Source organism: Chanos chanos, chromosome 9, assembly GCF_902362185.1.
Source record: "Chanos chanos chromosome 9, fChaCha1.1, whole genome shotgun sequence".
Classification (NCBI taxonomy): Eukaryota; Metazoa; Chordata; class Actinopteri; order Gonorynchiformes; family Chanidae; genus Chanos; species Chanos chanos.
This window is the reverse complement of record NC_044503.1, coordinates 42,656,789-42,728,877: the sequence shown is the minus strand read 5'-3', so window position 1 is coordinate 42,728,877 and position 72,089 is coordinate 42,656,789. Positions and strand designations below refer to the sequence as shown.

Below are 72,089 nucleotides of genomic sequence, written 5' to 3'. Positions count from 1 at the left end.
CAGCTGCACTTGACTCATCAGGTCCTCTCTGTGTTTCCCAGTGAAAGATCCTCTCAGCTGTGTGGAGGATGCTGTTGCTTTGCCTGAGATAGATAGCGCACCAAATCCGAATCCAACACAAGAGTAAACTTTTAGAGATTCAGAAGTCAACTTTTTTACCTCCGACAGATCTTTACTTCTGAAGCCTGAGGCAGAAGCTCTCCACCAGAAAACTCCACCGAAGTGTAGAGGGCCCTGGTTAACATGGGACCCAAATCTCTCATAAAAACGTCTCACTTTGTTGGTTTGTGTTTTGCGGTCATTCGAATGCAAAATGACCTTCTCAATTTCTTTAAGGGCATTAACAGCCCCAGTGGAAAGCTTGAGTTTATCTCGCTGAAAAAATCCAGATGCAAGGGGGATGTAGTTGTACTTTGTGTGGAGGATGAAGGACTCTTCTCGTGAATTTGAACTTGTTTCCTCTGTCTCGCTAAATTGACTTTTCTCCGCTCCAAAGCCAAAGCTGAAGCCTTTGAATCCAATGTTCAATGAGCAGCTAAAGCTATAGCCTAGTTTCTCCATGACTTTGTGGAAAACTGTTTCAGATTTGTGGGATGAAAATTCTTTCTGCTCGTACCTGGTATTTTGCTTTGGGCCGGTAAGTGAAAATGAATCTGGAATCTCAATGAGCTGATCTCTTTTCACCAGGAAGTCTTCAGGATTCCTGGTTTTGTAAACCCCTTCCAAAGCCAGACCCCCAGATGCATTCTTCAGAACATCCTTATCTGAAATCATCTCGGATGAGAGTGTTGAACTCTGTACAATGTCCAGCTGTTTATGCAAGATTTCTATGACATCCTTCAGAGTTTGACCGGTGTTCATCCAGCTTTCCCTCGGGACATTGAAAGCAATGCGGATCTTGTCTTCCATGTCTTTTACTTTAGCATCATTTCGATCTTTACCCTCCTTAAACAAATTCTCAAGCTCCATTAGATTTTCCTTAACCCGCGCTATATTTTCTTTGAATGACTCCATTCTGGCCTGCTAACACTTTTCAAGTATTCTTTTATCTTCTCAAAGATGTCTGATTGGTCACACGTTATTCTTCATTTCCTAACTGCAGATGTTGTCAAGGTGTTATTCCATAATTTCCTAACATTGTTTCACCTCAAATATACAGTACCACATGTGTCTAAAGGTCTGAATTTCAAAAGAAATAAAATGAACAGTGTCTTCAATGTGTCTTCCACAATGATTTTCTTCTGTGTTTCATATTTCCTGGGGGAACAAAAATAAATTGATAGAAATGAAATTTAGTTGTAATTAAATTTATGCTTTCAAATACAAGGTGTAAGTATATTATACAATTTTATTTTCATTTAATTTACTTTCAGCTTGAAACAATCCTTTTTCATCCCTCAAGTCATCACTTTATACTTCTGAATGTTGCCATTATTTTAATCGTATTCAAAAACAGGCCCCATGACTGTATTAGTGAGCAAATTCATACATTACCATCATTTGAACAGTAGTCACATAAAATGTTTCCAGCAGTTTTTACTAATTTATGATGTAATATAACAATTAAGTTTTATAACTGTACTATCTTGTTACCCTTAGCCCACAGTTGAGCGGAGAGCTTTGTTGTTGTTATTGTTGTTGTTGTTGTTTTGTGAACAATCTTGATGACATATATAGATGGTTCCAACAACAGCACAGGTGACCACATTATGCTCAGTGAATAATGCTTAGCACGATGCTTAGCTTAACACAGAGACATTGGCAGAAACTACACTATTACGTATTTATTATACATGCAGTTTCTGCAGAGCAAGCTTTAATTCCTGAACTGCCCTTCCTTGGCCATTCTGTCATGTTTAACTCTTATTTGTCACAATCTTCTGTTAATATTTTCTTACTGAACTTTATTAATAACCTTTTAATTTTTATTCACTTTATTGTTCCCAACATTTGCACTTTTCAGCTGCTCAGCCATGCTCAGATCATTTGCCACATATGGAGGTTGTGTGCTGGTTAATCATTAAACAGGAGTCAACAGTCACATGATTTACCTTCACAGATGGTGAGGGATCATGAGTGATGCATTTTTCCAAGGAGAATGACCCCAGTAAGGAGCTCTATCCCCAGGCAGACACGGTGGGATTCCTGCAAGGAGAGAAAGTGTTGATAGTGGGGAACAATGGGACATATGTACAATGTGCTCCTGCAGCCTCTAGGCCAGGACTACTCAACATGTGGATCGTGGGCCGTTTTTGCGTTCCCTCCCAAATGACATTATTATTACCTATTATTTATTATTACCAGTGCAATCAGGAACCATTTTTACTCTCATTCCAATGATGAATTCTTTCCTAAAGCCCTGCTTTTGCGGTATATGGTGACTATGAGCCTCAGGGTATACCCAGTTAGCCTGGGGGGGGGAGGACAATACACCTATGGGTAAGGCCCTCCATGAGATTTCAAATTGTTTCAGATATGTTTTTTTGGGGTAACCAGTAGAGGGCGCTGCCTGTTGATTGGGGGGATGTGCTGCTGCGAGCTAGTTGCTTTTCCATATCATTACAACTGGCAACCTGACGAAGCAGCACGGTGTTTTGTGAGCTTTCTTTAAACACTATATTTCTCCACTCTTCAGGAGTGTAACACTTTCATACTGTAAAATGGGCATTTCTTTTCCTTGCTCTCTAGAAACAGTAAAAACAAACTGGTTTCAATCGCTGATACTGCATCTTAGATCACCAGCTCAAGCCTTGTAAATCTGACAACCTTTCATGAACAAGCTATTCAAAGGAAAGCACATTTCATCACGGCAGCTGGACAGTGACTGGGACACAGATGTTTTTAACTGCTGCCTTCAGGGTGGCGCTATCACTTTCCCTTTGCGGGACTGCCCAAATTAAAGAAGGTTTGTCCCGTTAGCCATTGATTTGTAAAATGGATAACATCCCTTGTCTTAAATGTGCTAATTCTGGTGATATGGTCGCTCTGTTCATTTATGTTTTGTGTTCTCTGTGGGTTTTTGTTCTGACCCCGAACTGTGGAAACTAACTTTCCTTGAGGACAATACCAATGCATTATTATTGGTGATAGTTTACACTTTGTATCAGTATCAAGTCTCTTAGATATTGTGGTAAAATTGACCATTTGCAGCAGATCAAGGTAAGGTGAAGTCTTGACGGTTCTAGTATTAGTTATCTTTGCTTTTTTTCCCCTCCTCTCTGTTATTCCCAACATTAGCATTTTCTATCTTTGCAAATGTTCAGATCGGTACATTTCAGATCAGATTCAGGTTTTGTGCTGATAAATCATTCAACTTGACTCAACAGCCACAAAATTTACCTCCGCCGATGGCAAGGGATTAGGTGTGTTGCGTCCTTCCAAGGAAAATGGCAGTGTTGAAACAGTCCAGCCCTAACCCAAGGGAGACAAGGAGAGAAAGCATTGGTTACCATGGGAATGGAAGACTAAATTATGTAATGTGTGAAAACCAATTCTTCCGCTGTCCCAACCGTAGTAAATGTTATACCTCTCATATTGTGCTCAGTTACAGTGTAATTTGAGTGATCATCGGTGACAGGCGTACGCTTAAGTTTAAGCAATGTGCTTCTTAAAAACGTCCAAAAATTACAATTTCACAATGTAGCAACATTTGTTGTGTTTCCGGTCAAAACTGATAAAGCTTCACTGGACATAGACGATGATCTGATTTTGATTAGGACCCTTTGACAACTTTGTTCCTCATAATTATCAAAAGTTATACACATCTCTGTACATGTATAGTTTATAGGCCTCTTTTAGATGAAATTGTACCACCTGGTTTAATATAGAGGAATTCTCTTTTTTTTTTTTTTTTACAAAATTTAGAATTTGGCATGTGTTGTGTTTCCTGTCAAAAATGACCAGCCCAATTTTGCTGATAAAGAAAACACACCTCTTTTCATATAAGCATTCATTCTTTAACCATCTCTTATTATGTTTAATAATAACAACAACAACAATAATAATAATAATCATAATAATAATAGGTTTATTTAGAGCTCAATATCACTATTTAGAGTCTCAAAGGGCTTTACATACGTACATATTTTTTTTATAGTTAATGGTGCTACTATATTGAGTACACTACGCAGGGTAGAATTTACGCTGTCCGTAAAAAAGCTGTAAAAGCTTTATAAAGAGAATCAGAACTGTTATTGATGTGGATCTTAAAGTCCCCCAGTGTCACGATTTTATCCACTCTAGTTAGAGTAATCCAGATAACTGCAGAGAACTCATCTAGAAATGGACTGCAGGGCCCCAGGGGATGACACAGCACTGCTATGAGAAAAGACCAGGTGGTGCAGGATTGCCTCACGGAGAGGAACTCAAAGGAGGCAAAATTAGGTAAACTAAGGGTGTTAGGAGTAGATTTAGTATTATAGATTAGTGCTACACCCTCATCTTTCTTTGCTGCCCTTGCAGCATAGGAGAAGGAAGAGTTAGGGGGTAAAGCTTCATTTAAAGGGAGAAAAACGTCTGGCTTTAACCAAGTTTCACACAAACCCATCAAGCCAAGGCTAAGATCACTGATCAGGTTGCCAACAAGCAACGCCTCTGACATTGATAAAACCTAACTTTAGCGTCAAATGGAAGTCCGCTGACTCTGCTGAATAATTTTTGGCTATAAAATGCATACCCATCGTAGATGTGATGTCGATCAAAGTCTGTCTATTGTAAGTGATCATGACGTTCAAAAAATGTAGCGTTATAATATATTATAGCGTTAAATAGGATTGTTGCATAAAATAGTGTGAATAAATGTACAAAAAAATTCCATTTAAGGAAGACCTCACAGAACGAGAGCCGTCTTGACGGCGCGTTACCATTTCCAGACATGTCATAGGATGAACATGCCCAACTCACATACAAAATCTTCGCTCATAATTTGTGATTAAAAAAAAAAAATACAGTAATCAAATAGGGACGACAATAACCAAATCATGTATTCGATCAGTATTGTAATCTTGCCAAACTATGGTCAGTTAGGCGTACTTAAAGCAGTAATATGTCAATATACTGTGAAGCTTTGACGTGAGTCATTTGTGGTTCGATAGTGTTTAACAGGTTTAAGAGAAACATATAAACATCATAGCGGTGACCAGCAGGTCAAGCTGTTAAGATGCTCTCATGGTTTCAAGTTAAAAAAAAAAAAATTCAAATCCGTTATAAATTTCTTTAATTTTATGATCAAAAATATATACTTTTTTAAAAAATCTATTTGTTTTCTTTCCCTCAGAGGTAAACATTTTTATGTTTTCCGATACGAAACGGGAAATCAGGATATAAAGAGAAAATACGCTAAAGCAATGATAAAGTGCTGTCTGTTTTAGTCACGGTGCTTCAATCAAAATAATGACATTTTTACTCACTTGTCCTCTTTTCAGGAAAAAGCAGGTGAGGAATCAAATAAGGAAACCCAGACATCTCATCCCGTTAGAGTCCTTTTGACAACACTCGTCAAACATGGTAACATTAGCCACACCCTGCATAAGACTGCGGCTAGTTCGTTAAAAAAGATTAAATGTCGGAAGTGCAAGCAGCACCTCTTTCTCTGCTGCCCACCTTCCAGGCAAACTGACTCTTAGTTATGCCGCCCGGAACTGAAATAAGGAAACGCTCTCTCACTTTCAGTTTCATTTGGACAGTACTGACCAAATATGGTAACAGCTCCATGGCGTGATTGTTCGTTCTTTACATAAGCTTCAGTGAAGTGGCATGATTTCCCGGAAGAACTGAACTGAACGTTTCATTATAAAACTCTGAGGTAACAGAGCTGTCACTTATAAAGGCGGACAGAGGACTTAGACGAACCTAATCTCTGCTTCATCTTTATATGCTTGCATACTGTATACAGGCATCTGCTGAGTCATCATTATTTGTGTGTACTTTGGATGCTGTTGTGTTTGTCTCTGTACATTCTGAGTTGGATGGCAAGTATAGGCCTCATTGTAAATATACCATAAGGACTGGAGTCTGTCAAGCCATTTAGTGCAATATCACCCAGCAATTCTTTAGGGGAATAAGATAATGAGTGGGGCAAATGAGATAAGAATCACAGTTTGACTGTACTGTATATTAAAATCTTAATCAAGTTTGGACACCCCTGTTACTTTTTAACTGCAGAACAACAGAACACTGACAAAACCCATAGAATTTGTTCTTTTGAAGATGGTACTTTTGGTTTGTATGAATAAACATAAATGCAATGCAACTTTTCTCATCTGGATTTGGTTGGCCCAGTAATGAAACCAAACGTATGGTAGGGATATATTAATATTAGCAAAGTCTTTAGAATTGGGTCGGTTTATATGTTTATCTGGATTTCTCTGAGTGCATGACAAAACTGAGTTAAAAAAAAAAAAAGTGACAGAAACCTTAAATATTTAAGGTAATTAAACTAGTTGCTAGTGTGTCCCTTCACGCTTGGTGTTTGTTTACTGTTGTGTCTGCATTTCCGTGGTTTGTGGTTGCGTGTTTTCCAGTAAGAAAAGGGAATTGTATAGTAGAGAAAAGTAATTCAAGAGAAATGATAGTTTAAAAGAATGCATCAGACAAAATAAGACCCTGATGAAAGAAAAAGAATGAAAATAAGAAATTCCCTGACAAGTTCTACAACAAGTTCAACACGTTCTTTAATTCACCAAGCTTAATACGTTCATAAATGGTCTACAAACATATTCTTTATGAGGCACACCCCCCATTCTCGCACTTTTTGTGTCCCCTCCAGGATTTTGTAGAGGTTTTTTTGTGTTATTATTCATGCTGTTGCATGTGTTGAGCACTAGGTGGCAATAGAGGTAAATGGATGAAGCGCGGTCTTGGCTGGGACAGTGACGTGTAGAAGAAGAGGCCTGGGAGGGGGAGAGAACAGACACAGAAAAACTGTCGGTGTAATGTGTGTTTCTGTGCCGTTACGGAATAAACGGAGAAAACGCACCAATACACATGTCTAGGACATCGTTTTATTAAAATGTAAAATAGGGTCATATATGGAAGTGTCAATAAAGTTTATTCACAATTCTTGTGAACGCACGTCCATTTACGAATGGATAAGGTTCATCCTGTTTATGCGGTAAATTTGCAATAATTTTTTGAAGTATGTTTGATTGTTTCTTAAATCTGACATGACAAAGTTGAACGATCTTTGGTCACACAAATGCTCCCGTAGGAGACCCACTGGGTACAGAGGACGAGTACATTCATGTGAAAGTCTCCGAAAGCAGATGGTCTCTGTCATTTTAAAAGAATTAGTGGAAATATTCCAGACTTCATGGCCTGTTGTTTCTTCCGCTTGATGTTAATGACTTTGCATCAGTTAATCTCGGAAAGATGAGTTTAACAGATTTTACATGTGTTTGTACCATTCACTGATACTACTCTGAAACACATAAAAAAAACCTCTCTTTGGTGAAATGACAGTTCACTCAGCCACACAGGGGCAGTAAAATCCAGACCTGAATAATGATCTGACCTGATTATCTATATTAGTGTCTTAAACTGCTGCAAAGTGTCTTAAAATACTTGAAATATGTAAATATATAGTTTACTGTCAGTTACAGATGTGAAGAGTAGTGTGATTTTCATCTGAAATTTACAATTTACAATTTAGCATTTAGGAGACGCTTTTGGCCAAAGCGACTTACAATCAGTGCATCAGTCGCATCCCTAATACCTCATAAGCAGACATCGCAATAAGACTGAGCGTCAATTTACTCCTTCGTAATTGCGCCCCTGGAATTCTTTGACAAACATAGAAACAAGACAAGGAAGGGAGGTTAGGCACTGGGGGATAGGTGGGTTCTGAAGAGGTGTTTTTTTTGAAAGACAAACATAACTCCACATCAGTATTATATAAATGTCAGCCTGTAAAAGACTAAAACCCTGATATCAGACAGTGTCAGGTTAAATGTGTAGGGGAGGTTCTCTAATGACTGTGTGTGTCAGTAGAGCAGTGTCAGGTTAAATGTGTAGGGGAGGTTCTCTAATGACTGTGTGTGTCAGTAAAGCAGTGTGAGTTAAAATGTGTAGGGGAGGTTCTCTAATGACTGTGTGTGTCAGTAGAGCAGTGTCAGGTTAAATGTGTAGGAGAGGTTCTCTAATGACTGTGTGTGTCAGTAGAGCAGTGTCAGGTTAAATGTGTAGGGGAGGTTCTCTAATGACTGTGTGTGTCAGTAGAGTAGTGTGAGTTAAATGTGTAGGTGAGGTTCTCTAATGACTGTGTGTGTCAGTAGAGCAGTGTGAGTTAAAATGTGTAGGGGAGGTTCTCTAATGACTGTGTGTGTCAGTAGAGCAGTGTCAGGTTAAATGTGTAGGAGAGGTTCTCTAATGACTGTGTGTGTCAGTAGAGCAGTGTCAAGTTAAATGTGTAGGGGAGGTTCTCTAATGACTGTATGTGTCAGTAGAGCAGTGTGAGTTAAAATGTGTAGGGGAGGTTCTCTAATGACTGTGTGTGTCAGTAGAGCAGTGTCAGGTTAAATGTGTAGGGGAGGTTCTCTAATGACTGTGTGTGTCAGTAGAGTAGTGTGAGTTAAAATGTGTAGGGGAGGTTCTCTAATGACTGTGTGAGTCAGTAGAGCAGTGTGAGGTTAAATGTGTAGGGGAGGTTCTCTAATGACTGTGTGTGTCAGTAGAGCAGTGTGAGGTTAAATGTGTAGGGGAGGTTCTCTAATGACTGTGTGTGTCAGTAGAGCAGTGTGAGGTTAAATGTGTAGGGGAGGTTCTCTAATGACTGTGTGTGTCAGTAGGGCAGTGTGAGGTTAAATGTGTAGGGGAGGTTCTCTAATGACTGTGTGTGTCAGTAGAGCAGTGTGAGGTTAAATGTGTAGGGGAGGTTCTCTAATGACTGTATGTGTCAGTAGAGTAGTGAGAGTTAAAATGTGTAGGGGAGGTTCTCTAATGACTGTGTGTGTGTGTCAGTAGAGCAGTGTTAGTCAGGTAGAGTAAGAACACAGCACAGTCTGTTATAACTACAGAAACAATCACACCTCTGCTGTAACTGACAATTGATCTGAACATGTTCATCTATTTCATCTCTTCACTTTATCTTCACGGTAAGAATCAACACACAGTATTTACTGAACTCTACTTTATATTTTATCATATGAGTGACTTGGTGAATTAGACTTGTCTGTGATCATTTGAGCATGTCTTACTATATATGTGTGTATCTCCTTTAAGAGGATTCGTATTTCAAATCAAACAGTCTCCAGATAAACATGAAGCAGTAATTTGATGGTGGAGCTGATTGTGTTAGTGATGGTGTATTAAATGTGTGTGTTAGTAATGGTATATTAAATGTGTGTGTTAGTGATGGTGTATTAAATGTGTGTGTTAGTAATGGTATATTAAATGTGTGTGTTAGTAATGGTATATTAAATGTGTGTGTTAGTGATGGTGTATTAAATGTGTGTGTTAGTGATGGTATATTAAATGTGTGTGTTAGTGATGGTGTATTAAATGCGTGTGTTAGTGATGGTATATTAAATGCGTGTGTTAGTGATGGTGTATTAAATGTGTGTGTTAGTGATGGTGTATTAAATGTGTGTGTTAGTGATAGTGTATTAAATGCGTGTGTTAGTGATGGTGTATTAAATGCGTGTGTTAGTGATGGTGTATTAAATGTGTGTGTTAGTGATAGTGTATTAAATGCGTGTGTTAGTGGTGGTGCATTAAATGTGTGTGTCAGTGGTGGAGTATTAAATGTGTCTGTTAGTCATGGTGTATTAAATGTTTTGAAAGTGAATTATGCTGTTTTGCCCTCATGGTGAAGAATCATCTCCCCTGTTCTCTTGTATGCAGTCAAAAAGAACAGTATTAAATGCTGACATAAAACACATTTTCAACAACAGCTGAGCATTTTTTTAATGTCAGATTAAAATAAAGAAATACATTTCTACTTTCTCTTCTTCATCTATTTAAACCAGAGGTGAAGTTATGATAGTTTACAGTCTGCTTCAGTAAAAGAGGAAAATTCTAGAGAATACCTCTAAAAGTCTGTGAGCACTGTATTTTCTTTCTGTTCCACTCCATTCTGATATTGATTATTTATTGATTCTACATGACTGATTTGATAGAATTGGTTCTCCTTTTACTATCACAGCATGTCTCATTGGTTTTACTCAGTGTTTTAGTGATATTTAAGATATTAGTTTTAAACCAGTTACTGCAAACTGTTAATTTCACCATAAAACCGAATTTCACACACACACACAGACACACATGCATGGGCACAAGTATGTAAACCTAAAATATAACATTATTTCTGAATATTTTTGAATTTTCATAATTAAATTCTTATACATACAGATTATGTTTCTGTCATGTACTCTGACTTTGAAAAAAAGTCAGAAAATAAAACGGAGATACAGAGACATTTATTTTATTTTAATTTTTGATTTATTTTAAATTATTTTTTAATTATTTTAATTTATGAATTATTTATGAATTATTTAAATTATTTATTTTAAATTCAAATTTGTCTCACGGTTTCACTTTTTTGTTTTTAATTATACCAGCCAAAAATTCCTCTGTCATTCACCAGGATGCTTCATAACTCCTTCAGAGTGAAATAGGAATCATCAGTGTGTCTCATTATGACACGAACTGTCTGGATATTTCTGTTCTCTTTAGAAATCTTAGAAATACATCTGAAGGTGTTTCTGCACTTTAAAAATGATTCATAGTCTGGATTACGTGGTCAGAGTCCCATGGTTGTCATTTATAACCAGTAAAGATGTGTATCCTCTGCTGTTTTAAAATGATGATTTTGTCTCTGTCGAGTCAGTTTAAGTAAAATACATCAGTGAAGAGGATAAACACAACACTTAACCTGTAGGACCATACAGAATCTGTGATGACCGGTCAGAAACAAAGTCTAAATACAAAAATAAACAGGGGCTTTTCTAGCTATTGAAATGATCAGGGGCCAAGTCCCAGGCTAAGAAAACTGGAGCGTTTCGTCTGGGTGGGAGATTTAATCTCCTGTGCTAAAATGAAAAGAAATTGTTTATCTGTGTCAGTCTATCAGTTTGACAAACTGCATCACAATTAAACTGAGGAGCCCAGACTCTCCAGACTTTCTGACAGTAAAACTTTTGTTATCATGTAAAACTGATTGGGATTATACAGTGGGACTCTCTGTTCTCTCCTCAGGTGTGTGTTGTCGTGTTGTCTCCTCAGCCTCAGGTGTGTGTTTGGGTGGTGTTGTGGTGTTGTCTCCTCAGGTGTGTGTTTGGGTGGTGTTGTGGTGTTGTCTCCTCAGGTGTGTGTTTGGGTGGTGATGTGGTGTTGTCTCCTCAGGTGTGTGTTTGGGTGGTGTTGTGGTGTTGTCTCCTCAGGTGTGTGTTTGGGTGATGATGTGGTGTTGTCTCCTCAGGTGTGTGTTTGGGTGGTGATGTGGTGTTGTCTCCTCAGGTGTGTGTTTGGGTGATGATGTGGTGTTGTCTCCTCAGGTGTGTGTTTGGGTGGTGATGTGGTGTTGTCTCCTCAGGTGTGTGTTTGGGTGGTGATGTGGTGTTGTATCCTCAGGTGTGTGTTTGTGTAGTGATGTGGTGTTGTCTCCTCAGGTGTTTGTTTGGGTGGTGATGTGATGTTGTCTCCTGGACCTGTGTATGGAGCAGTAGGAGGAAGTGTTTGGATCAACACCACCATCAGACCTGCTGATAAACCACTGACAGAGGTCAAATGGACATTTAATGGATCAACTGTTATTAGGTGTGACCCTAATGGTATCCTTCCAGAACCAGTTTACCGTGACAGAGTCAGACTGGACCCACACACTGGTTCATTAGAGTTACTGAATGTGACTGTGAGCGACAGTGGAGAGTACACAGTGAGCATAAAGAAAACTCTTAATGATCCAGCGCTGACAGACAAAACTACACTAGTCTTGATTGGTAAGAATCACTGCATCAGCACACTGGTCATATTCCACTTCCTGTTTTTCTTATTACCCTTTAGGGCCTGACTAATTAGTCACAGACAGATTTCTGAAGATTATTATTATTTAAGTCTGAATCACTGAACTCACACTGAACAAACCTCCTTTCATGTGGTCAGGGGTTATGACAGGGTGATGAATCAGGGACAGAGATGATTCAGTTAATTACCAGTGACATGAAAAAGCAGGACCAAATCTGGATTTAAGGGCCAGGTTTTGATCTCCTTGGGGTAGTTTTATGTGAATTATCTTTCAGTGGTTGTAGCATTTTCATTAGAAGTTTGAAACGGCACAGGACAAAATGAGTCTAAATTAATCATTTCATACAGTGTTTTTACTCCTCTGTCTGACAACACAAACACTCACTGACCACGTTCTTACAAACACATATGTTCTGGAGACACCTCGTTAGTGTACAGTTAGAGACCATGGCCCATCTGTTGTCATGCACAGTGTATGTTATCCAGCCTCTAGCTCTTCATCAGTGATACTTCATAGAACGGGGTAGAGAGCGACTGACAAACTGTGCATGCCAACAGACAGACTGTGGTCTGTAATTAGACACTCACACAGTGTAGGTATGAGAGAGGTTAGGGTGGTAGGTATGTGGGAGGTTCGGTAAGTAGGTATGAGGGAGGTTAGGGTGGTAGGTATGAGGGAGGTTAGGGTGGTAGGTATGAGGGAGGTTAGGGTGGTAGGTATGAGGGAGGTTAGGGTGGTAGCTATGAGGGAGGTTAGGGTGGTAGGTATGAGGGAGGTTCGGTAAGTAGGTATGAGGGAGGTTAGGGTGGTAGGTATGTGGGAGGTTAGGGTGGTAGGTATGAGGGAGGTTAGGGTGGTAGGTATGAGGGAGGTTAGGGTGGTAAGTATGAGGGAGGTTAGGGTGGTAGGTATGAGGGAGGTTAGGTAAGTAGGTATGAGGTAGGTTAGGGTGGTAGGTATGAGGGAGGTTAGGGTGGTGGGTATGAGGGAGGTTAGGGTGGTAAGTATGAGGGAGGTTAAGGTCGTAAGTATGAGGGATGTTAGGGTGGTAGGTATGAGGGAGGTTAGGGTGGTAGGTATGAGGGAGGTTAGGGTGGTAAGTATGAGGGAGGTTAGGGTGGTAGGTATGAGGGAGGTTAGGGTGGTAGGTATGAGGGAGGTTAGGGTGGTAGGTATGAGGGAGGTTAGGGTAAGTAGGTATGAGGGAGGTTAGGGTGGTAGGTATGAGGGAGGTTAGGGTGGTAAGTATGAGGTAGATATACTTCATAGAGTGGACAGAGAATGTGGGTCAAATGTAGGTGTTTCAAATAAAGTGGAGAATGAATGTGTACACCTTGTGTAGTGGACATTAGAAATCTAGACACCTGTTTTCAAATGTCAACTTTTGTTTCCTTTAAGGCAAATGACTGATCAGTACATGATAGAAATAAAAATAAATTAACAATTTAAACACAAACATTACCTAAAAAACATAAACATTACATGAGAGGATGTGGCAGTAGATGTCAGCTTCAGTATCTACTTTAAACCCAGAATCACACAGTGTGAAGGAAGGCACTTATACAACTCATCTATTACGCTTACATAAATCATCTATTATGCAGATCAGAGCTAAAGAAAACACTACACACTGACAATGATTATCTGCACACTACACAAAGACAATGTTACTCTATAGACTATACACTGATAATGATTCTCTGCACACTACACAAAGACAATGTTACTCTATAGAGCACAGATTTCCAGTGATATTTATTTATGCCTGGTTACAAAGTAAACTCACCTCCTCTCTCTCCTACAGAGAGAATATCTGGAGTTTCTCTCACTGGTCCAGCACAACCCCTAATAGAAGATCAACGTTCTGCTAATTTAACCTGTGAGGGAACTGGCTCCAACATCACCACTGAATGGATGAAGGATGGTCAACCTCTGTCTCCTAGCAACAACATCATCTTCTCTGCTCAAAACGGATCAGTGTCCATCAGTCCAGCGAGGAGATCAGACAGTGGAGAATACCAGTGTATACTCAGTAACCCTGTCAGCTCTGACACTGCAACCTACACAATGACTGTCAACTGTGAGTGTCACACACATTCACTTTACTGATGATAATTCAGCAAGACAGACACTATAGAAATGAACAGAATAACAGATTAACACCATCCCATGATGCCTCTGTGTTTCAGATGGACCAGAGAACGTTTCCATCAGTGGACAGAATGAGGTGGAGGTGGGGTCAAAGGTGACTCTGACGTGCTCTGCTGCATCCACACCTCCCGCCTCCTTCATCTGGATGTTGAATGGAACAGAAACAGGAGAAACTACAGCCTCATATTCCATAAAGAAGATTGACTCCACACACAGTGGGAATTACACCTGCACAGCCTGGAACAGTGTCACCTCACTCAACACAACAGTTCACCATCATTTAACAGTTAAAGGTAAAGTTTTACTGTGAGTTTACAAACACAGATCTGTTAATGTACTTTAACATTGTTGTACAGAGATTTTTGTGTTGACAGAGTTCAGCACTAAAGCGATAAACCTCCTGTTTGTCTACAGAGAGAGAGTCTCTCCATGGAGAAGGTGTCAGTGTGATCATCATTGGGGGAATTACTGTATCAGTGACAGTAGCTGTAGGGTCGATGTTCTGCTTTATGAAAAATACAATTGGGTGAGTGATCTTTTATTTTGTATGAGATCATTATTATGAATGTTGTTCCATAATTTTTTTAAGGAGACCATATTGAGGGGGGAGAGCAGTCTGTGTTTGTGGTGACTGGAATCCTCTATCTGTTACAAGGTCACAGATCAACTTAGGGAAAGAGATGTGAATCCCGTTACAAGCCAACACTGAAATCAGAGAAATAATATTCCTTTTTTCTTGTCCCCTTTTCACCCCAGTTTGGTAATGATCCATTCCTTTGTATTCCTGGTCCCTGGTCACAACCCCCATGCCAGCTAGAGAAGCGTTACTCCTTAGGACTATGAGGTGGTGGGCCATAGTGTTACTCCTTAGGTCTATGAGATGGTGGACCATAGTGTTACTCCTTAGGTCTATGAGATGGTGGGCCATAGTGTTTCTCCTTAGGTCCATGAGATGTTGGGCCATAACGTTACTCCTTAGGTCTATGAGATGGTGGGCCATAGTGTTACTCCTTAGGCCCATGAGATGTTGGGCCATAACGTTACTCCTTAGGTCTATGAGATGGTGGGCCATAGTGTTACTCCTTAGGTCTATGAGATGGTGGGCCATAGTGTTACTCCTTAGGTCTATGAGATGGTGGGGCAGAGCGTTACTCCTTAGGTCTATGAGATGGTGGGCTGGTGGTGTTTTGTCTCAGGAACAAGCAGCAGTCAGACTCCATACAGTCTTATAGTATTTACTTTGTTCTAACAGTGGATGGTGTAGATCAGATTAACTGATGGTAAATGAGATCTTATGTGATGTTCAGTTCAGATCATCCCACCTTCTGTAAGGTCTTCTTGTTCTGTGTGGAGTTATCATACTGCACAATGAGGACACCAGTCAGGACTCTCTCTGGTTCTGAGGTACAAAGTCACCAGTGTCTGTGGACTTACACAGTTCTATAGCAGGACGACATGGAGGCATTTTTGGAGGTTTATTGCAGACTGTTTATCCTGTTTAGGATCTAAACCGGTTTTTATAGTGGACTGTTTGACCTGTTAAAGGTGTTTAAACAGGTTGCTCTGTAACCTGAGGAATGAGCATTGATTCACTATTTTCACTAATTCACCATCAGTATTGATCAAAGTATGACTCCTGGAATGTGTGCAGTTCTCATCACTGTGAAAGATCAGTCACATAGCTGTGGTGTCATCAGGAACACTGACACTGGGAACTGTCATCTTAATCATTCTGTGTTTTAGCACCACCTACCAGTCATTTATTGGTGCAGTTAAGAAAGTTGCTTTGAGTGAGGTCACTTTAAGAGATAGCCTCTTTCTCATTGGTGGAGCTCAGGCACATGACTTGTGAGATCACACTGTGGTTGGCATTTTGTCACCAGCATTTACACTAGAAGGCATTGTTTAGTCCTGTCTGATAAATCTTTTCCAATCTGTTTTTGTAGCTTGGAATAACTTTGCTTGTAAGCAGCATGGTTCTCTTATGTTATATAGCTGTGTGTGTGTGCATATTTAGTGGGCTCATACACTTTGTGATGCTGTGTAATATAAGCAGATTACCACTGTGTTTGCCATACTGTTATAGTAGTTCAGCGGTTAGTGCTGTTGTATACTGTAGTTCATATTATAGCCTAAGCTATACAGTGTTTATTTGTATCATTCTATTGACATTTTTTTTTACAGTATTTGCATTTTATATACAGTTTGTAAGCAGATCTTCTTAATTGTGTTATACTGGATGTGCCAGCTTAAGACTACATACTTTTTTATTGTCATGTTAGTTTCACAGAATCGCAGCACTTAGAGAAACCACATGATTGGTCAAGACTTACAGGTAAAGACGACTAAACTTTATTTGTGCGCCTGGATCGTTATTGAAGCCTCTCAGTACTGAATGTTTAGCTATCTGTCAGTTCGTGCACAGTAGACAGGAAAGCAAGGGAACGGAATAGGAACAGGTCACTGATGGGGTTTGTTGCTCTGTTTGTCTGAAGAGTTAAGGTGAACATTTCAGTGTAGTGTTGGTCTGACTGTGAGAAAATCCAGTCAGTCTTCACAGATGGACCTGCACTGTCCAGATCTCTAAGTGTCAGTAACACTATAAGACAGATTGTAACGAACACTCTCTATTTCTCAGAATAGAAAGGGCTACAAACGCATAAAAGGTCTGGGCGGACTATTTGACTACAGCTGCTGGCAATGATAAAAAAAAAAAAACTATGCCGTCCTCTTTAAAATCACAGTAAGGACGCAATTCATATTACTATACACACAAACCTCCGTTGAACAGCCCGTATTTGTAACAGATTTGAATTAATCCGTTCACAGATCGATAAATCCCCATATTTATCCCAAAAGAAAAAGAAAAAAGGGCGTACCAAAGACTGCGCACGTTATTTATAAAGTGCACCCGACAGACAAAAAGACATTACCATACAATCAAACAACACAATTCCCCAACAAAAGTTCATGATTTACATTATATACAATCCCACTGATCCCCACCATAAAGTCCACTATATACATTGCACGTCCCAGCTTCGCAAAGCGCACAGGTCCTTTGAATAGTTTCACTCGCGGCAGCGTACCGACCAATGATACGCTTACACCTCTCCGAATGGGACTCAGTGGTCCTGTTTAAAAACCCCGTGTCTCACCCGTCTATACCAGGTTGGCGACCGCTTCCAGGATTTTTTGCCCCACAAAAGGGTAACAGAGGAAAAAAATGACCAAAAGGTGGAAAAAGACCGATTGTGTGCGTCCACGCCAACAAAAAGAGTAATCCTTCTCATGTGCGACACGTATCAACACAAATGTTGTCCAACCATGATCAAAAGGTGATGCCGCCTCTCGCCTGTGCCGCTTCTGCCTCCTCCTAACCTGCTGGCAGTACCTAAAAAAACTTGTCCCGTCCCACCAACACCTCCAACTGATTGGCAGTCCAATAGATGGGACCTCAGTCCTTTTCCCGTGTTTTTTCTTTTACTGCTCGCTATCTGATAGTCACATCCTCCGACTGTCTGTTTATTATTAAGAAGATTTTATAAAGAGACATTTCAATGAGAACACAAGGAGGAAAGGTAAAAAAAAAAAAAAAAAAATAGACATATTAAAACATATATATTTTTTTAATGGGTGACCATTACAAGATAATATTATTAAAGATTTTAGTTTGTAAATAACATTTTATCAGAGGCATCTTACCTGTTCAGATGTTCCAGAACAGTGTGTAAAGAGATGGCATTTTTTCACCAACCTCTTTATTCTGTATAAAACCTCAGTGAGTCCAGAGTTTCACTAACCTGTTTATTCTGTATGGAAACCTCATTGAGTCTAGAGTTTCACTAACCTGTTTATTCTGTATGGAAACCTCAGTGAGTCCAGAGTTTCACTAACCTGTTTATTCTGTATGAAACCTCTGTGAGTCCAGAGTTTCACTAACCTGTTTATTCTGTATGAAACCTCAGTGAGTCCAGAGTTTCACTAACCTGTTTATTCTGTATGGAAACCTCAGTGAGTCCAGAGTTTCACTAACCTGTTTATTCTGTATGGAAACTTCAGTGAGTCCAGAGATTCATTAACCTGTTTATTCTGTATGAAACATCAGTGAGTCCAGAGTTTCACTAACCTGTTTATTCTGTATGGAAACCTCAGTGAGTCCAGAGTTTCACTAACCTGTTTATTCTGTATGAAACATCAGTGAGTCCAGAGTTTCACTAACCTGTTTATTCTGTATGAAACCTCAGTGAGTCCAGAGTTTCACTAACCTGTTTATTCTGTATGGAAACCTCAGTGAGTCCAGAGATTCACCAACCTGTTTATTCTGTATGAAACCTCAGTGAGTCCAGAGATTCACTAACCTGTTTATTCTGTATGGAAACCTCAGTGAGTCCAGAGTTTCACTAACCTGTTTATTCTGTATGGAAACCTCAGTGAGTCCAGAGTTTCACTAACCTGTTTATTCTGTATGGAAACATCAGTGAGTCCAGAGTTTCACTAACCTGTTTATTCTGTATGGAAACCTCAGTGAGTCCAGAGTTTCACTAACCTGTTTATTCTGTATGGAAACCTCTGTGAGTCCAGAGTTTCACTAACCTGTTTATTCTGTATGGAAACCTCAGTGAGTCCAGAGTTTCACTAACCTGTTTATTCTGTATGGAAACCTCAGTGAGTCCAGAGTTTCACTAACCTGTTTATTCTGTATGGAAACATCAGTGAGTCCAGAGTCAGTGGGTCAGTGCTGGACAGTATGAGACAGTAAGAGTCTTTGTGAGGACTTCACAGATGTTAGAACAGCTGTAAACATCACATTCATGGAGCTGTTATGAGATGGACAATGTGTTATCATGGTCTAACTTTACCAAAACGTTCTTTTTAAAATCAAGAATTGACCTCTTTTGCTTTTTGTGACATAGTAAATTAATCATTGACAAACCTTAAAAAGGACACAGACCAGCCTTTTGACACTGTGTGTGTTTGTACGTCCACGTGTGTTAGTGAGTTATACATAATCTCTCTCTCTCTCTCTCTCTGCCTGATGTCAGACATTTCCAGGAGGCCAATAGGAAGCGGGTGGAGCTAGGAATTGTGGGAGGAGACACCTTGGTGTATTTAGAGGTCAAACTCAACTCTGAAGCCAATCAGAGAGCTCTACAGCTCATCTTAGGTCAGTGATGTCACTCTAGCTCCGCCCTTTCATGGACACTTCAGTTCCTCACAGTTCTGATCAAACTCAGGGTTGTCATGGAACTTGTTGTCATGGGAATTTATTATTATATATTAATGAACTTTTCAGCTGATTTATATTTTAATATTTCTTATGAAATAGGTGTCACATCTGCCATCGAAGTATCAGAAGTCATTTATGCACAGGTGAAGAGCTGACTGCTGGCTCTGATTGGATGAGAGCGTTGGAGGTGTGAAGAGTTTTTACCTGTGGTGTTCCTGGGTCCTGAGTTAACTGTTCTGTGGACAGTGTGAAATATGAAACAGGTGACCTGTCTTTACAGGAGACACATCAAATTTAATGACATTATGTCATTAACATGGACATTAATGACAGTCAGAAGAACTGAACTCTGAACTGCCTGTTAAAAATTCCAAGCACTTTTTAAAGAGTTTTGAACAGCATCATTTACATGTGGAGTTGTAAATGAAATACCAGTGGTGCTGTGTATCTAATAGAGTTATATTACAGTTGCTTAGTGGCTTAGTAACAAAACAATCAAAATGCATTTTGGAACACAGGCCTAAATATAAGTGTTGATTCAATACGATATATATTTGCTGTAAAGATATGTGTATAGGTGTCCTGAACAGATCACATGTTGTACCTGTACTACATTTCCCATCATTCCATTTGTCATGTGACAGTCCATCCAGAAGTTTGCGGAGCTTTTTTGGGATTGTTGAGGCCTAAAATGCCTGATTTCATGGCAGCTTTTCTAAAAAATTGCGATGCATGTTGCAATGCCCTTAGGCGTTTTTTTTACAATGAAATTGCGGTAGCACGTGAAAATGACAAAAATCGTGGCGATTTTTTTTCTTTTGAATTATAATTGAATCTGTCACTGGAGTCTGCCCCGCTGAAGTAGGTTGCAACAGTGCTACTTCCTGTTCGTAGCCACCGCTTATGTTTGGCCGTCTTTTATGTCGGCATTTCTACCGTGTGTAACTGCCCGATTTTCCTCGCTCCCAGATTTTCCCTGGAATTTACGTAATTTACACCAACACTACGTATTACAGCAAAATAGAATTTAGTTAAAAATCAAAGTTCTCATCACCATACACACTATACACACTATTTACAACAGATTCACATACATACAGACTGTAGCGAGTGGGCACACACACACATATTCACGCCACACACACACACACACACACACACACACACACACACACACACACATATATATATATGCCACGCACACACACACACACACACACACGCACACACACACATATACACGCCACACACACAAACGCCACACACACACACACACACACACACACACACACATATATATATATATACGCCACGCACACGCACACACACACACACACACGCACACACACACATATACACACCACACAATCTCACACACTAGGAACTGAACATAGGTCTCTGTTCTGTGGGGAACTGAACACAGGCCTCTGTTCTGTGTTGATCTGAACACAATGCTCTGGTCTGTGGTGAACTGAACACAAGTCTCTGGTCTGTGGGGAACTGAACACAGATCTCTGTTCTTTGGGGAACTAAACACATGGTTTTTGGGAGATAAAGTTAAAAGCAGAGAAGGGACATTCAGACAGGAGAATTTCACACTGACTGTTTGACCAGAGACAACTCTGTCATTTTATTTTTGTCTTTATTTTTCCTGTGTGACTCTTATCTGAGCGTGAATCTCTCCTGTGTTTATATTTGTCATATCCATGGTCATTCATGACTGTGTTACTTCATTAGTCTTGTTCAGGCAGAGTTTGTCTGTAAGGTCTCTTTCTCCTCAACATTTTCCTTTTTCAGATGATAAAATTTCAGTTTATGTAACGACAGTAGGATATCAGTTACTATGACAACAGTAAAAATTCAGCTAATATGTCAGTCTGCAGCAATTATAAAAGACAGTAACAGACAAACTAACACAAAAACTCTACATCCAGGAATGAGTGAAATGACATTTTATGATTTAACTAAAACTGAAGAAGCTGTAAAAAGCTTTTCTCTAGATTTTTATTTTTATTTTTAGTACCGAACATTGTTTTTAGACATGTGTGTTGTATGTTGTGATGTGTATGATATTGTGTGTGTGTGTTGTGTTTTCTGATATGTGTGACATTGTGACATGTATGTTGTGTATTGTGATATATTACATTACACAACATTACATTTATTTAGCAGATGCTGTTATCCACAGTGGGGAAACAATTCAAACTCCAGTATAGTGAGAGACCTATGAGTAAACACTGAGTACTACATCTGTTCAATAGGGCAAAGTGCAAGCAATAAGTGTGAGTTTTCATTTCAAGACAAAGAGCAGGAGATTAGGTAGAGAAGAACACAGTAGGTGTGAGTTAAGTACGTTAGGGTGTTAGAGGTGTTAGGTGTTAGGGGAGGAGGTGTTCTCAGACATGTGTGACATTGTGATGTGTGTGACATTGTGAGGTGTGTGTTATGTTTTCTGATGCATGTGACATTGTGACTTGTGTTTGACGTTGTGACACACATGTTGTAGATTGTAATATGATTTGTGTTGTGTTTTCTGATGTGTGTGATATTGTGGCGTGTGTGTGTGTTGTGTTGTCTGATGTGTTTGAAATTATGATGTGTGTGACTTTTGTACAGAAAAGTTAGTGTAAGTTAGTGTCTCTGATCACCTCATATCAGCCTGTGTTTGAGTCTTTTTCATCATTAACTTTTTCTGACCATAGACCTGCTGTTGTGTGGATGTTTTCTCAGTGCTGGACTCTTCTCCATACGCCTGTGACGTTACTAAGTGTGAAAAACATGAGCAGTGTTGTTATTCTTGGTTTAAACCACAGCTCTGACTGCCAACGGTTATTCACACCTCACTATTAACTCTCCTCATGCAACTATGTGCCATTCAAACTCTCTTAAAACTCTTGTCATGCATAACAGACAGAAACATCGTGTTAAATGTGTAATACTTTTATTATTGTGTAATTGAGCTTTGGGTGCTAACGGTTTTTCACTGCTCACTGTTAACACTCTTAACATGGCTATGTACCAATCAAACCCTCTTAAAACTCTTGTCATGCATGACAGACAGAAACATTGTGTTGTTTTTGTCCACATCATAATCTTTATTAGTGTTATTAACCATTTTTCACTAGTTACACTGGTTTTACTGGATTAACTGGATTTTTGTACTCAGACATAAACCACAGCTAAAGGAATAACAACTCTATGCAATATAATGAAAAAAGGAACAGGGCTCAGTTTTGAAATGCTTGAAGAAAAACACTTATTAGAAACACAGGACTTCTATCAGTATCTGCAGGTACAACGTTCTGTCAGTGTGAGGGTGAGAAAGGTAACAGAGACAAGTGCATGTCTAACCCTGTTTAGAAAAGCATATAATTCAGATACTGGCAGTAGAATCATTTCATGCATGTACAAGGGTCTGTCCAATCTTAAAACACATTTGACTTCACATGTTAAATCAAACTGGCTGAGGGGAGGAGGGATAATTATATCTGAGGAAGGATGGACAACAAAATGGAGATATGAGTGGAGGTGTACTTGTTCACAGAGATGGAGGGAGTTTGGATGGAAAAACCTGATAAGGTATTTTATTTTTACACTCTCAGAAATCCCACTATGATAAGAACCACCCTGTATGATGGAGAAACTGTGAAAACCAAAACGCAAAGCATTACCGTATTTTCTGGGATTGTCCCGTTGTCAGAGATTACTGGAGAGGGAGACTTAGACTTAGACTTATTGTCCATTCAGCATGAATATACAGCTGTCCATTCAGCATGAATATACAGCTGTCCAATCAGCATGAATATTCAGCTGACTTAGACTTAAACTGTTTTTATTGTCATTTCCACACATGCATGACTCATACATACAGGGGAACGAGATTGCGTTACACAAGGACCACAGTGCCACATAAAACAATTAACAAATAAATACCACATAAAACAATAAAGAACGCACAACAAGTACTTAGGTGATTCTGTATTCCATAACATAGAAAAATTTAAACTGAAAATTACATCCTCCACTAACAACATTAACTGTGTTTACTTGATAATCTACATTATAGCTGATTTGAACAAATTTCAGACAGATTTCAGACTTACATAACAGTTTATCAACACTCTGATGTCAGTGTTCTTGCGTTAAAAAAGCATGTTCCCATATTGTCATTTCTAACGACTTTGCACAGTAACAATGTTATGTGAAGAGCAGTTTACCAGTCAGACAATGGCAGGGTGAACTCAGGAAGGGGCTGTCCTGCTAGATTACACTGCAGCTGTAAATCTGCAGTGGACTGTGAACTGAGTGTGTAGAGGAGTCTACTGACTGAGACAAACACTCTGGATGGATGTGGACATGACACAGTACCTGCTAATGTCCTCACTTTTCTTTTAACGGTAAGAAGAATAATGTTTACGTTACATTAGGCTATTACATTACGGATATGTTTTATTTATGCAAAAATAATCTGGTGATAAACACACATTTGTAGTAACGTGACATTCCAGCGTGTTTTGCTTTTACATAATTGGGAATATGCTTGTGTTTTCCATGCAGTTTAGGGGCAATTGTTACGAAGAGAATCATATCTAGTAAAAATAACTGTAACCTTCCAGTATCAATGTGACAAATGCAATCAGTGATTGAATTATTAGCTATGACAGCACATTTGATGAGACTAATTTTATTTTCAGTGGTCACACTTCAAACACTAGCTATCGTTAATGTGTTTTTTCGCCCTCTAAAATGTAGTCTCATTCTGCTCCCTCTGCGTTTGTTTCCACCCCTGCGTTCTCTGTGGGAGTGTACTTGTTACCGGCCCCAGACCTAGGGGATATCTGGACCGGCAGCAAGTGATGCACAGGCTGGATAACACTGTGAATCAATGAAGAGACATGACATTCTTTAGTGTCTAACTGTAGCCAGCGGCATTTTATTTTTGAACTGCGCGGGCTTAGAGCTTGAAGCTATGTCTCCCTAGCTGACCCACAGGAGTGCGGAACGCCACCTACTGTCTGGATGATATCACAATTAGAATAGCTCCAATTATCACAAAAAATTAGGGGGGTATCTGTTATTAAATGAAACTATGAATAGAGTCAATTTCTCAATCCTCTACATACTTCCTGTTGGCAGTGTGGTCTGTGTGGGGGAAGGCCTGTGGTTGTCATTGCTGGGGGGGGGCAGGCGGCTCGATCAAGTGAAGTACAGGTCAATGGTAGGGCTTGTCCCTGACCAGAATCTCTGTTGAACGATCATGGTTATCTGCTCCAGGATATGTCTCTGAGTGACGAGCAGGCCAGAGTGCTCCAGGGAGCTGATGGTCCGTGATCATGACGATGCTCCTGGTTGTGAGGTTATCATCATCACTTGTCCATTTCTGTCATGGCTGCAGGCTGGACAGGTACCTCTGAATCAGTGGGGTTACATGTGCAAAGCAATCTGATTAAAGCACCCGTCAGATTATTATCAGATAAAGGAATAGTCCAGTTTACATGAAGTAGTACAATCCCATTCACATAGTGAAACATCTTCAGTCGAGGAGCGATAGGTATCGGTTGCCTAATTAGCCCACAGGTATATTTTGAAAAACTCGCAGGTCTTTGTTGTATTTTGCTTGTGTGTTCTGCGAGGTCTGTGATACTAAAGACGATATCTGGGTCTGCGAGGTCTGTGATACTAAAGACGATATCTGGGTCTGCGAGGTCTGTGATACTAAAGACGATATCTGGGTCTGTGAGGTCTGCGATACTAAAGACGATATCTGGGTCTGTGAGGTCTGCGATACTAAAGACGATATCTGGGTCTGCGAGGTCTGTGATACTAAAGACGATATCTGGGTCTACACACTCAAAAAACCAAAACAGTAACTGATGGTAATTTGGGGTTTTCCAACGGATTCGTCTCAGATTTGCTCCGGAGTCCTGATGAAACATCAGAATCAGAAAGTTTACCGGAGACCTCTCTGAACTTTTCACCATTTCATCACTGGTCTTCCTGCTGTCTAGGTATTTTAACATGTTTAATTCTTTTAAAACTCAGGCCAATCGTAAATATAGTCTCAGCTTCTGTCCAGAGATGACTGTTGTATCTCTTCATGCTAGTTAGTTAGCAGCCTACCATAGATTGGGTAACTTTAGAAGTTTCATGCCATGAAAAACTACATTTCACATCCAAGCCAAATTAAAATTATTGTCAAGTCTCCTCTTAACTCTGACAGAACTAATTGTCTGTGCTGTCAGTAGGAGTCAAATGAGGAAAGCTACAAAGCTAACCCTGACGTGTACTGCATTAGCAGGCAAACTTATAACTTGCTGTATGTGAAAAAAACAGCTCTAGGCAGAGTTTTGGTCATGGAGGACAGGCATATAACCTATTTGATAAGCTGTTTGATCACTGTAGGAAAATTCTTTATTCATAAAGCCAGGTTTACAAAAACCCCACCAAATTCAAAAGTGAGCCTTATTTTGGGTTTCAGGTCTCAGAATGTAAGAACGCTATAGATCTACTGAATATAGTGGCCAGTTTTGATTTATTAATTTAAATTTGAATTAAATTCATTTGCTTTATTTTGTATTTTTGACTGTTTGTTTATTTATTTATTATCACTATCGTTGTTGTTATTATTATTATTATTATTATTATTATTATTATTATTATTATTGTCCTTTTATTTATTTTTACTTTAGTACTGTTGTAATGTATTGTAATCTTTGTTTTATTTTTACTTTCTCAACATTATTATATCAAGGCATTTATCTTCCTCTGCTAAGCTATTTGTATTTTGTTATAATGTTACTGCGTTCAGTTTCCATAATGCTGTATATTTGAATAAATCTGAAAAAATAATAATTAAAAAAAATCCTCCTGAGAGAAGTCATATGAAGTGACCAGTGAAATAGCAGAGAAAATATCACAAATGGCCACTAGGTGGAGCAGCTCTAATACACTGTTACTTCCCTTGTCCCTTCCTTGTTAAACTTGAAAGAGATTTTAATCAGCATGCACTGTGGGTCTGGAGTTCTGCTTGGGTGTTGTGTGCTTGGTTAGGTTGGGTCTTGTTCTGTTTCCTTTAGTTAAAAATGTCGTTTAATACAAATTATAGATACGATCATGTTGCAATATACCAATGTGAATATTATCAATGGATTCAATGAAATCATATGCAAACAATGAAATAGATCAGCAATAATAATTACAATATTACATGATAACCAAAAAGAAATGAAAAAGATCAGTAAAAATCAGATCTACCGAAATTAAACCAAGGCTGAAGTGTCAGTCAGTCAGTGATGAATAGCCTACTCAGCTCAATATCCTGAACATCAGTAATTAAGGGACCAGATGTTGCTAACCACATGGAAGCTACCCATCTTCATTTTGGCCTTGGTCACAGCGGTCATATTATCAGAGTTGCAAATCTGGAAACTCTGCCTGACAACGGCTCATCAGTGTAACCCGACAGTGTGACCTGTGCTGATCGTTAAACAGTATTCTGTGATTCTGTCACTTCCCCAACTGATTCTGTCACATCCCCTCACAGTGGAGTTCCACTTTTGACTTTCCCAACCCATGGCGACACTAGCCAAGGTCAGGTGGCTGGCTGGCTGGAGCTGCTTCAGAACACCAGCTTCATGCCTGAGTGCCACACTGCAGTGGCCTGTCCCCCCGTCCCTGTGATAGCAGCTCCAGCCATCACTGTGACCAGGGCAAGGAGAAGGAAAGGGGAGGTTATGCAGGAACATTTTTTTAAGTTTTAAACAGCCATAACTGTTTACATGGCATCCATTTTATGTGTGGTCATGCCTCTGTGTCTCAAACAGTGTCAGTATATACAGTATATACACATATCATTATTGTTCTGTTTATGATGTGATTGATTCTTACTAGTGTCTGTGATGCATTAGAGTCTAGTTAGCATGTGTGTGTGCTCAGCCAATGTATGCGATTATATTTTTATGATACTTGTATCATATGGAGCCAATGGAAAGGTCTCTGTGGTATGTAGTTACCATGGGTGAATCTGATTATAAGCTGGGCTTAGTTTGATGTGGGACTGAAAGCTCCCATCCTGTTGTGAACTCAGTGAATGAAGCTTCAGTTCTGGTCTCATTATTCAGTCATTCACTACAGTATATTTGATTAACAATACAAGATATCCACCATGAACTTCTCAAACAGATTGAACAATTGCGATTGCTGCTGTATGGGTCAGTCTCAAGAATGTTCGGTTTCATGTACCAGTATCTGTGTGCTGCCCATCTGTTTGAATTCACCTCTTTTTTCAGTGTCCTGATTGAAGTTTCATCCAGTTAATTATTACCTTAGTTGCATTTGCTGTGTCTGTAAATACATTTCTAACTCCAGTATGAACCAGCGTATACCTTCATCATCTGGCAAAACACACTAGAGACACTGACCAAGGGCAGTGTATTATGATAGCTGATCAGGAATGGGAGATCACATCATGTGATCAGGTAACCCTCAGCCACAGTCAACCACAGAAGGGAAGTGGGCTTAGGGTATCCCTGATGTGCTTAATGGGGATGGAGGTAGACCACCATCACATCTTCCCAGGAATTTCAGTTCTCTTTGCTCTGATATTTTTGTAACTGTATTCTTACAGTTAACTGAGGAAAGACTAATGCTGTAATGTAACCTTCAAATGCTTTTAAAAACAACAGTGTTTGTCCAGAGACTGAAGACTGAATTTTTGGAAAGGTAGGTAACTACAGTAAGAATGCCACCTAAAACTCTCGTGCATCCTAAAAATCCACAGTTAAATTAATCACCGGGAAAGCCGGTAAACTGTACAAGCCCTCCCACTGAATTACACTCCGACCATGCTGCCAGCAATGTATTCATTTATTTCTTCATTCGCTTTTTACATCTATGTTGTTATAATTTATTCCATGATTAAAGAGCACACGTTTAACAACAAATGAAAGGATGATACCATTTAAACAATTTAAAACTTTTAAACAGCACATCCCTTTTTGTATAGCTGAAAGAAAAACCCAGCCATAATGTGTTATTTGTTACAGGGAGGCACACAGATAATTATCACATAGGATGAACTCCTTTTATGATACATGGATGTTGCATTTTTGTAATAAGATACAACATTCACTACATACAGTGGAAAAAAGCTTAGCCAGACATTCTGCTGCCTACTTGTCTTGCCATATTCAGACCTTACTTCACTCTTTACGTTCCAATTTCTGTACCATGACATTGTGTTAAAATACAACATAAAATTAAACTTATACATCTATTTTTTTGTGAAGCATAGTTTGGTATCAATGCACAGATAGTGAACAAAACAATGGGAACACAGCAAGGTTTGACAAGCGAAGGGTTCTGGTGGTTCAGCCACTTTATTATGTGGATTTTCCTTAGCAGTTTGGTTGACAATGTAAATTAGGGGGGGGGGGGGGGTCAGAAAGGGCTGTCAAATCAGTGAATACATATCATTTAAGAGAGAGAACCACTGAGCTTATTCTGGTTCGATGGATCTTTAGGAAACACAAATAAGGTACAGAGATCTGAAATTAATATGTGGGACACCCAATCTTATGCATTCACTATCTTCAAAAGAAAGTTGCACATCAATCTAGATTCCTTTTCCTTTGTCATGGAAAAACAACCACAAGGTTGGAGGGATATTTCTTTGACAAATACCCAAAAAGGTATTAAATATTCGAAAGGCTGTAAAGGAGTCATACTTCAGTAAACCAAAGTATGTACAAAAGAAAACAAAATAACAGAAAAGAGGACAAACTCAGCTCTCACATTTCAAGCACAGACATTTATACAGAGATTGTAAACAGGCATCGCTTGCATGTGATTGGTGATTTGCAAAACAGAGAACAACAGGGATTTCTTCTTCTAGGGTTACAAAGGTTGTTTTCTCTACACTTACACATTGCGAACAAGAACATCACTTTGGGTGGAGACTGAGACGGCCCTCAGCATCCACGGCAATGCCCTGTGCAGTCAGACACCTTATGGAATGTTCATAGCCTGGGAAGCTTGGGCCTGTTCCTAGGGCCTGTCGCTAAGCCCCTCAGTAGATAAGCGAGAGAGAATCATAAACTTAACAGACAAAAGGTTCTTGTTAACTGCTGGCCTACACAGAGTAAGATTATGTACATGATACAGTATGAAAATGGGTATCGCTGACTGTGGCACAATTTCTGCCCCTACACCTTAAAGAGGGAAATGTTGAAAAACCAGCCAAAAACAAGAGCATTATGTAGCTTAAAGACTTTAAGTCAAATCTGAAGAAAAGAATATTCTTTCATTCAGATAAGGGGCGGATACAGATAGTCACTATGGTGACAATTTCAAGTGACTCTAAATCAGTAAGGTTTTAAAACAAATCGGTGAATAAGTAAAACTTGAAATTAATGGATGGAGTTCAGAAACAAGCTTAATTATTTGATTTCAAGAATATGCATTAGTACAGGATATTTTACACACAAGAACTGATCAACAACAACTCTGAAGAAACAATTTTCAGTCAGTTGAAATGCATTTGGAAGTTTTACTGACAATAGTAGCATATCGCTCTCGTAGCATTATTCATAGTATACGTAATCATATATTATTAGAGTTCAAGCACTGAAGAATCCTCACTTTGAAATGACCGAAGTTTGACACAGTTACCTAATTTACGATGGTGGATGAACAAACTGCATGTGTTCTCATCCATACTCGATGAAACTGTTATTGCAACTCTTCCAAAGCAGATTCTCTTGTGAAACTGTTCCATTCATCCGGGATATTTCCACGGTCTTTGAATTTATATCCATACTTTTGCTCCCATTCTGGCTGAAACTTACAGATGAACCATTTCCAGTAGCGCTGCTCACTGCCATCTGCAGTAATGCTCCATGTATCGTATGGGTCTCCAGCATCCCTGTATGTCTTGAAGGGGATCCATTTATCCTTCTTACGAGCAAAGAATTTTGCATCACTGTTAACTGATGTGGTACAAAAATCTACAGAAAAATGGTCTGTGTTATGATAATGGTAGCCAGCCAGAGCCTCACAGCGATGAAACCTAACGCTGTGTCTTTTATCATGGTTGGGGATGGTGTTTGTGCAGATGGCTTTGCAGAAAGGACACTGGGCCCAACATCCCTCGACCTGCTGAAAAAGAATTTTGGTAGGTTTCTCTCTCAATGCCTCCACATCCATCTTTTCGTCCTTAACCATCTCTTCCAGGGATTTGGCCATCATTTCTTTAAAGAACTGCCAGTCTTTGATGTCTTCATTTTCAATGCAATGCAATTCATTTCTCATTATTGTAATGAGATGCCCCACATTTCTACAGAACAAGTCAAGCCACATGCTTGCATTGCCTGCCTTTTCATCCACTTCTGTAGTTACATCTGTGCTTGCTGTTAATAACTGATTTTTCATGGTCTCCAGGCTCTCCTGATGGATTGTGCCCAGTTTTTTGGTATCACAACAAAATTCATCTACCTTTTCCTGGATAAATCTTTCAAAGTATCTCTTTGGGTAATCAATATACTCCTCATACATGCTGAAGTCCTCCTGAGTTGCCAGATGTTTTAGTATATGATTTTCAAGATTTGATCGGTTGCCACTGAGAGCTTGGTTGTTGAGCTTCAACTCATCTGCTATCTGCTGACTGAGTTTCTCATTTGCTGCCTTCAGAACCTCTGGTGTGATGTGGTCACACAGAAAATCAACAAATATTTTCACAGAGCTGGCTCCTTTGCAGTAGTTTTTGAAAGATTGGAAATATTTGTCTCTTTGACTTTGCAGATATGTTAGTGGATCATTTGCAGTCTTGAATTCCTCATGCATCTTCTGAAATCTTGAAACATTTTTGAGACAAAGATAGACCGACAAGTCCACCCTAAATTCTTGGGTGAATTTATGAGCATCTGGTTTGTCCTCAAATGCAAGAATGTCCTTTTCAATATTTGATAAAATTTCATAAATGAAGTTCTGATCAAAATCCTTCTTGTCATTTTCTTTGGCAGTGATGTATTTGTTGACTGCATGAATAATATCATTTTTGAGAACCTCTACATCATGTCCTCTGCCACGCATCCAATCCAATGTCCTTTGAAAGACATTTTGCTGAATGTGTTTTTTTGGATCAAACTTAAACAATCCTTTTTTAATTTTGTCTTGGATGCCTGGTTGTTTACGGAACTGGCTTAGGAGGACTGATTCCACTGCAGCTTTCACATTCAGTGGCTCCTCAGGGGGTTGTGATTTCAACACCTCAGCTGTCCAGTTACTCCAGAGATCATCAAACTTCTTCGTCACCTGCTTATCTGTCAGTTGCTGTGTTTTAAGTTTAGATGCTAGACTTTTGCTCTGCTGAGTCAGCTCATTTGTGTATTGGGTTTTCCTCTTGTCCAGCTCTGACCTGTTTTGCTTGGAGGTGAGTAATTCCTTACATTTTTTCAGAGTCCCATCAATGAGCTCACTCTTCAGGCTTTCAAAACGCTTGTCAATATTTGTCTTCCACTTTATGAGGGTCTCTTTGTTTTTGTCTTCTTTGAAATACTTCTCTATCTCAGTCTTGAGAGGTTCATAGACTTTGTCATACTTTTTCATCAGATCTGCAAAAGTCACATTCTGAATTAAGTTGCTAGCGATCTGATTCTCCAGTTTTGTCTGAAGGCTCAGGGAAAATTTCCTCAGGTGCCATGACCAATCTCCATACTTACTTTCCAAAGAGCTGTACACCATCATTTCAACTGTGTTTTTGAAGCTGAACACAAAGTTCTCTTGCAGTAGTGCAGTCCAAAGGTCAGAAACTCTATATTTGAATTCTGACAGTGAGGAAAATTTACATTTCTCCTGCCATGATGCAGCTGTTAGGAGCTTGATCTTCAGTTCTTGAACATTCTGGCTATATGAGGGATTAGGTGGGGCCATGGGAGGGTCTCCCTGTAGAAGATTTTTGAAGTAAAAAACTTGTGTTTCAATGTCAAAGTGTATGACATCACTGAAGCAAGTGACACCATCAACATTCTCCTCTTTTGCTGCCAGTTGAGCCATGTCATCCAGTCTCTCCAGGAGACGTCTCCTCCCCTCAATGTTTTTATCTCCAGCTGATCCTTCCACAACATTCTGGTGCACAAAAATGCAACTAGGTGTGATTTTAACTTGTTTCATTCGCAAGAAGGCCTGCACACAAATCTGAAGAATGTCGTGCATCTCAGAAGGGTTCTCCCCCATGATATTGATGACTGTTGCGTCGCCAAGTCCGATGATGAAAGTGGCAAGCTCGTTGTCATGGCTCAGCGATATCTTTGTACTGAGTTCTGGAGATCTGAGTCCCTCTGTGTCCACAATGAGGACAAAGTCATATCCGAGGTCATTTCTAATGCTGGAGTCCACTTCTACTAGCTGCATAAAGGCTCCGCGTGTACATCTTCCAGCGCTCACAGCAAACTGAAGACCGAACATGGTGTTCAGCAGTGTGGATTTCCCAGAGCTTTGAAGCCCCAAAATGGACAGAACAAACACCTTTTTGTCTCCAAGGGTTTTGATGAGCTCATCCAGGACAGCGTTAATCCATGTTAAAGGCACATGGGCAGCATCCCCATCCATTATTTCTAGTGGATACCCAGAGAGCAGCATTGTCACCCCTATTTTTGGCAGTGTGGCATATTGTTTAGTATTTTTCTTGGCTTGTGTGCACATCTGAATGGCCTCATAGAGTTGACTGACCTCTCTCATAATATGCTGAAGTCCAACTGTAGTAGCGGCCATTTTGTCTGTTATTCTGTCCAGCTTGGTTTGCAGAGATTGTACAAGAGATGCTTTTTCTTTATCTTTGGATACATTTTTCATTTTTCTCCAAGTTGAGTTATAGTCCTCTTCAAGCAATACAAGCTCATCAGTGGTGAGATCATCTAGGAGGATCCTAAGCCACTGCAGCATGTACAGACGTGTGCCTTCAAACTGAGCAGGCGTTGTCAAGCATTCCAGGAATGATCTCATGAAGTCATTGAGAGGAGTGGCTTCACGAAGTTGTTCCTTACGGATCTTGGTCATCTGAGCTGAGATTTTACTCTGCTGCTGTTCGATACTTTCCTTTTCTCTGACTTGCAGTCGATACTGCTCTTTGTTCTTGTTGCACCAGTCATGCCACAGTTTACCTTGCAGTGGTAAAATCCTCTCCTTCAGGGTGGATACATCCTTCACATCTTTCAGAAGGCACATTAATGTCTGGGCCTTTTCGTACCCATCCTTGCATGATGGCTTATCCTCGTCGACTATGAACTGCAGTTTCCTTGCCTCTTCACAGCACCTTTCAATTGTTGCAGTCTGTTTATATTTACTGATGCACTGTTTGATGCTTGAAATCAGTTCCTCTGTAAATTTAGCCTGATTCCTGTTCTTTGCAGCTAGCCTCACCTTTGTGGGGTTTTTTGACGGCTGAATATTATCCTTACCTGAGAACAAGCAGATCAAGGGGACAGAGGACTTGGACAGTTTATGGGAGACCTCTTTGGCGGTTTCACTCAGAGGGTGCTCTGAAAGTAGAAGCACATTGACCGTACTTACTGCTTGAAGAAACTCGAGTTGTTTTGGGTGTTCTGCTGCATCACCATGAAGGTTCAGAAAGGCCACACAGTCATCAAATACGTCGTCTTCCTTCCCTCCAGGACAGTACCATGCAGTCTCCACAACTCCATTCATGAGCAGGCTGTCTGGAGTGCTGCCTTTGCAATGACGGTGGAAGAACACACTGTGCTTCTGTTCGCTAATGACACCATCCAATATCTGGGACTTGGAGTTGGAATCAGAAACTCCCAATCTAATGAAGGAAACAACTGGCACTGGTGTGTTGAACATTTGTCTGTTGTAGTATTTCCCACAGCCGCTAGATGCAGTTTGTATTTTGCTATGCCATGATTTCCTGATGTGTCGGAGTGCCCAGAGGGGGAATTCCACTTCATCTGTACAGGGGTTAGGTACCAAGAAGGGTAGGCTAAACTGACAAGCAGAGAGTTTCGTAAAAATGTACTGTCGCAAGAAATCATTGGAGCAGTGGAAAATGGCCATGTGCACATCCATTGGGTGAATTTGTGCCTGTTTGACTCTCACCACCGTGTCTGATTTATCAACAAAATCAAAGAAGTCATCATCATCATCATCTTCAGCATTTGCACCATCCTCCCCAAAATCCATGTTAGTTGCCTCAGGTTTTACAAACAGAAACCTGGCTCTGTAGTCCAATGTCATGAGTTTGTAGAGATAAAGGGAGCTCAAGTCTTTCTCTGTTTTGGGTTCTTTTACACTCAGAGATAATTTGTCTATGAGAAGAACATTAGATTTTATCATCTTTTTGGGGTAGGAGTCTTGGAGGCCCAACTTCAGAAGCAAATCCATAAAGCTTCTAGTTTTTTCACTTTTGTTATTCACTGGTGTATTCTGCTCATCGGTTGTCTGAACCTCAGTTAAAGGTGCCACTTGCTTCACTAGTATATTTTCCAACTGAGAGACAGCCACCTCGACTGTTGCACTTCCATCACTCATCTGGGTGCCGGTAATGATGGAATGTAATGCCCTCTCCAGGGACTCCCAATCATCATGGCTTTTCTCAATCACTGATTCAATGTGAGTTGAAAGCTTGTTCTTCAGTTGTGTTTGTATGAGCTGCAATCTTTCTCCCTTTTCTTTGGGTGAAATCGTGATGTCTTTGTCAGTGGAAACAGTCAAAGCTGTCTGCAACAGGTAGGCCTGAGCCCTAATGGAACACTGTTCTTTTAGAGAGGAGTATATGCTAAATGCTTTCTGCAGTTCAGACTGTAAGAATATGATTTCATTCATATCCAGAACATGATTAAATGTCTTATATTCTCTGCGGTATCCTACGACGGTGATTATGGATAGTATCAGCAGTTCAGCTTCCTTTTGATTATTTTCTGCCAAGGAATTACAAAATGAATTCAGTGAGAGGGTTACAGTGTTTGTAGCTTTTTTTTTTGCACTGCGATCCTGTTCAGAAGAACTGAAGGCGTGTCTGCTGTCCTCCAATTCCTTTTTGACACACTGCAAGATTCTGTCTAGGTCTGAGAATCCAGACACCGAAACTTGTTCATGGAAGTCTTCTTCAGTGTGGTAGGCCCAATTCACAATTGTCTTTCTGTTTGGGAAGTTCCCCAGTTCATAAAGATCAGGTTCCAACAGAGAGCGCATCAAAATTCTCAAGTCTACAGCTGGGGATCTGCTGTTAACTGTAACCACTTCAAACAGGTACTTGTGAAGTATCTCATTTGAGAGACATTCCAGAAACCAGGTTTTGTGGGATCCTGTTTTCTCATAGAGCCTGGTTTTGAAATCCAACAACTGTGTCAAGTAGGATTCACAGTCAGAGGCACTCCACCCCTTTACTGACTGAATCAGAGTTTTTGCTTTTTCCACTTCAGAAAGAATGTTCTCTCCCCACACCTCTTCCACAGTTTCTTTAGTGATATCTGCGTATGCTTCCATCAATATTCTGCCTAAATTGGACACGTCTTTGAAATCACCTCTGTGAGAAGCCATCACTATTTCCCAGACAGGAATCAGGGTTGTTCCTCTGTCAATAACACTCCAGGTTCTGTTATTAGCAACAAGATGGGATTTCCACAGCCAGTGATCATCAATCTCAGCAGGACCACCAGTTTTACTGACTGACAGCTGCACTTGACTCATCAGGTCCTCTCTGTGTTTCCCAGTGAAAGATCCTCTCAGCTGTGTGGAGGATTTTGTTGCTTTGCCTGAGATAGATAGCGCACCAAATCCAAATCCAGCACAAGAGTAAACTTTTAGAGATTCAGAAGTCAACTTTTTTACCTCTGACAGATCTTTACTTCTGAAGCCTGAGGCAGAAGCTCTCCACCAGAAAACTCCACCGAAGTGTAGAGGGCCCTGGTTAACATGGGACCCAAATCTCTCATAAAAACGTCTCACTTTGTTGGTTTGTGTTTTGCGGTCATTCGAATGCAAAATGACCTTCTCAATTTCTTTAAGGGCATTAACAGCCCCAGTGGAAAGCTTGAGTTTATCTCGCTGAAAAAATCCAGATGCAAGGGGGATGTAGTTGTACTTTGTGTGGAGGATGAAGGACTCTTCTCGTGAATTTGAACTTGTTTCCTCTGTCTCGCTAAATTGACTTTTCTCCACTCCAAAGCCAAAGCTGAAGCCTTTGAATCCAATGTTCAATGAGCAGCTAAAGCTATAGCCTAGTTTCTCCATGACTTTGTGGAAAACTGTTTCAGATTTGTGGGATGAAAATTCTTTCTGCTCGTACCTGGTATTTTGCTTTGGGCCGGTAAGTGAAAATGAATCTGGAATCTCAATGAGCTGATCTCTTTTCACCAGGAAGTCTTCAGGATTCCTGGTTTTGTAAACCCCTTCCAAAGCCAGACCCCCAGATGCATTCTTCAGAACATCCTTATCTGAAATCATCTCGGATGAGAGTGTTGAACTCTGTACAATGTCCAGCTGTTTACGCAAGATTTCTATGACATCCTTCAGAGTTTGACCGGTGTTCATCCAGCTTTCCCTCGGGACATCGAAAGCAATGCAGATCTTGTCTTCCATGTCTTTTACTTTAGCATCATTTCGATCTTTGCCCTCCTTAAACAAATTCTCAAGCTCCATCAGATTTTCCTTAACCCGCGCTATATTTTCTTTGAATAACTCCATTCTGGCCTGCTAACACTTTTCAAGTATTCTTTTATCTTCTCAAAGATGTCTGACTGGTCACACGTTTATCTTCATTTCCTAACTGCAGATGTTGTCAAGGTGTTATTCCATAATTTCCTAACATTGTTTCACCTCAAATATACAGTACCACATGTGTCTAAAGGTCTGAATTTCAAAAGAAATAAAATGAACAGTGTCTTCAATGTGTCTTCCACAATGATTTTCTTCTGTGTTTCATATTTCCTGGAGGAACAAAAATAAATTGATAGAAATGAAATTTAGTTGTAATTAAATTTATGCTTTCAAATACAAGGTGTAAGTATATTATACAATTTTATTTTCATTTAATTTACTTTCAGCTTGAAACAATCCTTTTTCATCCCTCAATTCATCACTTTATACTTCTGAATGTTGCCATTATTTTAATCGTATTCAAAAACAGGCCCCATGACTGTGTGTATTAGTGAGCAAATTCATACATTACCATCATTTGAACAGTAGTCACATAAAATGTTTCCAGCAGTTTTTACTAATTTATGATGTAATATAACAATTAAGTTTTATAACAGTACTATCTTGTTACCCTTGGCTCACAGTTGAGCGGAGAGCTTTGTTGTTGTTATTGTTGTTGTTGTTGTTTTGTGAACAATCTTGATCACATGTATAGATGGTTCCAACAACAGCACAGGTGACCACATTAATGCTCAGTTATGCTCAGTGAATAATGCTTAGCACGATGCTTAGCTTAACACAGAGACATTGGCAGAAACTACACTATTACGTATTTATTATACATGCAGTTTCTGCAGAGCAAGCTTTAATTCCTGAACTGCCCTTCCTTGGCCATTCTGTCATGTTTAACTCTTATTTGTCACAATCTTCTGTTAATATTTTCTTACTGAACTTTATTAATAACCTTTTAATTTTTTCTTCACTTTATTGTTCCCAAAATTTGCACTTTTCAGCTGCTCAGCCATGCTCAGATCATTTGCCACATATGGAGGTTGTGTGCTGGTTAATCATTAAACAGGAGTCGACAGTCACATGTTTTACCTTCACAGATGGTGAGGGATCATGAGTGATGCATTTGTCCAAGGAGAATGACCCCAGTAAGGAGCTCTATCCCCAGGCAGACACGGTGGGATTCCTGCAAGGAGAGAAAGTGTTGATAGTGGGGAACAATGGGACATATGTACAATGTGCTCTTGCAGCCTCTAGGCCAGGACTACTCAACATGTGGATCGTGGGCCGTTTTTGCGTTCCCTCCCAAATGACATTATTATTACCTATTATTTATTATTACCAGTGCAATCAGGAACCATTTTTACTCTCATTCCAATGATGAATTCTTTCCTAAAGCCCTGCTTTTGTGGTATATGGTGACAATGAGCCTCAGGGTATACCCAGTTAGCCTGGGGGGGGGGGACAATACACCTATGGGTAAGGCCCTCCATGAGATTTCAAATTGTTTCAGATATGTTTTTTTGGGGTAACCAGTAGAGGGCGCTGCCTGTTGATTGGGGGGATGTGCTGCTGCGAGCTAGTTGCTTTTCCATATCATTACAACTGGCAACCTGACGAAGCAGCACGGTGTTTTGTGAGCTTTCTTTAAACACTATATTTCTCCACTCTTCAGGAGTGTAACACTTTCATACTGTAAAATGGGCATTTCTTTTCCTTGCTCTCTAGAAACAGTAAAAACAAACTGGTTTCAATCGCTGATACTGCATCTTAGATCACCAGCTCAAGCCTTGTAAATCTGACAACCTTTCATGAACAAGCTGTTCAAAGGAAAGCACATTTCATCACGGCAGCTGGACAGTGACTGGGACACAGATGTTTTTAACTGCTGCCTTCAGGGTGGCGCTATCACTTTCCCTTTGCGGGACTGCCCAAATTAAAAAAAGGTTTGTCCCGTTAGCCATTGATTTGTAAAATGGATAACTTCCCTTGTCTTAAATGTGCTAATTCTGGTGATATGGTCGCTCTGTTCATTTATGTTTTGTGTTCTCTGTGGGTTTTTGTTCTGACCCCGAACTGTGGAAACTAACTTTCCGTGAGGACAATACCAATGCATTATTATTGGTGATAGTTTACACTTTGTATCAGTATCAAGTCTATTAGATATTGTGGTAAAATTGACCATTTGCAGCAGATCAAGGTAAGGTGAAGTCTTGACGGTTCTAGTATTAGTTATCTTTGCTTTTTTTCCCCTCCTCTCTGTTATTCCCAACATTAGCATTATCTATCTTTGCAAATGTTCAGATCGGTACATTTCAGATCAGATTCAGGTTTTGTGCTGATAAATCATTCAACTTGACTCAACAGCCACAAAATTTACCTCCGCCGATGGCAAGGGATTAGGTGTGTTGCGTCCTTCCAAGGAAAATGGCAGTGTTGAAACAGTCCAGCCCTAACCCAAGGGAGACAAGGAGAGAAAGCATTGGTTACCATGGGAATGGAAGACTAAATTATGTAATGTGTGAAAACCAATTCTTCCGCTGTCCCAACCGTAGTAAATGTTATACCTCTCATATTGTGCTCAGTTACAGTGTAATTTGAGTGATCATCGGTGACAGGCGTACGCTTAAGTTTAAGCAATGTGCTTCTTAAAAACGTCCAAAAATTACAATTTCACAACGTAGCAACATTTGTTGTGTTTCCGGTCAAAACTGATAAAGCTTCATTGGACATAGATAATGATCTGATTTTGATTAGGACCCTTTGACAACTTTGTTCCTCATAATTATCAAAAGTTATACACATCTCTGTACATGTCTTTTAGATGAAATTGTACCACCTGGTTTAATATAGAGGAATTCTCTTTTTTTTTTTTTTTAACAAAATTTAGAATTTGGCATGTGTTGTGTTTCCTGTCAAAAATGACCAGCCCAATTTTGCTGATAAAGAAAACACACCTCTTTTCATATAAGCATTCATTCTTTAAACATCTCTTATTACGTTTAATAATAACAACAACAACAATAATAATAATAATCATAATAATAATAGGTTTATTTAGAGCTCAATATCACTATTTAGAGTCTCAAAGGGCTTTACATACGTACATATTTTTTTTATAGTTAATGGTGCTACTATATTGAGTACACTACGCAGGGTAGAATTTACGCTGTCCGTAAAAAGCTGTAAAAGCTTTATTAAGTGAATCAGAACTGTTATTGATGTGGATCTTAAAGTCCCCCAGTGTCACGATTTTATCCACTCTAGTTAGAGTAATCCAGATAACTGCAGAGAACTCATCTAGAAATGGACTGCAGGGTCCCAGGGGATGACACAGCACTGCTATGAGAAAAGACCAGGTGGTGCAGGATTGCCTCATGGAGAGCAACTCAAAGGAAGCAAAATTAGGTAAACTAAGGGTGTTAGGAGTAAATTTAGTATTATAGATTAGTGCTACACCCTCATCTTTCTTTGCTGCCCTTGCAGCATAGGAGAAGGAAGAGTTAGGGGGTGAAGCTTCATTTAAAGGGAGAAAAACGTCTGGCTTTAACCAAGTTTCACACAAACCCATCAAGCCAAGGCTAAGATCACTGATCAGGTTGCCAACAAGCAACGCCTCTGACATTGATAAAACCTAACTTTAGCGTCAAATGGAAGTCCGCTGACTCTGCTGAATAATTTTTGGCTATAAAATGCATACCCATCGTAGATGTGATGTCGATCAAAGTCTGTCTATTGTAAGTGATCATGACGTTCAAAAAATGTAGCGTTATAATATATTATAGCGTTAAATAGGGTTGTTGCATAAAATAGTGTGAATAAATTAACAAAAAAATTCCATTTAAGGAAGAACTCACAGAACTACAGCCGTCTTGACGGCGCGTTACCATCTCCAGACATGTCATAGGATGAACATGCCCAACTCACATACAAAATCTTCGCTCATAATTTGTGATTAAAATAAAAAAAAAAAAAAATCAAATAGGGAAGACAATAACCAAATCATGTATTCGATCAATATTGTACTCTTGCCAAACTATGGTCAGTTAGGCGTACTTAAAGCAGTAATATGTCAATATACTTAAACCTGTGAAGCTTTGACGTGAGTCATTTGTGGTTCGATAGTGTTTAACAGGTTTAAGAGGAACATATAAACATCATAGCGGTGACCAGCAGGTCAAGCTGTTAAGACGTTCTCATGGTTTCTAGTTAAAAAAAAAAATTCAAATCCGTTATAAATTTCTTTAATTTTATGATCAAAAATATATACTTTTTTTAAAAAATCTATTTGTTTTCTTTCCCTCAGAGGTAAACATTTTTATGTTTTCCGATACGAAACGGGAAATCAGGATATAAAGAGGAAATACATTAAAGCAATGATAAAGTGCTGTCTGTTTTAGTCACGGTGCTTCAATCAAAATAATGACATTTTTACTCACTTTTTACTTGTCCTCTTTTCAGGAAAAAGCAGGTGAGGAATCAAATAAGGAAACCCAGACATCTCATCCCGTTAGAGTCCTTTTGACAACACTCGTCAAACATGGTAACATTAGCCACACCCTGCATAAGACTGCGGCTAGTTCGTTGAAAAAGATTAAATGTCGGAAGTGCAAGCAGCACTTCTTTCTCTGTTGCCCACCTTCCAGGCAAACTGACTCTTAGTTATGCCGCCCGGAACTGAAATAAGGAAACGCTCTCTCACTTTCAGTTTCATTTGGACAGTACTGACCAAATATGGTAACAGCTCCATGGCGTGATTGCTCGTTCTTTACATAAGCTTCAGTGAAGTGGCATGATTTCCCGGAAGCCTGAACTGAACGTTTCATTATAAAACTCTGAGGTAACAGCGCTGTCACTTATAAAGGCGGACAGAGGACTTAGACGAACCTAATCTCTGCTTCATCTTTATATGCTTGCATACTGTATACAGGCATCCGCTGAGTCAGCATTATTTGTGTGTACTTTGGATGCTGTTGTGTTTGTCTCTGTACATTCTGAGTTGGATGGCAAGTATAGGCCTCATTGTAAATATACCATAAGGACTGGAGTCTGTCAAGTCATGTCGTGTGATATCACCCAGCAATTCTTTAGGGGAATAAGGTAATGAGTGGGGCAAATGAGATAAGAATCGCAGTTTGACTGTACTGTATATTAAAATCTTAATCAGGTTTGGACACCCCTGTTACTTTTTAACTGCAGAACAACAGAACACTGACAAAACCCATAGAATTTGTTCTTTTGAAGATGCTACTTTTGGCTTGTATGAATAAACATAAATGCAATGCAGCTTTTCTCATCTGGATTTGGTTGGCCCAGTAATGAAACCAAATGTACGGTAGGGATATATTAATATTAGCAAAGTCTTTAGAATTGGGTCGGTTTATATGTTTATCTGGATTTCTCTGAGTGCATGACAAAACTGAGTTTAAAAAAAAGAGTGACAGAAACCTTAAATATTTAAGGTCATTAAACTAGTTGCTAGTGTGTCCCTTCACGCTTTGTGTTTGTTTACTGTTGTGTCTGCATTTCCGTGGTTTGTGGTTGCGTGTTTTCCAGCAAGAAAAGGGAATTGTATAGTAGAGAAAAGTAATTCAAGAGAAATGATAGTTTAAAAGAATGCATCAGACAAAATAAGACCCTGATGAAAGAAAAAGAATGAAAATAAGAAATTCCCTGACAAGTTCTACAACAAGTTCAACACGTTCTTTAATTCACCAAGCTTAATACGTTCATAAATGGTCTACAAACATATTCTTTATGAGGCACACCCCCCATTCTCGCACTTTTTGTGTCCCCTCCAGGATTTTGTAGAGGTTTTTTTGTGTTATTATTCATGCTGTTGCATGTGTTGAGCACTAGGTGGCAATAGAGGTAAAAGGATGAAGCGCGGTCTAGGCTGGGACAGTGACGTGTAGAAGAAGAGGCCTGGGAGGAGGGAGAGAACAGACACAGAAAAACTGTTGGTGTAATGTGTGTTTCTGTGCTGTTACGGAATAAACGGAGAAAACGCACCAATACACATGTCTAGGACATCGTTTTATTAAAATGTAAAATAGGGTCATATATGGAAGTGTCAATAAAGTTTATTCACAATTCTTGTGAACGCACGTTCATTTACGAATGGATAAGGTTCATCCTGTTTATGCGGTAAATTTGCAATAATTTTTTGAAGTATGTTTGATTGTTTCTTAAATCTGACATGACAAAGTTGAACGATCTTTGGTCACACAAATGCTCCCGTAGGAGACCCACTGGGTACAGAGGACGAGTACATTCATGTGAAAGTCTCTGAAAGCAGATGGTCTCTGTCATTTTAAAAGAATTAGTGGAAATATTCCAAACGTCATGGCCTGTTGTTTCTTCCGCTTGATGTTAATGCCTTTGCATCAGTTAATCTGGAAAAGATAAGTTTAACAGAATTTGCATGTGTTTGTACCATTCACTGTTACTACTCTGAAAGACAAACTCTCTCTTTGGTGAAATGACAGTTCACTCAGCCACACAGGGGCAGTAAAATCCAGACCTGAATAATGATCTGACCTGATTATCTATATTAGTGTCTTAAACTGTTGCAAAGTGTCTTAAAATACTTGAAATATGTAAATATATAGTTTACTGTCAGTTACAGGTGTGAAGATGTGATTTTCATCTGAAACACAAACATCAGCATTATAGAAATGTCAGCCTGTAACAGACTAAAACCCTGATATTAGGCATTAAAATGTGTAGGGGAGGTCCTCTAATGACTGTGTGTGTCAGTAGAACACTGTGAGTTTAAATGTGTGGGGGAGGTTCTCTAATGACTGTGTGTGTCAGTAGAGTAGTGTGAGTTAAATGTGTAGGGGAGGTTCTCTAATGACTGTGTGTGTCAGTAGAGCAGTGTGAGTTAAAATGTGTAGGGGAGGTTCTCTAATGACTGTGTGTGTCAGTAGAGCAGTGTGAGTTAAATGTGTGGGGGAGGTCCTCTAATGACTGTGTGTGTCAGTAGAGCAGTGTCAGGTTAAATGTGTAGGGGAGGTTCTCTAATGACTGTGTGTGTCAGTAGAGCAGTGTGAGTTAAAATGTGTAGGGGAGGTTCTCTAATGACTGTGTGTGTCAGTAGAGCAGTGTCAGGTTAAATGTGTAGGGGAGGTTCTCTAATGACTGTGTGTGTCAGTAGAGCAGTGTGAGTTAAAATGTGTAGGGGAGGTTCTCTAATGACTGTGTGAGTCAGTAGAGCAGTGTGAGGTTAAATGTGTAGGGGAGGTTCTCTAATGACTGTGTGAGTCAGTAGAGCAGTGTGAGTTAAAATGTGTAGGGGAGGTTCTCTAATGACTGTGTGTGTCAGTAGAGCAGTATGAGTTAAAATGTGTAGGGGAGGTTCTCTAATGACTGTGTGTGTCAGTAGAGCAGTGTCAGGTTAAATGTGTAGGGGAGGTTCTCTAATGACTGTGTGTGTCAGTAGAGCAGTGTGAGTTAAAATGTGTAGGGGAGGTTCTCTAATGACTGTGTGAGTCAGTAGAGCAGTGTGAGGTTAAATGTGTAGGGGAGGTTCTCTAATGACTGTGTGTGTCAGTAGAGCAGTGTGAGTTAAAATGTGTAGGGGAGGTTCTCTAATGACTGTGTGTGTCAGTAGAGCAGTATGAGTTAAAATGTGTAGGGGAGGTTCTCTAATGACTGTGTGTGTCAGTAGAGCAGTGTCAGGTTAAATGTGTAGGGGAGGTTCTCTAATGACTGTGTGTGTCAGTAGAGCAGTAAGAGTTAAAATGTGTAGGGGAGGTTCTCTGACTGTATGTCAGTAGAGCAGTGTGAGTCAGGTAGAGTAAGAACACAACACAGTCTGTTATAACTACAGTAACAATCACACCTCTACTCCAACTCACAATGGATCTGAATATGTTCAGCTATTTCATCTCTTCACTTTATCTTCACGGTAAGAATCAACACACAGTATTTACTGCACTCTACTTTATATTTTATCATATGAGTGACTTGGTGAATTAGACTTGTCTATGATCATTTGAGCATGTCTTTCTATATGCGTGTGTATCTCCTTTAAGAGGATGCGTATTTCACATCAAACAGTCTCCAGATAAACCTGAAGAGAGTAATTTGATGGTGGAGCTGATTGTGTTTTCTGAGGGGTGATGTGAACCCTGTAAGATAAAATCTCTGTGTTAATGAAATGATCTGTTTTCAAACCAATGATGTAGTTTAGAGGTGAACTTTGGGCTTTTGTCTGTCACGTGTCTGTTACTGATGCTGTATTAAATGTGTGTGTTAGTGATGGAGTATTAACTGTGTGTGTTAGTGATGGAGTATTAAATGTGTGTGTTAGTGATGGAGTATTAAATGTGTGTGTTAGTGATGGTGTATTAAATGTGTGTCTGTTAGTGATGGAGTATTAAATGTGTGTGTTAGTGATGGTGTATTAACTGTGTGTGTTAGTGATGGAGTATTAAATGTGTGTGTTAGTGGTGGAGTATTAAATGTGTGTGATAGTGATGGTGTATTAAATGTGTGTGATAGTGGTGGTGTATTAAATGTGTGTGATAGTGGTGGAGTATTAAATGTGTGTGTTAGTGGTGGAGTATTAAATGTGTGTGATAGTGATGGTGTATTAAATGTGTGTGTTAGTGATGGTATATTAAATGTTTTGAAAGTGAATTGTGCTGTTTTGCCCTCATGGTGAAGAATCATCTCCCCTGTTCTGCTGTATGCAGTTAAAAAGAACAGTATTAAATGCTGACATAAACTCCATTTTCAACAACAGCTGAGCATTTTTTTAATGACAGATTAAAATAATGAAATAAATATCTTTTTTCTCTTCTTCATCTATTTAAACCAGAAGTGAAGTTAGGATAGTGTGCAGTCTGCATCAGTAAAAGAGGACCATTCTAGAGAATTCCAGAAAAATCTGTGTGCTCTGTATTTTCATTCTGTTCCAGTCCATTCTGATATTGATTATTTATTGATTTGATAGAATTGATGCTCCTTTTACCATCACAGCACCTCTCATTGGTTTAACTCATTGTTTTACTGATATTTAAGATACCGGCTTTAAACTAGTTATTGTAAACTGTCGCAAATTTCACCATAAAAACTAATTTCACAGACAGACACACACGCACACACACACATGGGCGCGACTATGTAAACTTGAAATATAACATTATTTCTATGTATTTTAATTTTTATAATTAAGTTTTTATATATATACAGATTATGTCTCTGTCGTGTATTCTGACTGTGAAAAAAGTCAGAAAATAAAACAGAGATCTAAAGACATTTATTTGTCTATTTAAATTCTGAAATGCTTCACGATTTCATTTTTTTGTGTCTAATTATACCAGCCAAAAATTCCTCTGTCATTCACCAGAACACTTCATAACTCCTTCACAGTGAAAAAGAATCATCAGTGTGTCTCATTATGACACGAACTGTCTGGATATTTCTGTTCTCTTTAAAGATTATTCAAATACGTCTGAGGGCATTTACATTTAAAAATAAAGTATTGATTAGTTATTTTTATATGATTGGTTTTGATAGAATTGATTCTCTTCCTACCATCACTGCACCTCTCATATATAATCTGGAATCACATGGTCAGAGGTGCACAGCTGTATAAACAGTAAAGATGTGTCTCCTCTGCTGTTTTAAAATGATGATTTTGTCTCTGTCGTGTCAGTTTAAGTAAAATACATCAGTAAAGAGAACAAGCACAACACTTAACCTGTAGGACCGTACAGAATCTGTGATGACCGATCAGAAACATCGTCAAAACTTTACTCTTCTGACTTTACTGTGTTCACTGTGCTTGATTACTCCCCCCTCCTTCAGACACTGCAAGTCAAGATCTGCTCTGTTACACAGTCTGTCTGTAGTTTTGCTATGAACACCTCCTTTTTCAGGGTTAAAATATTCAGCTCCAAATGATTGGACCTAACGGCATCACTGAATATAAATATAATAATAATATAGTGTTAGATATAGTGTTAGATAGTATAGACATTATAGACAGTAGGCTAGCCAGTCAAGAAGAGAAGATATCACACATATAAAAAACAAAACTATGATTTAATCTCCTAAAATGAAAAGATATTGTTTATCTGTGTCAGTCTATCAGTTTGACAAACTGCATCACAATTACAATTTACAGCTTAGTAAACTGAGGGGCCCAGACTTACCATACTTCTTGACAGTAAAACTTTTGTTATCATGTAAAGTGATCGTGATTATACAGTGTGACTCTCTGTTCTCTCCTCAGGTGTGTGTTGTGGTGTTGTCTCCTCAGGTGTGTGTTTGGGTGGTGATGTGGTTTTGTCTCCTCAGGTGTGTGTTTGTGTGGTGATGTGGTGTTGTCTCCTCAGGTGTGTGTGTGTGTAGTGATGTGGTGTTGTCTCCTCAGGTGTGTGTTTGTGTAGTGATGTGGTGTTGTCTCCTCAGGTGTGTGTTTGGGTGGTGATGTGTTGTTGTCTCCTGGACCTGTGTATGGAGCAGTAGGAGGAAGTGTTTGGATCAACACCACCATCAGACCTGCTGATAAACCTCTGACAGAGGTCAAATGGACATTTAATGGATCAACTGTGATTAAATCTGACCCTGATGGTGTCATTATAGAACCAGTTTACCGTGGCAGAGTCAGACTGGAAAATCACACTGGTTCATTAGAGTTACTGAATATAACCGTGAGTGACAGTGGAGAATACACAGTGACCATAACCAAAACTCTTATTGATCCAGCACTGACAGACAAAATTACACTAGATGTGATTGGTAAGAATCACTTCATCACCACACTGGTCACATCCTCCTTCCTGTTTTTATTATTACCCTTCAGGGCCTGGCTAATTAGTAACAGACAGATTTCTGAAGATTATTATTATGTGAGTCTGAATCACTGAACTCACACTGAGCAAACCTCCTTTCACCTGGTAAGGGGTTATGATGGGGTGATGAATCAGGAACAGAGATGGTTCAGTTAATTACCTGTGATATGAAAAAGCAGGACCAAATCTGGATTTAAGGGCCAGGTTTTGATCTCCTTGGGGTAGTTTTATGTGAACTATCTTACAGTGGTTGTAGCAGTTTCATTAGAAGTTTGAAACTGCACAGGACAAAATGATTCTTAATGAGTAATTTCATACAGTGTTTTCACTCCTCTGTCTGACAACACAAACACTCACTGGCCACGTTCTTACAAACACCTACCTTCTGGAGACACCTCGTTGGTGCACAGTTAGAGACCATGGCCCATCTGTTGTCATGCACAGTGTGTGTTATCCATTCTCTAGCTCTTCATCAGTGGTCTGGTTCTGACTACAGGACCACTGTTGGCTGGTTCACTCTCAGCCCAGCAAGAACAAAAACCCCAGTAACACGGCTGTGTGTGACACACTCACACCAGTTCATACCAGTGATGAACGGTGTGTGACACACTCACACCAGTTCGTACCAGTGATGAAGGGTGTGTGACACACTCATACCAGTTCGTACCAGTGATGAACGGGGTAGAGAGCGAGTGACAAACTGTGCATGCCAACAGACAGGCTGTGGTCTGTAATTAGACACTCACACAGTGTAGGTATGAGGGAGGTTAGGGTGGTAGGTATGAGGTAGGTTAGGCTGGTAGGTATGAGGGAGGTTAGGGGTGGTAGGTATGAGGGAGGTTAGGGTGGTAGGTATGAGGTAGGTTAGGTAAGTAGGTATGAGGGAGGTTAGGGTGGTAGGTATGAGGGAGGTTAGGGTGGTAGGTATGAGGGAGGTTAGGGTGGTAAGTATGAGGGAGGTTAGGGTGGTAGGTATGAGGGAGGTTAGGGTGGTAGGTATTAGGGAGGTTAGGGTGGTAGGTATGAGGGAGGTTAGGTGAGTAGGTATGAGGGAGGTTAGGGTGGTAGGTATGAGGGTGGTTAGGGTGCTAAGTATGAGGGAGGTTAGGGTGGTAAGTATGAGGGAGGTTAGGGTGGTAAGTATGGGGGAGGTTAGGGTGGTAGGTATGAGGGAGGTTAGGTAAGTAGGTATGAGGGAGGTTAGGGTGGTAAGTATGAGGGAGATTAGGGTGGTAAGTATGAGGGAGGTTAGGGTGGTAGGTATGAGGGAGGTTAGGGTGGTAGGTATGAGGGAGGTTAGGGTGGTAGGTATGAGGGAGGTTAGGGTGGTAGGTATGAGGGTGGTTAGGGTGGTAAGTATGAGGGAGGTTAGGGTGGTAGGTATGAGGGAGGTTAGGGTGCTAAGTATGAGGGAGGTTAGGGTGGTAGGTATGAGGGAGGTTAGGGTGGTAGGTATGAGGGAGGTTAGGGTGGTAGGTATGAGGGTGGTTAGGGTGGTAGGTATGAGGGAGGTTAGGGTGGTAGGTATGAGGGAGGTTAGGGTGGTAAGTATGAGGGAGGTTAGGGTGGTAAGTATGAGGGAGGTTAGGGTGGTAGATATGAGGGAGGTTAGGTAAGTAGGTATGAGGGAGGTTAGGGTGGTAGGTATGAGGGGGGTTAGGGTGGTAGGTATGAGGGAGGTTAGGTAAGTAGGTATGAGAGAGGTTAGGGTGGTAGGTATGAGAGAGGTTAGGATCGTAAGTATGAGGGAGGTTAGGGTGGTAGGTATGAGGTAGGTTAGGGTGGTAGGTATGAGGGTGGTTAGGGTGGTAAGTATGAGGGAGGTTAGGGTGGTAGGTATGAGGGAGGTTAGGGTGCTAAGTATGAGGGAGGTTAGGGTGGTAGGTATGAGGGAGGTTAGGGTGGTAGGTATGAGAGAGGTTAGGGTGGTAAGTATGAGGGAGGTTAGGGTGGTAAGTATGAGGGAGGTTAGGGTGGTAGGTATGAGGGAGGTTAGGTAAGTAGGTATGAGGGAGGTTAGGGTGGTAGGTATGAGGGGGGTTAGGGTGGTAGGTATGAGGGAGGTTAGGTAAGTAGGTATGAGGGAGGTTAGGGTGGTAAGTATGAGGGAGATTAGGGTGGTAAGTATGAGGGAGGTTAGGGTGGTAGGTATGAGGGAGGTCAGGGTGGTAGGTATGAGGGAGGTCAGGGTGGTAGGTATGAGGGAGGTTAGGGTGGTAGGTATGAGGGTGGTTAGGGTGGTAGGTATGAGGGAGGTTAGGGTGGTAGGTATGAGGGAGGTTAGGGTGGTAAGTATGAGGGAGGTTAGGGTGGTAAGTATGAGGGAGGTTAGGTAAGTAGGTATGAGGGAGGTTAGGGTGGTAGGTATGAGGGGGGTTAGGGTGGTAGGTATGAGGGAGGTTAGGTAAGTAGGTATGAGAGAGGTTAGGGTGGTAGGTATGAGAGAGGTTAGGATGGTAAGTATGAGGGAGGTTAGGGTGGTAGGTATGAGGTCGGTTAGGGTGGTAGGTATGAGGGAGGTTAGGTGAGTAGGTATGAGGGAGGTTAGGGTGGTAGGTATGAGGGAGGTTAGGGTGGTAGGTATGAGGGAGGTTAGGGTGGTAGGTATGAGGGAGGTTAGGGTGGTAGGTATGAGAGAGGTTAGGGTGGTAAGTATGAGGGAGGTTAGGGTGGTAAGTATGAGGGAGGTTAGGGTGGTAGGTATGAGGGAGGTTAGGTAAGTAGGTATGAGGGAGGTTAGGGTGGTAGGTATGAGGGAGGTTAGGGTGGTAGGTATGAGGGTGGTTAGGGTGGTAAGTGTGAGGGAGGTTAGGGTGGTAGGTATGAGGGAGGTTAGGGTGCTAAGTATGAGGGAGGTTAGGGTGGTAGGTATGAGGGAGGTTAGGGTGGTAGGTATGAGGGAGGTTAGGGTGGTAGGTATGAGGGTGGTTAGGGTGGTAGGTATGAGGGAGGTTAGGGTGGTAGGTATGAGGGAGGTTAGGGTGGTAAGTATGAGGGAGGTTAGGGTGGTAAGTATGAGGGAGGTTAGGGTGGTAGGTATGAGGGAGGTTAGGGTTGTAGGTATGAGGGAGGTTAGGGTGGTAGGTATGAGGGGGGTTAGGGTGGTAGGTATGAGGGAGGTTAGGTAAGTAGGTATGAGAGAGGTTAGGGTGGTAGGTATGAGAGAGGTTAGGATGGTAAGTATGAGGGAGGTTAGGGTGGTAGGTATGAGGGAGGTTAGGGTGGTAGGTATGAGGGAGGTTAGGTGAGTAGGTATGAGGGAGGTTAGGGTGGTAGGTATGAGGGAGGTTAGGGTGGTAGGTATGAGGGTGGTTAGGGTGGTAGGTATGAGGGAGGTTAGGGTGGTAGGTATGAGAGAGGTTAGGGTGGTAAGTATGAGGGAGGTTAGTTTGGTAAGTATGAGGGAGGTTAGGGTGGTAGGTATGAGGGAGGTTAGGTAAGTAGGTATGAGGGAGGTTAGGGTGGTAAGTATGAGGGAGATTAGGGTGGTAAGTATGAGGGAGGTTAGTTTGGTAAGTATGAGGGAGGTTAGGGTGGTAGGTATGAGGGAGGTTAGGTAAGTAGGTATGAGGGAGGTTAGGGTGGTAAGTATGAGGGAGATTAGGGTGGTAAGTATGAGGGAGGTTAGGGTGGTAGGTATGAGGGAGGTTAGGGTGGTAGGTATGAGGGAGGTTAGGGTGGTAGGTATGAGGGAGGTTAGGGTGGTAGGTATGAGGGTGGTTAGGGTGGTAAGTATGAGGGAGGTTAGGGTGGTAGGTATGAGGGAGGTTAGGGTGCTAAGTATGAGGGAGGTTAGGGTGGTAGGTATGAGGGAGGTTAGGGTGGTAGGTATGAGGGAGGTTAGGGTGGTAGGTATGAGGGTGGTTAGGGTGGTAGGTATGAGGGAGGTTAGGGTGGTAGGTATGAGGGAGGTTAGGGTGGTAAGTATGAGGGAGGTTAGGGTGGTAAGTATGAGGGAGGTTAGGGTGGTAGATATGAGGGAGGTTAGGTAAGTAGGTATGAGGGAGGTTAGGGTGGTAGGTATGAGGGGGGTTAGGGTGGTAGGTATGAGGGAGGTTAGGTAAGTAGGTATGAGAGAGGTTAGGGTGGTAGGTATGAGAGAGGTTAGGATCGTAAGTATGAGGGAGGTTAGGGTGGTAGGTATGAGGTAGGTTAGGGTGGTAGGTATGAGGGTGGTTAGGGTGGTAAGTATGAGGGAGGTTAGGGTGGTAGGTATGAGGGAGGTTAGGGTGCTAGGTATGAGGGAGGTTAGGGTGGTAGGTATGAGGGAGGTTAGGGTGGTAGGTATGAGAGAGGTTAGGGTGGTAAGTATGAGGGAGGTTAGGGTGGTAAGTATGAGGGAGGTTAGGGTGGTAGGTATGAGGGAGGTTAGGTAAGTAGGTATGAGGGAGGTTAGGGTGGTAGGTATGAGGGAGGTTAGGGTGGTAGGTATGAGGGTGGTTAGGGTGGTAAGTATGAGGGAGGTTAGGGTGGTAGGTATGAGGGAGGTTAGGGTTGTAGGTATGAGGGAGGTTAGGGTGGTAGGTATGAGGGGGGTTAGGGTGGTAGGTATGAGGGAGGTTAGGTAAGTAGGTATGAGAGAGGTTAGGGTGGTAGGTATGAGAGAGGTTAGGATGGTAAGTATGAGGGAGGTTAGGGTGGTAGGTATGAGGGAGGTTAGGGTGGTAGGTATGAGGGAGGTTACACTGCGTGAAAAGTGGTGTATTCAGAAATATCCGGACAAAGTAAACTTCCGCTAAACCTGCTGTTTTCCAGAGGTATTCGGATGCCCGCAGAACTTTGTCATGCGGACCTGAAAACTCCCGCAAATGTCTGAATACAGCTGTTAGACGGCAGTTTTCAGGCATCCGCGTGACCACAGTCGTTAGCTGATGGCTTGGCCTTTCAAATGCTAATAACAGTCAGTGGTCTAGGAGGGACTGGGTATAGAACCCTTCCTCACTGTAACTTTCTATCAGTTAGCCTATATGTAATATTTAGCCGATATTTTGATAACCACACAAACTTGTTAGGTGTTGCATGGTGTATAATACAGCAGTGGTAGGCCCATGTAGCCTTTAATGTCATTGCTCTGTCGTGCAGCTAAATTACAATGGACACTTCAAATGGAGCATACAAAAACACACTGAAAACATAATTTAAAAAAAGTCTAAATGAGAGGTTCATTAATTACATATTTGATGGTTATGCAACTGTCCTTTACTTGGGGTCAAAGGTACAGGGTGACCAGATGCAAACAGACCAAATGGGGGACAAGTAGTAAGTTTGTGTGGGACAATGTGGGACATTGTTACTAATGCTGAGAGATGATGTAAAACTTAGATATAATGTCAGTCTAACTGAATAAGAAACACTTGTATACACTTGTATTGATAGACATCCAACATGCATTGGCCATTACAGGCCCATCAAAGGCAACTGTACTTAAGCAAAGCAGCAGGCATCATACAGCTCAAGTCTTTCAAGTTAAACCCCTGACCAAATCCAACTATAAGAATAAATAAGGCTCAAAATAAAATATTACATAAAATAAAACAATTTCAATGCAAATCTTTATATCAAGCCAAAATCTCTATTGGATGAGAAGCATGGTCAGAAGGGATAAAAGAACTTTTTCCTTTCTTTTTGACCATGATGTCGGCTGACAGCGTTTATCATCATATCTGTAAAGTTTTACTAAGTTTGGTTTTTGTGACGTAGCAAAGAAATTCGTCGGCCCCACAGCTGCACAGTTTGATTGACGGCCGCCACAGACTCTTGATGACCGCCCTCAACGCTCTCCTCTCAGCCATTTGGTGAAAGCAAGGCTTTTAAAAAAACTCGCCTATGTTGCATTTTTACTGCTTTTGACATAGCACTATTAAATAGATTAGAAACTATGCTCATGTGCGGGCGGGTAAAATAATGGATCCATATATTTTTTATTTCTGACAGTTAAAAACCAAACGACCAGCGAAGATGCGGGACATTATCTCAGTATGAGGGATGCGGGACAAAGGATACAGGACTTAAAAAAAAAAAGTTTACAGGGCATAGGAGTTTTTGTTGTTGATTCTCGCTTGTTTGTTCGGAATGTTTCTCCTCAGTACGAGGACGCGCCCCGTTTTCAAACCACCCACTTAGAATCTAAGGTTGAGTCCTGTCCAATCAGTTTTCTGTGCGTGCATGGTGTAGGGTGACAGTAACCAATAGCATTGTGTGCAACTGCAGCGCGAAATTTGCTTTGGGGAAGGGGTTACCTGTAGTAAGGTAAGGAGAAGCGAGTCACTGAAGGATTACAGAAGTTGTACTCCGTATTCTGTCGATAGTGTGCATTTTGAAGATGGCTTGCAAAAGAACACTTAAGTTTTCGAACGGACAGCGGAGTGGAGAGGCTACTCGTGCGCCGGGAATATCCAATTTTTCCAACGCCGAGTCTGAACGAAAACAAACAACTGGTGTCCCCGTTAAATGCATTTTTAAGAAGATGTCTGAACGTTCATGGAGAATGTTATTCGGCGGTTGGACAGGATGGAGTCCCATCAAAGAGGCGCAAGAGGAGTCTGCCCGAGAAAAGAAGACGTGCGGGGAATAACTCTGTTTCGGTAAGTTTATTTCTGTAGGCTTCCGGCTTTCGTCTTTGACTGCCGCGCATTCTGATATGTTCACATTTCTTTATCTGCTTTATCCCTTAATGTGGTTGAATTTAACTCTTGTATTAATTTTGCTTCTACAGGAATCTGTGCGGATAATGCATAATGCTGAAAACAACACGCACAGATATGATCCACGGACAAGGTAAGACGACGTGTTTTGTTGGTAGACTATATCGTCGCGATTGTTTCATAGCAGTGCTTGGAATTCTAAACGAACTTTTAATCAATCTTCCTTTCTTCTCCGTTTTTTTTTTCTCTCTAGCATCCTGAAAGACCGATTGAGACTATCCGAAAGAGTTACCGGGTGAATCCAGAGAACAAAGAGGGGGACAGGATCGCCACTCGAACGAGGCAAAGGAGGAGAAGAGTAAGTCAAAACATCATTTCCCTAGTAGTTCTTAGACTTTTTCTCCATTTGCTGTTTTCAGCGATCTAATTTCTGTTTTCACTGTGTTTTGCAGCAGCACAAGGCCAGAGCTAGTGTTCTCTAAACTGAGGAAGAGGTTGCCATATGGAGGACCGCATCAGTAGACATAATTTCTGACGAGGACGCCATCTTGGATGGAAGGCCAGCGTGGATCCTCCCGCCTAGCACAGAGTTGTCTGCACTGTGTGGGGTGCTACAGAATAGAGACCACGGAAGCTGGGTTGTTCTTGGGAATGCTCAACATTTAGAGTTTCATTTATGCTCCCAAAAGCATTTGTATTATATACTATGATATTACAGTATATTCTGTTCTAATGTATTCTATTCTGTTATATATTGTACATTGATTATATATATATATATATATATATATATATATAAAATTGTCAATTTATATACCTTATATTATACTGTATTTGCTTTATTTGTAATAAAATTTGTGTAATTCATTTTTGTTTGCCATACTATCTATACAATCTACCTATGAACATAAAACACCACCACCACCAATAATAATAATAATATTAAAAATAATAATTATTATTATTATTATATAAACCATATGAATTCATGTCTGGGGACCCACAATGGACCAATGGGGAAGGGTTTTAGAGGAGGGGCAAGACATTGCTCCACCAATCCAAAGAAAGACTTTTGACCAATTGCAGGATACCTGGTGGCCCAAGGTGTGAAGTGCAAATGTTCCCTTCCAAGCACCCCCAAGGGATTATTCACCATGGCAACTAAGGGCTCTAGGCAGACCCCAAAACACGGTACATATTCAGGAGTATTCCATGCCGCGTAACAGAGCTGCAAACTGCCGGATACAGCCGATAATCTGTGGAGTATCCAGGAATATACAGGAGTATTCCAGGCCGAATACACCTCTTTTCACGCAGTGTTAGGTGAGTAGGTATGAGGGAGGTTAGGGTGGTAGGTATGAGGGAGGTTAGGGTGGTAGGTATGAGGGTGGTTAGGGTGGTAGGTATGAGGGAGGTTAGGGTGGTAGGTATGAGAGAGGTTAGGGTGGTAAGTATGAGGGAGGTTAGTTTGGTAAGTATGAGGGAGGTTAGGGTGGTAGGTATGAGGGAGGTTAGGTAAGTAGGTATGAGGGAGGTTAGGGTGGTAGGTATGAGGGGGGTTAGGGTGGTAGGTATGAGGGAGGTTAGGTAAGTAGGTATGAGAGAGGTTAGGGTGGTAGGTATGAGAGAGGTTAGGATGGTAAGTATGAGGGAGGTTAGGGTGGTAGGTATGAGGGAGGTTAGGGTGGTAGGTATGAGGGAGGTTAGGGTGGTAGGTATGAGGGAGGTTAGGTGAGTAGGTATGAGGGAGGTTAGGTAAGTAGGTATGAGGGAGGTTGGTTAGGGTGGTAGGTATGAGGGAGGTTAGGGTGGTAGGTATAAGGTAGATATACTCCATAGAGTGGCCAGTGAATGTGGGTCAAATGTAGGTGTTTCTAATAAAGTGGAAAATGAATGTGTATACCTTGTGTAGTGGACATTAGAAACCCAGACACCTGTTCTAAAATGTCAATTTTTGTTTCCTTTAAGACAAATGACTGATCAATACATGGTAGAAATAAAAATAATTTAAGAATTTAAAGACAAACATTACCTAAAAAACATAAACATTACATGAGAGGATGTGGCAGTAGATGTCAGCTTCAGTATCTACTTTAAACCCAGAATCACACACTGAGAAAGAAGACACTTATAGAACTCATCTATTACACTTACATAAATCATCTATTATGCTGATCAGAGCTAAAGAAAACACTATACACTGACAATGATTCTCTGCACACTAGACAAAAACCATGTTACTCTATAGAGCACAGATTTCCAGTGATATTTATTTATGCCTGGTTACAAAATAAATTCACCTCCTCTCTCTCCTACAGTGAGAATATCTGGAGTTTCCCTCACTGGTCCAGCAGAACCCCTAATAGAAGATCAAAGTTCTGCTGATTTAACCTGTGAGGGAATTGGGTCCATCATTACCACAGAATGGATGAAGGATGGTCAACCTCTGTCTCCTAGCAACAGCATCATCTTCTCTGCTGATCTGAGATCAGTGTCCATCAGTCCAGTGAGGAGATCAGACAGTGGAGAATACCAGTGTAGACTCAGTAACCCTGTCAGCTCTGACACTGCAACCTACACAGTGACTGTCAGCTGTGAGTGTGACACACATTCACTTTACTGATGATAATTCACTAACACAGGCACTATAGAAATGAACAGAATAACAGAGACAGTAGAAATAAATAGAATAATAGAAATAATAGAAAATAAATAGAATATCAGAGATAGTAGAGATATTAACAGATTAACACCATCCCATGATGCCTCTGTGTTTCAGATGGACCAGAGAATGTTTCCATCAGTGGACAGAATGAGGTGGAGGTGGGGTCAAAGGTGACTCTGACGTGCTCTGCTGAATCCACACCTCCTGCCTCCTTCATCTGGATGTTGAATGGAAGAGAAACAGGAGAAACTACAGCCTCATATTCCATAGAGAAGATTGACTCCACACACAGTAGGAATTACACCTGCACAGCCTGGAACAATGTCACCTCACTCAAAACAACAGTTCACCATCATTTAACAGTTAAAGGTAAAGTTTCACTGTGAGTTTACAGACACAGCTCTGTTAATGTACTTTAGCATTGTTATATAGAGATTTCTGTGTAGACAGAGTTCAGTAATAAAGCAATAAACCTCCTGTTTGTCTACAGTGAGAGAGTCTCTCCGTGGAGAAGGTGTCAGTATAATCATCGTTGGGGGAATTACTGTATCAGTGACAGTAGCTGTAGGGTTGGTGTTCTGCTTTGTGAAAAATATAATGGGGTGAGTGATCTTCTATTTTGTATGAAATCATTATGAATGTTTTTGTATGATTCTGTTTTTTAAAGAAGACTGTAAAAGGACTATTGGAGATATTAATACCTGTTTAAACAGGAAACAGTGAGGGGAGAGAGAAGACATGACTATCTCTCTCAGATGTTCTCTGTCTCCTTACTTAACATTAAAACATAGAAAATCATCCTATTCTTGCACATATATATGCATGTAGAGATATATTATTATATGTATATATTGCATATCATACAGTCTTTAACGCTTAAAAAAAGAAATTACTAAAATCACACACAGTGACACACAGTCTTAACTGATTAGTTAAACATATTGGTTAAAATATACTAATACATTACAAGGACACCTTTCCATATTAATCTACTATTTCAAAACAATATAAACAAAGATACTTGACATTTTAATCATACACAAAACAACGCAACATTAAAAACAAACCGAAGGTTTCACAGGTAGGGCTAGTGTGTACCTGTCTGCCCAACCGACAAACTGTCAGCAGGCCCGTTACCATGGAAACAGAGACACGCCACTGGAAGCGTCTACTCTACCTCACATTAGCTGTTACAAAAACTATTAATCTTAAAAATACTATTTACAGATTCAAATATTCAGGTAGCCATCTATACAGAACAGGAATTAATACACAAAACGTACATTAATCATAAAAATAAAACCAATTAAATATAAGTAAAGTAATCGTGTTTTTACACTGATCAGCTGTTTCTTCAAAACAATACGACTCTGCTCCGCTAGCATTATGGATGATTACGGTCACATTAACTACTCTTTAAATGTTTACATACGAACATGAAAATGATTGAATTACTTGTTGTATCACAACCTGTTTATTCTGTATGGAAACCTCAGTGAGTCCAGAGTTTCACTAACCTGTTTATTCTGTATGAAAAATCAGTGAGTCCAGAGTTTCATTAACCTGTTTATTCTGTATGGAAAACCTCAGTGAGTCCAGAGTTTCACTAACCTGTTTATTCTGTATGGAAACCTCTGTGAGTCCAGAGATTCACTAACCTGTTTATTCTGTATGGAAACATCAGTGAGTCCAGAGTTTCACTAACCTGTTTATTCTGTATGGAAACCTCTGTGAGTCCAGAGATTCACTAACCTGTTTATTCTGTATGGAAACATCAGTGAGTCCAGAGTTTCACTAACCTGTTTATTCTGTATGAAACATCAGTGAGTCCAGAGTTTCACTAACCTGTTTATTCTGTATGGAAACTTCAGTGAGTCCAGAGTTTCACTAACCTGTTTATTCTGTATGAAACCTCTGTGAGTCCAGAGTTTCACTAACCTGTTTATTCTGTATGGAAACCTCAGTGAGTCCAGAGTTTCACTAACCTGTTTATTCTGTATGGAAACCTCTGTGAGTCCAGAGTTTCACTAACCTGTTTATTCTGTATGGAAACCTCAGTGAGTCCAGAGTTTCACTAACCTGTTTATTCTGTATGGAAACCTCAGTGAGTCCAGAGTTTCACTAACCTGTTTATTCTGTATGGAAACATCAGTGAGTCCAGAGTCAGTGGGTCAGTGCTGGACAGTATGAGACAGTAAGAGTCTTTGTGAGGACTTCACAGATGTTAGAACAGCTGTAAACATCACATTCATGGAGCTGTTATGAGATGGACAATGTGTTATCATGGTCTAACTTTACCAGCATGTTCTTTTTAAAATCAAGAATTGACCTCTTTTGCTTTTTGTGACATAGTAAATTAATCATTGACAAACCTTAAAAAGGACACAGACCAGCCTTTTGACACTGTGTGTGTTTGTACGTCCACGTGTGTTAGTGAGTTATACATAATCTCTCTCTCTCTCTCTCTCTGTCTGATGTCAGACATTTCCAGGAGGCCAATAGGAAGCAGGTGGAGCTTGGAATCTTGGGAGGAGAGGTCAAACTCAACTCTGCAGCCAATCAGAGAGCTCTACAGCTCATCTTAGGTCAGTGATGTCACTCTAGCTCCACCCTTACATGGACACCTCAGTTTCTCACAGTTCTGATCAAACTCAGGGTTGTCATGGAACTTGTTGTCATGGGAATTTATTATTATACATTAATGAACTTTTCAGCTGATTTATATTTTAATATTTCTTAGGTGTCACATCTGCCCTCGAAGTATCAGAAGTCATTTATACACAGGTGAAGAACTGACTGCTGGCTCTGACTGGATGAAAGCATTGGAGGTGTGAAGAGTTTTTACCTGTAGTGTTCCTGGGTTGTGAGTTAGTAGTTCTGTGGACAGTGTGAAATATGAAACAGGTGACCTGTCTTCACAGGGGATGCGTCAAATTTTATGACAAGAATTAACATAGGGTGTTAGGTGTTAGGAGAGGACGTGTTCTCAGACATGTGTGACATTGTGATATGTGTTGTGACACATGTGTTGTAGATTGTGATATGACTTGTGTTGTGTTTTCTGATGCGTGTGACATTGTGGCTTGTGTATGTTGTGTTGTCTGATGTGTTTGAAATTATGATGTGTGTGACTTTTGTACAGAAAAGTTAGTGTAAGTTAGTGTCTCTGATCATCTCATATCAGTCTCTGTTTGTGTCTTTTTCATCATAAACTGTTTCTGACCACAGACCTGCTGTTGTGTGGATGTTTTCTCAGTGCTGGACTCTTCTCCATACGCCTGTGACGTTACTAAGTGTGAAAAACGCTAGCAGTGTTGCTAATCTTGGCTTACACCACAGCCCTGACAGCTAACGGTTTTTCACACCTCACTTGTTAACACTCCTCATGCAACTATGTACCACTCAAACTCTCTTAAAACTCTTGTCATGCATAACAAACAGAAACATTGTGTTAAATGTGTATTACTTTAATTATTATGTAATTGAGCTTTGGCTGCTAACGGTTTTTCACTGTTAACACTCTTTTCAAAGCTATGAACACTTAAACTCATTACATGGCTATGTACCACTCAAATGCTCTTAAAACTCTTGTTATGCATGACAGACAGAAACATTGTGTTGTTTTTGTCCTCATTCTAATCTTTATTAGTGTTATTGACCATTTTTCACTAAAACTGGATTTTACTGGATTAACTGGATTTCTATACTCAGACATAAACCACAGCTAAAGGAATAACAGCTCTATGCAATATAATGAAAGAAGGAACAGGGCTCAGTTTGGAAATGCTTGCAGAAAAATACTTATTAGAAACACAGGACTTCTATCAGTATCTGCAGGTACAACATTCTGTCAGTGTGAGGGTGAGAAAGGTTACAGAGACAAGTGCATGTGTTGCACACCTCAACAAAGGACTCGCCAGGCGTACGTGAAGTTCACAGCAACACACTTTTCTCAAGCTAAACTCGCTCTCTCGCTCTCTCTCTCTCGCTCTCTCTCTCACTCACGCTCTCTACTCTCGTGCGTCTTTTTTCAACATGACCAGTCTAGAGCGCCCCCGTCTTCCTAGAGATGTCACAGGTGCCTGTCTGAGCCTTGCTCAAATACATGTATCAAAAAGAACAAAAGTTACATCAAAATCTTATGCAATAAACTTACGTTCACAAACACACAAATAACAAACAAATAATAAAGAGGGGGGTGTCCCTTTTAATGTGTTTATTCCTATGAGCCCCACACTCTCCCCTCCAAAATAAATGTCGACCCGACATTCAGCATCTCCCAGTATTCATGTCTTCAACTGGTGAGCTTGGTGGTAAGTACGGGAGTCAGTCTTTGTGCCTGATACTTTCTGCTTAACAGCAGTCTTTACATGACATGTATCTCCCTCTTCATGTCACGTGTCAAGGACAGACATCACTGGCCAGGTGATATCTGAAGAGTTACTCCGTCTCTTATACGGGCCACGTATCATGTACTGAAAGGTTATGACCTTAAACCTACTCCATAGCCCCTTTAACAGACCCACATTGTGTACTATTGTGTATCTTCCCCACGTCAGTACCTGTTATATGTGAGAATGTCTGTTGCCTGGTACTTTGCTCATTAAATTAAAAATAAAAGTATGAACCCATGAACCTCTGTCCTGTTGTCTCTTGTCGTATTGCAATGAACTAACACAACTATGATTTTTTTTTTCCACCGTAACAGTAACATTCTAATTACACCATTACTTGTGTCTGTATGTAAGGGAAGACTGGCCTATTGTGTTATATGTTAGTGTGCTAGGTGGGTGCCTTTGTCTTAAAGGATACTTTCCCACTGGAGGGAATGGTGTCTCAGGGTCACCTTCGTCTGCTGCATCAGCTGACATGTTCCGCTCAGTCTCTGCATCCTTCTGGTCCCCAGTTCCGGTTCTGGTTCCTCACAATCTCTGTTCTCCAGTTCCTGTTTTGGCTCTCTCCTGTTTTCATCATACGGCACCTGACACTGTTCTTCATCTACGCTTAGATCTGGCTCTGGTTCCCTCTCAGCTGTTCTTGGCTGGAATTCTGGCTGTAGCTCTGCCCCATAAATCTTTCTGTCATAGGCACGTTTTGCTTTTCTTCGCTCCTCCTGAGCTGTCCTGGATGCCAACTTGTAGGCCTCGTTCATGCGTTTTCTCCATTTGAGTGCATATTCACTATGGGAAGCACTCTGTTCAGTTGGCTTCAGGCCAAACATGACGTCAATGGGGAGCCTAGGGTTTCTTCCATATAAGAGATAGAATGGGGCAAACCCAGTAGCTTCACTATGCATACAATTATACGTGTGGACCACCTTTGCTAGGGAGCTCTTCCAGTCCGACTTGGCCTCTTCAGTCAGGCATCTCAGCACGGACAGGAGCGTTCTATTAAAACGCTCCACCTGACCATTACCTGCCGGGTGGTAGGGTGTGGTACGAGAGCCTTGAATGCCACAGTACTCTTCAAGCTGGGCGAACAACCTATTCTCAAACTCCCTGCCCTGGTCATGATGTAACTTTGTGGGGAATCCATACCTGAGAACAAAATCTCCAAAGATCTTCTCAGCCTCTGTCCTTGCTGATATGTTAGTGCATGCATAGACCTGGGCAAACCGGGTAAAGTGGTCCATGACCACTAGGATGTATTCGTATTCCCCCTTACAGCTTTCCAGATGGAGGAAGTCTACTGACACCAGCTCAAAGGGGTAAGTAGTCACAATGTTCACCAATGGTGCTCTTGTCAGCTTGTTTGGATGCTTCCGCTTCAAACAGCAACACACCTTGGTCACATAATTGTCAGCGTCCCTCTGCATGTGGGGCAAGTAGAATCGATCACGAATGAGGCCCAGTGTGCGTTCAACCCCCTGGTGCCCCATTGCCTCGTGCAGTTCCTTGTACACCAGCTGGAGACACTTCTTGGGCAACACTAGCTGCGCTCATGCTAATGACTTCCTGCACAATAAACCATCTTCATCCACATACAGCCTATTCCTCTGCCTGACCAGAGCTGTTAGATCATCACGACGGTCCCTTCTCCCTAAGTCTAGCCATCGTCCTATCATGACGCAGTCCCGTACCTTCCCGATGACTGGGTCTTCTTCTTGTGCCTTCCGTAGGTCATCTCGGGAGAGCTCTGTCACTGGTGATGCTATTCTTTCTTGTTCTACCTCTGCACATGTTGTATCTAGGGTGATCGGGCACATCCAAGGCTCATACTCATCTGAATTCAGTTGAAGTGCATGCATGACAGTACCGATCACATCTGGCTCCACTTCCTGTGAGCATGTGCGCATATACTGCTCCGTGTCCAGAGGCATTCTCGACAAGCCATCAGCATCTCCATTGTTCCTGCCAGGCCAATACTTGATGGAAAAATTGAAGTCGGCCAGCTCAGTGACCCACCGGTGTGTTGTGGCGTTCAGTTTAGCTGTTGTCAACACATAGGTTAAGGGATTGTTATCAGTATAAACAACAAAGGAAGGTGCATAATATAAGTACTCACGGAACCTTTCACAGATTGCCCACTTCATTGCGAGGAACTCTAACTTCCCCGAATGGAGGTGGTAGTTCTTTTCTGGGGCAGTCAGTGTTCGTGACCCGTAGCCGATGACGACCAATCTCCCTTGCTGTCTCTGGTACAACACAGCACCAAGCCCCTCTTGAGATGCATCACAGTGCAGAATAAATGCTTGATCGAAGTCTGGATAGCCCATAACTGGAGGACTGAGCAAGTACTCAAGAAGTTGGCAGAGTACCTCCTGCTGTTGTTCTGTCCAGGCTATTGACTCGATGGTAGCTGGTCTGTTCTCCTGTGCTTTCCCCCACCTTTCCTACTAGCTTTGGCTTTGCTTTGGGCCTTACTTCCTGGAGTTCTCTCAGCTGACAACAGGTCATACAGTGGTCTTGCGATTCGTGAGAAGTTTGGAATATATGTACGATAGTACGATACGAATCCAAGCAGTCATCTTAAGTCACCCACTGTCTGAGGCTTGCGGTCTTTCAAAGCCTGCACTGGTGCAATCTCGGCGGGGTCCATTGTGTAGCCGTCCTTTGAGACGATCTTACCCAAGAACTTCACATTTGCTTTGAACACCTCACACTTCTTAGCAGTAAGCTTCACTCCATGTTGTTGATAACGACATACCACTTCCCTCATGTCATGCAGATGGTCCTCAAATGTCCTACTCTGCACTAGGTTATCATCCAGGTACGGCTGGCACATGTCATCCCTAAGCCCAGCAAGGCACCCCTCCATACTGCGCTGGAACTCTGCTGGGGCTGACAACAGGCCGAATGGGATCCTGACCCATTCATACAGGCCCCAAGGTGTTATGAAAGCAGTCAATGGTCTGCTACTCTCTTCCAGGAACCCCTGGTGGTATGCCTTTCCTTGGTCGAGAATTGAAAACCATGCGCTTCCACTCAGACTGTTCAGCATGTCTTGCACACGTAGGATGGGGTGACGGTCTGGGATGGATTTCGGGTTGAGCTCACGGTAATCCACACAGAGGCGTAAACTCCCATCCTTCTTACGCACGCAAACAATCGGGGAGGCGTATGGGGATCTGGACTTTTTGATCCACCCTCTATTTAGCAGGTCCTCCAAATACTCCTTCACTTCTTTGTGGAGTGGCTTAGGTATTGATGTATATGTACGCTTCACTGGAGTGGAGTCGTTCAATCTGATTTTCATTTGCAGTGAGGGGATACATCCTATGTCATGCTCATCCTTTGAAAATGCAGCACATTCTTCCCTTAACAACAGCTTAACTTTCATCTGCTGATCTGTGGTCAGGTGATCGACTGAGACAGGTGGGTCCCACAGCTCCCCATTGCTTGCCTCTGTCACCCTGTTTCCCTCGTCCTTACTTGCATTGCTGTGGTTTGCAGCTACTCCTCTCCCTGCTGCCACTCTGACTGCACTGCCATCTAAACTTGATTCTCTGGTCACTGGTCATGTGTCAGCTGGATATATAGCTTTGACCTGCTGCACTTTTCCTAGCACCAAGCGTGGGACTAGCGTGATATCATAACTACTCACATTGGTGATGGGGATGGTGACTTTAGACCAGGTTCCCTTTTGAAGATGGATGACCGTTTCAGTGATACTCAGCCCCTCTGGCCATGTTGGGATGTTTTCAGGTTCAAACAGCACATCCTGTTTTGTCATGAGAGGACCTGTTCGCACACTGCACTTAACTGCCTTCGTCTGTCCAGCTGGTATCACTCCTGCTCCCTGTCCCACTCTCACCACTCCTTCTTTCTCATTCTGGTCACTGCTCTGGAACATTTGGATCAACACGTCAACTTTATTACAGTCAATGGAGAAAGCCTCTCTCACCACCTCTGGAATAACATCTGGATGCTGCTCCATTCCTTTCATAACCAGTTGCTTGATTACGTTGTAGCCGATAATTGGAGGCTGTCCCACTCCTGGCTCATTTGAGACCAGCGCAGGTATCAGTAGTTCTGGTTGGGGCCCTCTGCTCGATCCAAGCCTGAACTTAAGCTCCACCCATCCAGAGAAAGGTATAGGTGTCTGGTTTGCAGTTCTGCCAACAAGGGCCTCACCTTCATTCAACAGTTCATCCATACTGCGCACCTGTATGTGTGGAAAGCTGGCGTCCCTCCAGTCTTCATTTATGACTGTGACCTGGGACCCGGTGTCCCACAATGCCTGCACAGCCACTGCCTCGAAGAAAGAGTCAACCATGCACTTTGGTCCAATGAGAGACTGTAGCTTAGCTTGGTGTTGGAGAAATAGGTGACTGGAATAGGTGGCAACCACTCCCTGCTCAGGCTTCCCCTTTTTCTCTAATTCTGCTTCCAGATGCTTAATTCTCTGGCACAGGAGCTCCTGGACTTTTCCATTGGATTCACTATGGTTCACCAAGAGTGGTTTTGTGGGTGTCACTGTGTGAACTATGCTCACATTGGCTGTCTCTTCAGCTAGCCACCTCTGTGCTCTACAGCCCCGCGCAGAGTGACCCAACAGCCCACACTTAAAGCAATGTTCACACTGATCACCCATCCCTTTCTCCTGACAAGCTCTACACCCTTTCCTAGTACTCCATCTGCCTCGGCGAGCAAACTCTTGAGTGGTACTCATGCTTTTCCTGAGCTCAGCAACTTCCTCCCTAAGTAACTTAACTGCTTCATAGAGCTCAGACTCCCTCAAACTAGCTACAGCTGGTGTTTTGCGGTTCTTGGGCTTCACAACATCACTGGACTGTTCCTGCACTTCTATTATTAATGCTGCTTCATCCTGACCCCGCTGCTGTATCTGCACTTCTGACTGCAATTCAGTTACTTTTGCCACTCTGTTAGCTGGGTTCTTCCTTTGTTTGTTTAGTCTTTCTAATTCAACACTGGCCGCCTCATTCATTTTATCAATCAGTATCTCATCTGTTGTCTGCAGGTCATCCAAGTAAGGTCTGAGTTGAAACTTGATATGGTCGCTCACTAGCCCAGTGCTGATTGACCGCAAGAACTTCTCTTGAATAAGTTCTGAGCTGTAGTGCTCATCAGACCCCATTTCTCTGGAGGCATGTAACAACCTCTCTTTTAACTCAATGGCCCTAAACAAGAAATTTTATGGGGATTCACGGTTGTCTTGAGTTATATTCACTAGTTTGTGGTATAAATCAGTGGAGCTGTCTTCCTTGAAATGCCCTTTTAGTGTTGTCTTTAGTTGGGAGAGGGTGAGGTCTCTTTTGATTTCCAGCATGTCGCGAATGCTCAGACCGGGACTTATTGCCCTGATCACAGCCTCAATAATTTCCGCCTCACTGTGTCCTTTATTCAATCCCTTATCAATTTGATGCATCAAATTCGTAAATGATAGCCTATCCTTCTGTCCTCTCTCCCCAATCTGACCACAGATTTGGAAATCTCTCCTAATAGTAACTTCAGGGGACCTGCTGACTGGCGCTGTTAACACGTGGTGTTGTGCTGATGCCTGACTGGGCTCCGAACTGCCCACTCTTTCATCGAGCCTCCTAGCTTTGCCCCCCCACTGCCATGTTACTAAGCTGCAGTCGTGAATATTTTTGTTGTAGGCTTATTTCTTCTACTACATCGTGGATAGTCTGTGCAGTGCCCTGTGCCTTTTCCTCACTAACTCCGTCCTCATCACTTTCCCCGTGTTGCTCCGTTAGCTGTAGCAGCGAACTGAGGTACTGTTTAGCAACGTCTTCCTCCTCATTTTCAATCGCATTGTCTATCGACTCGGTTATTAATTTTATTAATGTTCGCTTTGTTGCGACATTTTCGGTCAGGATTCTGATGCGGGTACATACCTCCTTAACCCGATGAAACTGAAGAAACCAAAGCTGTCCAGCTATTCTTTCTGCTAGCATCTCCAGATCCATCTCTAGTAGTACACACCCGTCTGCACTTCCGAATTTCCCTCAGCTGCGGGCTGACTTTGTTTTCTCCCTCTTAGTCACTCCAAAGCACAACATTAAAAATCCCAGCGGTGCCTCCAGTTTTGTCGCACACCTGAACAAAGGACTCGCCAGGCGTACATGAAGTTCGGAAAACTTTTTAATCAACTTTTCACACAGCAGCACACTTTTCTCAAGTTAAACTCGCTCTCTCGCTCTCTCTCTCTCTCGCTCGCTCTACTCTTGCGCGTCTTTTTCCAACATGACCAGTCTAGAGCGCCCCCGTCTTCCTATATCTCTTTTCCACTACGACGGTGCTGGTGCCCGTGCCCGTGCCCGTGCCGGTGCGGAGCCAGTGCTGCCTTGGTGCGTTTTGAGAACCGGCCCGCATTTCCACTGGTTTGGGAACCGAATGCTACATAGCAAAAGTTTGGGTAATTTCCGTGGGGAAAAAATAATGTCGGACAGAACGCATTGCTTGCTCTTTATAAATTTTACGCTAGGCTCCCACGCAACGAAACACCTCAAGAATTTTGTCCCAGAACTTTTCGCTCTGGGGGCAAAATTCATGAAAATAGTAAGTCTGTCACCTAGCTCAAAAGTTAAAACGAGTGTTTAAATGAAGGTCTGAAGTGGTTTAATTGCACCAGCCAGAGCCGCGAGAGAGAGTGTCTTTTTCTACCACTCTGGGTCCGACTACGTTCATGTAACATGTAAACAACAGCCCGTATTGATGTAGACACAAATTGTTACTCATGCATCTTTTAATCATATACATATTTTCATGCTACAAATATCCTTTAGCCTACCGCTACTTGGTCAGACGTTTTTTGTTACTCCCGCCTCTCTAAAGAACGTCACGTATCAAACGCTGAACTGATTGGTTCTCGCGTGGTTTTATTTGCATAGCCTCTGACGTCAGCGGTTCCAACTTTTGGGGCCAGCGTTTCTGTGGTGCCGTGCCGGTGCCAGCTTTTCGGCTCCGGCACCAGTATTTTGTCAGTGGAAAAGCGCGGGTGCCGGTGCTCGATCCGGCACCGGCACCGGCACCGCGGCAGTGGAAAAGGGGTACTAGAGATGTCACAGGTGCCCGTCTGAGCCTTGCTCAAATGCATATATCTAAAAGAACAAAAGTTACATCAAAATCTTATGCAATAAACTCACGTTCACAAACACACAAATAACAAAGAAATAATAAAGAGGGGGGTGTCCCTTTTAATGTGCTTATTCCTATGAGCCCCACACTTGTCTAACCCTGTTTAGAAAAGCATATAATTCAGATCCTGGCAGTAGAATCATTTCATGCATGTTTAAGGGTCTGTCAAATCTTAAAACACATTCGTCTTCACATGTTAAATCAAACTGGCTGAGGGGAGGAGGGATAATTATATCTGAGGAAGGATGGACAACAAAATGGAGATATCAGTGGAAGTGTACTGGTTCACAGAGATGGAGGGAGTTTGGATGGAAAAACCTGATAAGGTATATTATTTTTACACTCTCGGAAATCCCACTATGATAAGAACCACCCTGTATGATGGAGAAACTGTGGAAACCTAAAATGCAAAGCATTACGGGAATTTCTGGGATTGTCCCGTTATCAAAGATTACTGGAGAGGGATACACAATGTCCTACAAGGCATTTTTGAGTGTGAAACACCCCTAGAAAGTAATACCATAAATTTTTGGTTTAAACCTCAAGAATGATTGAAAAGAGAGAAATATGTAATGAATACAGTGCAGGTACCTGGTAAAAAGAGCCTCACCAGGAAATGGTCATCACAGGAGAGTCCAACATTGGACTCATGGATGAAAATCACAGTGGACCTTCACAAAATGGAGAAGATAACAGCATCTGTCAATCATAAACTGGAACAATTTACTTCACACTGGGAAAAATGGTGTATCTATGTAACGCCCCATAGGCCTGAGTTTATTTTCACAAATCAATGATTATGTTGTAAAGAAAAGATCACTTTCTACCTGTACACAGTTTTTCTCCATTTCTATGTTTCTGTCTTTTCTGTAAGTGTATACTTCTGATAGGTACTATGTGGAGAGTTGTGGCAAACATGAATATATGATATATACATACAACATCTGTAATACATTCTATGGAAATGTTTGTTTGATGAAATGTTTGCTTGTTTAAATTTTAAAAAAATATATAAATGAGTAAATAAACTTCCCAGTATGAGCTAAATCTGACTGACTGTACCACGAGATGGCAGAACAGTCCATCATGAGAACCTACACATGTTTTCATGTTACTCTATATTTAGTGAGAAATTTATCACAACCAGCGTGTTGTACGTAGTATTAGCACAGTGTGTTTCATTCCAAGTTTCCTGGGTGATTCTGTATTCCATAACATAGAAAGATTTAAACAGAAAGTGAAATCCTCCTTCAACAAAACTGTGTTTACTTGATAGTCTGCATTGTGGCTGATTTCAACAAATTTCAGACAGATTTCAGACTCACATAACAATTCTCATGTCAGTGTTCTTTAGTTATCCTGAAAAACCATGTTCCCATATCATCATTTCTAACGACTTTGCACAGTAACAATGTCATGTGAGGAGCAGTTTAGCAGTCAGACAATGGCAGGGTGAACTCAGGAAGGGGCCGTCCTGCTAGATTACACTGCAGCTGTAAATCTACAGTGGGCTGTGAACTGAGTGTGTAGAGGAGTCTACTGACTGAGACAAACACTCTGGATGGATGTGGACATGACACAGTACCTGCTAATGTCCTCACTTTTCTTTTACGGTAAGAAGAATAATGTTTATGTTACATTAGGCTATTACATTACGGATATGTTTTATTTATGCAAAAATGATCTGGTGATAAAAACTCATTTGTAGTAACGTGACATTCCAGCGTGTTTTGCTTTTACGTAATTGGGAATATGCTTGTGTTTTCCATGCAGTTGTGACAAAGAGAGTCATATCCAGTAAAATAACTGTAACCTTCCAGTATCAATGTGCCAAATGCAATCAGTTGTTGAATTATTGGCTATGACGGCAGATTTGATGAGACTAATTTTATTTTCACTGGTCACATTTTAAACACTAGCTTTTGTTCTCTTATTGGGGACACACAGTCTGGCATGACCTCAGTATTAAATGAATGGAACAGCAGTTTGTGACATGATGCTGTCTCTATGGGTAACGGTAGACAGAGGTTGTTCTTGCTGCTGAATTTTGTTTTGATTGGTGTTCATGGCTATTGTGATCCAAAACACTTATTTTTCCAATAAAGGCAATGCTTTTGGGGGAAGTTATCTTAAAATAGACTTAAAAAAAAACATTATTGATCAGCAGTGAGCTGGAGCACTGAGTGCTGATATTTGCTCTGAGTAATACACACATGTATATTCAACATACATACGAATGTATTTTCCACTGCCTTCAGGTCAAATGCTGTGCTCTATAAAGACTTAGATTTTTCCATTTTTCTGAGATTTACCTATGCTTCATTCTTAATATGATAAGCTGTTTTTAAAATTATAGTCCCTTTTTTAAATTTTATTTTGCAATATGTTTTTGATTCTCTGAAGTATCAGCTCATTCTGCTCCTTCCTTTTGCTCCCACCTCTCTGTGAGAGTGTACTTCCTGTTGGCAGTGTGGTCTGTGTGGGGGAAGGCCTGTGGTTGTCATCGCTGGGGGGGGGGGGCAGCTTTATCAAGTGAATTACAGGTCAATAGGGCTTGTCCTTGACCAGAGATGGGAAAAGTACACACATTCTTTACTGAAGTAGAAGATACAGATACTTGTTTAAAAAAAGACTCAGGTAAAAGTAGAAGAACTGATTCAACTTCTTTACTCAAGTAAAACTGAAAAAGTACAGGCTCTGAAATGTACTCAAAGTAGAAAAGCAGATTTGCTTGTTGCAAATCTGTCAGGGGGGTCTGCCATGATGACACTCACTTTGAATGAAAACTGCAACAGGAGTACATGCGAATCCAACCAAATGAATCAAGGGGGTCAGTCCACTTCAGGGTGACTTGGGCCTTGCACACAAGCCTATTCATGATGGTCAAAAGGCCCCCGAGAAAAGTAGCCTGCTGGCGCCTCTGCAGCCTCTGCCCGTAGCTGTTCACGTTCTTCAGCCTCTCTCTCCGTTTGCTCCTTTAACATTTCTACAAGACCTTGCACTTGAGCTTGGCACTGCCTGCAGTCTTCCTGCTGCTCTAACATGTCTTCTTATCCGGCACAGGACACTGGAGTCATCCCTTTTTCTCTTTCCTGCCAAACAAAAAGTAGGGGGGGGGCTTGGCCATGCCAAAGTAATTATTATTATGACTACAGTGATCATGAAACCAAACACATAACTTAAGTGATTATGGAATGATACAGTTGAACAGGCAGTTCAACAGGAATGCGTTTCCATCACCTGGTTTAGCAGGCGGAGTAGAGCCAGGACGATTAAGGGTACTGCACACTGTAGGGTGACTGGGGGTACTGCACACTGTAGGGTGACAGGGGGTACTGCACACTGTAGGGTGACAGGGGGTACTACACACTGTAGGGTGACAGGGGGTACTACACACTGTAGGGTGACAGGGGGTACTGCAGTCTGAAGGG

At 41.1% G+C, this 72,089-nt stretch overlaps 3 protein-coding genes across 3 annotated transcripts in view; 1 reads left to right on the top strand and 2 right to left on the bottom strand.

Annotated features, from left to right (window-relative positions):
- The window catches only part of LOC115821830 (interferon-induced very large GTPase 1-like), a 6,972-nt gene extending 5,958 nt beyond the window's left edge, over positions 1–1,014 (bottom strand). The window contains exons 1-2 of the mRNA XM_030785616.1: positions 617–1,014; positions 160–234 (exon numbers count right to left, since the gene is read on the bottom strand). Of these exons, the coding sequence (XP_030641476.1) occupies positions 160–234; positions 617–1,014 (473 nt within the window). The remainder of the gene's footprint in view (positions 1–159; positions 235–616) is intronic.
- A 29,054-nt stretch (positions 1,015–30,068) lies between these two features.
- LOC115821829 (interferon-induced very large GTPase 1-like) lies at positions 30,069–37,037 on the bottom strand. Its single transcript, XM_030785615.1, has 4 exons — positions 36,640–37,037; positions 36,183–36,257; positions 31,529–35,091; positions 30,069–31,030 (listed from the first exon to the last, which is right to left on the bottom strand). Exons 1-4 carry the CDS (start codon positions 37,035–37,037, stop codon positions 30,069–30,071), a joined length of 4,998 nt encoding a protein of 1,665 aa, XP_030641475.1.
- Positions 37,038–38,118: 1,081 nt separating this feature from the next.
- Positions 38,119–60,424, top strand: LOC115821828 (carcinoembryonic antigen-related cell adhesion molecule 1-like). Its single transcript, XM_030785614.1, has 6 exons — positions 38,119–38,229; positions 56,777–57,044; positions 57,230–57,497; positions 59,597–59,700; positions 60,150–60,202; positions 60,344–60,424. The coding sequence occupies exons 1-6, from the start codon at positions 38,119–38,121 to the stop codon at positions 60,422–60,424; spliced, it is 885 nt and encodes a 294-aa protein (XP_030641474.1).
- The last annotated feature ends 11,665 nt before the right edge of the window (positions 60,425–72,089 follow it).

What these genes read in the sequence shown, in the direction of transcription:
- LOC115821828 (XM_030785614.1), top strand. Translation starts at nt 38,119, where the DNA reads ATGCATTTGTCCAAGGAGAATGACCCCAGTAAGGAGCTCTATCCCCAG. An exon ending in TGGGGAACAATGGGACATAT is followed by an intron (nt 38,230 to 56,776) that starts GTACAATGTGCT and finishes ACAGTGAGAATA; the next exon opens with TCTGGAGTTTCCCTCACTGG. An exon ending in CTACACAGTGACTGTCAGCT is followed by an intron (nt 57,045 to 57,229) that starts GTGAGTGTGACA and finishes TCTGTGTTTCAG; the next exon opens with ATGGACCAGAGAATGTTTCC.
- LOC115821829 (XM_030785615.1), bottom strand. Translation starts at nt 37,037, where the DNA reads ATGGAGTTATTCAAAGAAAATATAGCGCGGGTTAAGGAAAATCTGATG. An exon ending in GGCCCAAAGCAAAATACCAG is followed by an intron (nt 36,258 to 36,639) that starts GTACGAGCAGAA and finishes CATGTTAACCAG; the next exon opens with GGCCCTCTACACTTCGGTGG. An exon ending in AGTCCTCCTAAGCCAGTTCC is followed by an intron (nt 31,031 to 31,528) that starts GTAAACAACCAG and finishes ACATCACACCAG; the next exon opens with AGGTTCTGAAGGCAGCAAAT.